Source organism: Macrosteles quadrilineatus, unplaced genomic scaffold, assembly GCF_028750875.1.
Source record: "Macrosteles quadrilineatus isolate MER2022 unplaced genomic scaffold, UCM_ALF_1.0 Scaffold_8__2_contigs__length_117827958, whole genome shotgun sequence".
Classification (NCBI taxonomy): domain Eukaryota; kingdom Metazoa; phylum Arthropoda; class Insecta; order Hemiptera; family Cicadellidae; genus Macrosteles; species Macrosteles quadrilineatus.
Window position 1 is genome coordinate 60,253,808 of NW_026542601.1, and position 60,948 is coordinate 60,314,755.

At 35.0% G+C, this 60,948-nt stretch overlaps 1 protein-coding gene across 1 annotated transcript; it reads left to right on the plus strand.

Moving 5' to 3' along the window:
* The first annotated feature begins 33,554 nt into the window (after positions 1 to 33,554).
* LOC129000108 (meiotic recombination protein SPO11-like) lies at positions 33,555 to 59,553 on the plus strand. Its single transcript, XM_054427005.1, has 9 exons — positions 33,555 to 33,582; positions 34,028 to 34,195; positions 36,366 to 36,491; positions 42,215 to 42,352; positions 46,506 to 46,699; positions 48,668 to 48,813; positions 54,802 to 54,939; positions 58,235 to 58,414; positions 59,284 to 59,553. The coding sequence occupies exons 2-9, from the start codon at positions 34,077 to 34,079 to the stop codon at positions 59,401 to 59,403; spliced, it is 1,161 nt and encodes a 386-aa protein (XP_054282980.1). The 5' UTR covers positions 33,555 to 33,582; positions 34,028 to 34,076; the 3' UTR covers positions 59,404 to 59,553.
* The last annotated feature ends 1,395 nt before the right edge of the window (positions 59,554 to 60,948 follow it).

A 60,948-nucleotide genomic window follows, 5' to 3' on the forward strand; every position in this document is an offset into this window, starting at 1 on the left:
GTAACTTTTTGAAGGTTAAAAATTGGACTCAGCTGTTCCTGATCGGGGTTTACATAAGTTATCCTGGATAATGAAAAGGCTGATCTTAGTCAGTAACAAAGCCACACAGATCATCACACACCATTCTACACTCATCCTTCACTCATATATTTTGGGTTAAATACACACCTAGGTGGCGTCCCCATTTTAATTTGTGATAATATAAACACATACTACACGTTTTCATGACTTTGTACTTCTCTATTTTTCATTTCGTAGGTTTTAGGAAATTATATACATCTATGGGTGTATTCATCCCCTCTTAGATATTAAAACGTGTTAAGTAATAATCATACTTACGGGACCCAGAGGCAATGACTGACATCAATGAGCTTACAGATAATTTTGTAAAAACAGTGACTTTTGTATTGTGAAGTATATATCTTTCTATACTTTTGTTTCACCAGTCGTCCAGGGTATAAGCTTAGAGTCTCATACAGCCCTTCATGAAGATCCCTAATGTTAACATTATTTTGTAATAGCCTATCTCCTTGAAGATAATAAAAGTAGCATTATTGTACACAAAAACATACTTTATTCATTTTTAAGTTTAGATGTTGACGTAATACGGCCACTGATATAATGAATTACAGTAGTAAATAAAGCACAACTGAGCACCCTGAAATAATAATTATATTTATCGTGGAAGTTACGTGTTTTGGACATGAGTCCATTTTCAAACTTCAAATAACAGTAAATGCTTAACCTTTGTTTACATTGGTTGTTTGTGTATAAATCTAATCAAAATTATGTGTATACACAAACAAACAATATAAACAAAGGTTAAGTATTTACATGTAACTTAATGGAGGAATACCACCACATAAACTTACCCTAATTATTGTAGTTTATGTTGATCAGAAAAAAATCTAGGGTTAAGTTTGGTCAATGGGATGCCTTTACTTGACACTAATGTTGTTAAACCTTAACAAAAGGAGTATAAACTTAGTAATACAGTATTAACTGGGTAGGGATGCTAATTTAGCGGGTTTGTCCAAGAAAGCTTACCTCAACATCTTTATTTGCCTTTTCATATTTGACTAAGACGATTTCCAAAATTCCAATCAGGGAAGTCTTTTTTATCACCATTAGCCACAAGGCTAAAGTTGCCTTAATAAACCAGTATCTATTCACAAAAAATTATATGTTTTCCTGCCTTTAGCAGAGTTAAACCTATGTAGTGATTCGAATGATTTATTGAAAATAACTTCAACTTGCAAACAAAGACAAACAACAAACTGTTTTTTACACAAACGATATGGCGTACAGGGAAATCTATTCTGACACATAGATAATATATTTCTTAGTTTGTTTGGATATTAGAATGATTTGTTTTATATTATCGAGCTGTTTGGGGACTTATGTCCCTACACGCCACTAGTAATTATTATTTCAGGGTGCTAAGTTGTGCTTTATTTACTACTATAATTTAACATACTTTATCCATACCTATTTTTGAAGGAATCATAAAATACTATTACTACTAATAAGGTAATTAATACTATTATACTTCAGAAACAATCAATTAAATCAGAAACTGCTAGAGCTGATCCGTTGAAAACTTTAAAATATCTCCTGTCAGTTTGTCAACATGTGGTCCAAATATTGACAGTTTTCCTTAATCAAGACGTCATGTCAGCCTAGAAACTTATCACTTAGCTGATCTCGCTTTTAAATTCAGTTTTTTTCACCGTCCTTGACCTTCATAGCGAGTTTTTAACAAGTTGAGCCCTTTTAAATTATAATCGTATGATTGAAACACCGTTTTTGTGGAGTCCAGGCTGTATTCTAACTGGTCAGTCTGATTGGGTTTGGAACCATGACAGTTGAGGTCAAATTACTTTGCTTAATTCGCAGCATGCCTAATATGGTAAATTGGATTTCCTCAGTGTTCAGTGTTCTTAACGAATAAGAAAGTAAAACAGACCATGTACTGGAAAAGTAACTAACAATTTCATATCATGTTTACGAGATAAACTAGTTCCATGCTGCCGCGGAAACAAGGGTAAGACGTGATGATAATTTATTTGTGTGATTTTTTTGTTTCAATGGAATCAGGACATTAATTAGAACATTTTCTAAATGCTCTCCTCTTAACAAATTCTGGTTCTTAAGGGACAAACTTAAATACTAGACTAATGTAAACACAATAATGGTTACAGTACTAGTTCAAGACAAATCAACTAGGCTGGTACAAATTATAAACAAAATTTTGAATGGCAAGACTGTTACAACTGTTACAAATTGTGGATATTTATAGGCATGCACTGTGGATGCGATGCTCCCGGTGTGGATTAACGGCCGCACTAGTGAGTACTACGACTATCCGCAGTGCTATCCTGATAATTAGACCAATTCGTTAATTACAAGGAAAATCTTTGGTTCGGATTCCACTATAAACTGTAGGTCCCTTTGGTGTCATAGGCTGTATGGGCTATTAATTAACAGCTGTGTAGAAGGAAAATGTCGGCCTTTGTCACTAACAAGACTACAAGATCGAGCCACTTATCCGACACTCATCTCTATACATACTTGGTTTAAAATACCTACATTCGTATGGTCGCCATTTCAGATTAAAGTATTAAAGTAAAGTAAAAGTAAAGTTACAGGAATTAGAACCAAAGTAAATACAGTACATATACAAAATGTACAAAATTCCGGTTCCAAAGACTCGTTTCAGTCTACCTTCAAAAAGAGTGTTAATTTGGCGTAGTCCTGAAACATAAAAGACACAGAGCTCCGTATACTACGGCAAAGGTTGGTCTTTGTAATTCTGGATTCAAGAACAAGTAAAATAATGTATTTTTATACAATGTACATGTTCCATGTAATTTTATTTCAGGTATTTGTATGAAATATTTGAAACCCGAATTGGGTTCAAATTCAAGAAGTTTCCAGATATATCAAAATATCCAACAAATAAAACATGAATGCCTCGATAAATCAGCAAAAATACCGAAACCGTTCTATTAACCTATTTTATTATTGGTGAAATATGGAACTGCGTTCCAGGACGAGTCGAAGAATTTATGCAAAGCAGCGCATTCGTTAAAATCTCCCCTAATCCGAATTTATTATTTATAGAGTTGTCCGCGATCGCGTATCGCTCGCGACAGACTTGTTTACTCTAAGTAACCAACAATTTATGTGTCTCCGTATTTATGTCGTCGGTATTTGAAAGTCGAAAGTGGAATAGTGTAATTTACAATTCCGTATTAATGGGATTATGCGTCTCCGATTTCTGTCCAGCTGATTACTAGCTGATTACGACGGTAATCCCAAAGCGGTAATGGAATCGCATGTCTTTATGGTAATGGGTTGCGTTGCGTGTTGGCAGTGAGTACTTTACGGGGTTGCACATACAATATGGGGAACCACCAAAAACCCAATTTTGTTCGATTTTTGTCAAATTTTCTCCCAATGTTTACTATTACATTTTACTAGGTGAAACCCGTCGAAAACGACGGTTACTTTCAAGGCTTACGCTAATTCACCAAACTGCGATAAATTGAGTGAAATTATAGATATTTTGAGCATTTAGCATTGTTTAAAGATTAATAAGTGTAAAAACAATAGTGATATTAATCGCGTTAGTTACCAAATATGGTTGATCATTCAATGAAAAAAATATTTCCCATACCACACGTCATCAGAGATAGTATGTTATCTGGTATCTCTTCCTTTGGAAGAACTTTTAAATAGTATTGTTGGGGGCGGGTATTGTTGTGAAGTCCTCTTCAAGTATTAAAATCGTATTGGTGGATCTTTTCTAGTTAAACACTTCCGTGATTTCATCAATGTAATGCAGATTAATCTATGATTTTATTTGAGAAAAAAAATCTGTTTGTTGGGAAGACACGTTCTAACTTCAAAGGGAGGTCAGAAAATAACATTGAAAATACTTCTTTTGGACAATTCAGTAACTCCCAATAAATGTGTGTTGTTTAAAACACGATTTTAAAACTAACAGCTGTTTCATTAAAAAGTATTATCCAGATGGCCAAAATGTAAACAAAACTGTAGAGGGATCTTTAAAGGCTTCTGGGGCAGAGCCCTAAGCAAATTTATTTAGTTTTTCTTTTGATAACTCATCTACAGACCAAGACCTTTCTTTAGACACCTCTACCAAGTTTCTACGCCCAGCCGTTCTCTCAAATTAGTGGGGACAAAGTTTCCAATTAAATATTTAGATTCCACCATGTTAATCTTATGGGAGAAAACCCAACTTTGATGGAAGATCCTGCCCGAACTAATAAAGATATTAAAAAACGAAAAACACTTTGCAAAACTACAGATCAGGGCCATTGTTTTGGCATTTTAATAATCAAAATCGGCCCAAAAATGAGGGAGGAGTTCTGTTTACAAAAATCGGCTTATAGGCCAGTCAAATTTGACAATAAAATCGCAAAGCGTGATGTATTGCTGCATTTTTAATATGTTGTTGGGACCCGTTAGGGTAACTCAAAACCAAGTTTGCAGCTTCGAGATCCCTGTGCTCCCTGCGTAATAAGTAAAATATTACAAAATTAATGTATTTTTTTAAGTTTTTGGTTTATAACTTATTAACAGTGCATTTTTCTTAATACTACTCAGATGTAATAATTAAAGTACATAAAATTTCCAACAATTTAGGCATAGTTTCATTTTTGTGTGTCAAATAGTTTTTGAGCAATATTTTTTCAAATATTACAAATTGTTTAAAGTAATTACCATAATTTACATTTTTCCTGGGTTGGACCCACAAAAATTTTGTAATACCCATATTATGGCAGAATTCTTAAAAACTGCTTTTGTAGTAAATGTTATTGGCTTTCGTTTTATCACAAAGCCAAGTCTCTACCTCCAACACTTGTCTGAAAACTATACAAATAATAATTTATGAATATCACGATTTTTTTTATTTAATGAGTTTAAATAATGTCCCCAACCATTAAGTGATAAAAACAAAATAAGGAAAAACATATTTAAGATTAAAAGTCATATTTAAAGATAAATAATGACAAAACATTCTTATAATTAATATTTTGGCTTTTTGGACACTGAATGCAAGGTATTAGAAATGTTTCCTGATTCAAAATCTTCGGGAAAAGACATATTATCGTCAGGGTCATCTTAATCCTCTTCAATGTAATGTGACATTTTGGCAGTTCTTAGCAGAGCAAGGCGTACATAATGGTGAACACTTTATCCCAGCCTTCCAACATGTGCAAGTACCCGTGCATCCCTTTTTGCACCTATGAAACTAGTTTCAGAAGGTTGGCTGGACTGCATGTTGTTGTCACTGGAACCAATCCTGCTGTGCTATTTGACCAACCCCACTCTGTGGGATCCTTTTCAATCCCTAACCATTTTTGCACTTGGTGGTATGCTCGAAATGAGTGGAAGGAAGCTGCATCTTGGGGGTGGGCAAGCGTGATAAGTTTACCTTAGCGCGGGTTGCTGCCTTTACAAACAGGCGGATCCGAAGGTTTTCGAATTCATCGTGGAATGTGTTGTCACCATACAATGCAATTAGGCACTTTTCTCCAGCTCCCTAGGAGGAATTTTTAGGGTGAGAATGGGGAAACCTATTTTAATCCCATAAAACCCCGTACCCTTTAGTACGATCATACTGGTTCATAACATTTGCTTTTAATTTAATCAAAATCGGATGAGTTTTACTCTAGTTCATGTGCTGATGGACATACACACACATTTACATAAACTTGAACGGAAGGCGTTTTGACCTCTGGGAATTTGAAGTTGAAAAAGTAAATCAGTCCTGGATGTGTAAAAATAATGACATATTTTCGACATCGAAATAAACGAAATTATAGGGTTTTAGCAAATTTCCTATATAGGGAATGATCTATTACCGTAGTACTCATGGTAAGACCTGGACCCGGGACCAATTTCAATACAGTACAAAATCAATAATATTCACCCTATAAATAGCAGATCAAAACACAGCTTATCTTTTGCCATTTTAACTTTTAACAAAGTCATTTTTCCATTAGTTTAAAACAAAATCCTGCAAGTGACGTCCTTGTCCTTTTAACCAGTGAACAAGGTTGACACAACAGGAGGTCGTCTTTCAGGCTCTCGGAAAAGATGCTGCGGGAAAAAGTATATCAGCAATCAGCATGAGTCTTAGTAGAACCTGTACTATTGTAGTTAAAATGCATCATATACATATTTGAAACAGCAAAATAAATTATATACCGTAGTAGTAGACGCAACGATTGTGTTCAAACCAAATCAAATAGTCTTTATTTCATATTATACATAAATCAGTACATGGAATGGCGTCAAAAACTATATCTAAAACTTAACATAAAGAAAACAAGTATAATAGAAATAAAACACTAATTTAACATATTCTTCTTTTTTACTTACTGATAGGAAGTAGCTATTACCATACTTGGTACGGTAAGGCTTAGTGCCGAGACCGATATATTTGATCATTTTCTGCGGTGGTAATATTTACTGTAAGTTGTTTTTACACAAATTTATATTATATTTTTAAAAAATTTGCTAAAACATAGTAAATTTTTTTATCTCTTAATAACTTACACATGTTGTAAAAACAATTAAGTTCGTTAAATAAAAAAATCGTGATATTCATAAATTATTATTTGTATAGTTTTCAGACAAGTGTTGGAGGTAGAGACTTGGCTTTGTGATAAAACGAAAGCCAATAACATTTACTACAAAAGCAGTTTTTAAGAATTCTGCCATAATAAAGGTATTACACAATTTTTGTGGGTCCAACCCAGGAAAAATGTAAATTATGGTAATTACTTTAAAAAATTGTAATATTTGAAAAATCATTTCTCAAAAACTATTTGACACACAAAAATGAAACTATGCTTAAATCTTTAATTATTACATTTGAGTAGTATTAAGAAAAATGCACTGTTAATAAGTTATAAACTAAAAACTTAAAAAAAATACATTAATTTTGTAATATTTTACTTATTACGTAGGGAGCACAGGGATCTCGAAGCTGCAAACTTGGTTTTGAGTTACCCTAACTGGTTCCAACAACATATTAAAAATGCAGCAATACATCACGCTTTGCGATTTTAGCCTCTTTTTATGTACGATTTGACTGGCCTATTAGCGTATTATATATATAGATGAAATAACGATCAGCTGTTTGGATTAGTTCTCACTTCTAGCTGTCACTGATATGTTTACATTCAAAGTTGTTTACAAATACCGCAACCATTTCCGATCAAGTTTTGTCAGCACATCCAAACCAAGTGAGATTAAAAACGTTGTGCCTTACTTAACCGGTTTAATTAATCGGAAGTGCAACGATTGTTCTTGAGTTTTGATAACCGGGGAAAATACCGTGAATCAGTGTTGTATTAGTGCAAGGAAACTTACATTTTTTTAATCATCGTCACCAATACCGTAGCTTACAAAGGTTTCCACTCATTGACGGCGCTTCAAGGACAGTTGTGTTACAGTTGTGTTAAGTGCAAAGTAAAAAATCACAACTGCAGTGGGTGATCGTGGATGTTGCTGCGATCTTGGAAGATCTTTCTGATTTCGCGGTGATCGTACTGTAACAGAGGTTTATCTTAACAGATGTAGCTAAACTCGCTTATCCAATGTGTCACTTTTGGTTTCTACCACGAATACTAGAAAAATGGTTTCTACTTACTTATACATTTCGACGATATTGGTACTTTTCCTACTTAGGAAATAAAACTACAAACGTACAAAACCCCAGATTTGTGCGTTTTTTGTCACATTTCCTCCGAATGTTTGCTAGATATATGTACCGATTATCGTTTAGAGATTACGTAGTCTTTTAAATAAGAAACCTTTGTATGGATAAAGGTGGTTTCTTCAAACTGTCATTAATATGTTAACATCTTTTCTCAAATGTAAACGTTGGTTTTTGATACTGCTACTTTTCTTTAGAACCGGTGGTAGCAGTAAGAATCATTTTTACATACAAACAGTAAACACACCACTATTTTCAATATTTATTTATACACACTGCACCTTATTGCTTATTAAATTTAATTGATGTCTTACTGTATAATTTTTAGCGTTTTCTGTCTGGACTCCAAAATGTTGTGTGGACTCAATTCTGTATTTGTGTGTGTATGTCTATTGGTAACGCATTAATGTCCTTATTTTTCGTGGAAAAGACAAGAGCACCATTGTTAATAAAAATTTCAACCCGAATAAAGCTTTTTAACCAGTGTTAAAAGTAACTTTCAATTACAGGCCTACCTTAAGGCTATGCCTCATAGATCTATACTGTAAAGCAATTCCCTTCATCGTTAGATATAAAATATGGACTAACACGATCGGGTCGTTTTGGCTTTTAAACTGTCAGATATTGTATTTGAGAAGGTTTATATGTATTCCTAAACAATTATAGTTTTGCCATCTATCTGAAAAATGAACACTAAATATGCAAACCAACTCCTGTTCTGAATATAAGGTTTTAACTTACTACAAGATTCCCGTACGTAGAACGGGCAAACAGCTAGTTTAATATAAAACTTTATGATAGATCATTGATTCTAAATCTATTTCAATGATAATGAAACAGATTTTTCTTCCCGTTGCGAAGCACAGGTATAGCAGCTAGTATTAATTAAAATCCATGCCAACAGCTGATTGATTCATCACTTGACACAAAATATTGCCATTAGTAGGTAGACCATCTCAACAGAGCACCACGTTTTTTTTATCAAATTTTTTACATTGGATGGGAAGTAACTCTGTGTATAGTCTATTGTATTACCCATTGGAGATTTTGAAGCTCATGGAAATTTTTTACCTACAAAAACTGAATTCCCAACCAACAGAGTTTCCTCTCACACAGTTTTACAAATACCCCCGACCCCCAGCTCGAGTGCGAAGGGAGGGGGATGAGGAGGACCACCCTTCACATCAATGATCGACAGTACCAACAATACAGACAGATCCTATATTGGCTGAATCAAATGGGAATTAGCCGCAATTTAAGCTTGTTTATTAATACACTGTATAAGTGGGGTGTCTTTGTCGCTAACCGCCCTAGTATTGTGCCGGAAGCATTACCGAAACTGACTACAATATGGTTAGTTATTACACCCTCTAGTCCCAAGGTCACCCCTTTATATTCCGTTTTATTTCCGTTTAACTCACGTCGTAACAGAGGGTGGGAATTAGGAACAACGCTCGGCTTTTATGGATTTAGTTCGTAAATTCCACCTTTCAATTACAGATTATTGTTTGAACCGGAGGTTATTTATTGCTCGTTCAATTGAACAGATTGTCTAAAAGTGTTCAGCCTCTTTTTGAAAATATATGGTTTTCATCCACACTCCAACACTCAATATATCTGCAAAAAATATAAAATGTTGAATCACTTTCTTCGTCATCTTTTCTACATGAAAGTTGATCCAAATATTCAATTGATTTGGTGGGAACCACTCGAAATATTCACCCTAAAATGGGCACAAATCGCAATACTAATTTAATAACGATTTGAAAATAATATTTATATATATTTATTATGTTTATAGTAAAATTGAATATATTTTAGGTTCATGAACATGCTTGTTGTAAGAGTACTATTACTATTAACATTTTATGGGATTTAAGTTATACTTGAGCGCTCTATAGTTTTAAAAACTATGTTAATTTGGCGAATTGCATTACATTATAGCATCATAAAAATTCAACTGTAAAATAGACATATTGCGTCGATTTAAAGGCTGCGAAGTTCCGTGGTGGTAAAGTTACACACTGGAGTAGTGAAATGTCCTATCTCTCTGGACCAATGTATAGCTTATCAAGTCGCTACCACTGAGCTACAATGTTCGGTTAACATTTAAAACTACTTTGAACCTTTTATCAATGAAGAAATCTCTCCTTTTACGAGCTGAGTAACCCCCGCGGGACTATATTCCAATCTCCTTGGGCTTCACTACCTTTACTATGTAGCTGTGGTAAGAACGATTCTGTCAGTGTCGGAGTTGTCGCCAGATACTATCATAGGACTGCGATGCCGAAGATTGAATTATTCATTGCCGGACTCGTTCAGTTCGGTTGACGCTAATAATTTATCAGCTACAGAATGACTCTGACTCGTGGTCGAGATCTCATCTTGAATTAATTCCGCCATCAAGCAACGCTTTGGTGATTATCGCTATGTTGGGATTTGCAAGTGGTTGAGTTAGCACAGTCTGGTCGCTCTCTATATTCAGAGTTGGTTGTTCATAGAAAAAAATTATAAATTCTTCGTTAAAGAGGTTGGCAAGAAAAATCTTTTACAAAACCGCACGAGATAAAAACGCCTCACTCATGACACAAAATTAATGGTAAACTAACAAACATTCAAAAATACTTGGCAAATGATTATTGTTACGTTTCATGCGGTAAGATGTCAGCATCTTGTTTAAACATTTACAGGATTTTAAAACTTTCTTGTAATAATGTACTGCCATGGTAAATTGTTTTATGGTTAAGCCTCTAATGCTATGACTTATTTTCAAGCAAAAGCAAATTACGAAGTGGTTTAGACTTAACGTACTATTTCTTGTACAGTACTACTCCAGGTGAAAGGGGAGATTTTTTTTATTTTTACCAGCCACACCATATTTTTGGCATTTTATTACTCTTATCATACACCAAGAACGTCCAGGGATGTAAATGTTAGTACAGGTATCGTATAATGCACAGCATATGAAAAAATACAAGGTCAATAACGAACGTGGTTGTGATCTCAAAATTGTACAAATTATATGTAGCATAGCGGTTACAGTAGATCTGATACAGTAACACACTTTATTAGGTAAATCTAGAAATATTAGATGTGCTGGTGCCACTTAGATGTCTAACCACAGTGTTCAAGAAAATGTACAAAAGTTTCTCAAAGAGCGTACTCTATTGTACAGTACATAAAAATGAGCGTGACTCCCCAAGTACTAAAAAAACCACCGCATAGAGAATACATTTTCTCAAGCCAAAGGTAAATCTGTTTGAAGTGAATAAATTAAGATATGCTAAATAACAGATCTAAATTGTCTAGGTTATAATGAGATAAAATAAATGATTGTTTCCTTCCAGAGAGTCAGAAACCTAACCGCTAAGCAAGATATTAACAAAAAATTAACACCTTCTACCGTTAGTACTATCACAGCAGTTAGAGTCTAACCTATACAACTGATTAAAGGGTGCATGAGTCCTGAAGGTAGGATACAAAAATGGCGCGCAATCTGATGTACAATTAGGGAGCTCGTCAGGCGCATGTCTACTAATAAGCGTGTATTACCGCCTTTTAGTGCTCCTTCCCGCGTAAAATGTCCCCAGGCAGTGTCAAAACATCTGATCACATGGAGTAATTACAATGCCCCAGCTGGTCCGACGACCGATAATAAAAGTTTGTAAGCGTTTTACAGACTTGTATAGGCGTCATGGCGCCAGGCTAAGAGAGAACGTGTAAGGTTTGTAATTTGAACCAAATAGAAAAAATGTTTGGTTAGGTCTTAAAAAAAAAAACATTTTGCAAATCAAATATATTTAGTTTGTAATACATACAACACCTTCCAGCTGACAATGTGATGGATTAATAATTTACTGTATTTTCACAAACCACGACGGGTTTTCTGATTATGATAAGCCGAATTAGAGTTGTAGTGGTGCTTGAACAACAATAGTCTATTGGCTAGATATGGCTGTAACTAATCTGCTACAGACAACCTACCCGTGTATCAGCTAGAAAGATGAAACTGAATTATTAATTACTCTGGGGTTCTCTGAAACCAGATATGTTTTTATTAAATATAATATTAGCTCTTAAATTTGAGTAAATGTGCAAAGCTTTCGCCATAAGTAAGTAGATTTTAGGTCGGATAGTAAAGCTTAGACATCTGGACCAACAACCAGAAAATAAACATCGGTTAGTACTGTAACCAAATATAAAACAGCACACTGTAAAATCCCACCTTTTATAAAGGCAATTCTTTTAGAAAATTCCAAACATAACAGCACCCTAACTATTAACAATTTATATTTTAAAATCGAATGAACAGTTAACTCCCCTCCAAAGTCAATTATCCAACCTTACGTTAAAAATAAGGGCGATGCATGTAAACAACCTTAAAAACATTCAACCGAGATTGAATTGCTGAAAAGGTATCAACAGCGAACAGCGGCAACTTCAAATCTCAGGTGTAACATATTCAAAGTGGCCGTAAATATCGAGCCGGACAACCGCGCTGCTGTGGCCGCTATACGTGTTATCCGACTACCGCTCTGGGGGGCCTCTACAAATTCGTATTTCGGTTTTACGCAAGCTGCGAAGCTGATCTCAAAATATAAATCCCGGTCAGAAATGTGGCCTGCTGATATTTTGACACCCAGTCTCGCTGTAGGTGTTTACGAGGGATAGCACACATAACACATTCGATTTACAGACAACTTAAGACAGTTCACTCGATGACACACGTCGGTTTGCTGTTGAGTTTTAATACGTCGTGTTTACTGCGAGCTTAAAATGTGTTGACTGAGGGAATAGAATTTGAACAATCGTGTTAGCTTGAAACAGCGAAGAGCGAGATTGTAGACTGAATTGGGATAATGGATATATTTTGCACGGAGCAATACGACAGGACGACGCCCTTGTGAGTACATAGCAGATGTCAGTGAGTAGATTTTTTTTCTTTTGTTTAATGGTTGGCTTATTCTACTATCGTTTCCGTTTTAGTTAGTAGGCCCTACCTACGCCAGTGGTATTATTAATTAAACTATTTATATAATTTTTATAGAAAACTGCCAATACAACTAATATACTTTTGTTATAAAATATTCCTGGAATGGAACCCGCCCCTCCCGCACCAGTCTGATACGCTAACAATTAAACCAAAACACACTCAGTTTGTCCCATAGTGGTTTGTTGTTGCGTGGTATTACTTTATTACTTTGTGAGTTTACTGTACTATTAGGTTCGGTAATGTTTAGGTTATATGAACGTCGATTACAACATCTCATTGGTATGTATGTAATTAGAACAGCAATAGTAGCAATTGTGTAATAGTATCAGCAATTGTATGAAAGTAAATCAATGATAAATATTATACTTCGACATATTTTTTTTATTAATGTCCTAATATTCATATTGAGGTACGCTTTTGACTTAGGTACATGTTGACAAATTAACTCTTCCCCGTTATATATATAAAAAAACATATAATTGCACAGATAATCTAATAGAAACTTCAAGATTGTCTTTTAGAATGTGTTTAATAATTATACAAATTTCCAAGGTTTGTACCTTGGAAAACCTTGGAAAGTACAAAATGAGTATCACATCACACATCTGATATTTCCTTAAACCCTAGTATAGGTAAAGGCTGCTGCAGTTTTGCTTATTGTAACTGCAACTGAAAGTTTTAAGTACAGTGCGAGGTGTCGACGGCATTATAGTGCGGTTTTGTTTATGTGATTGCCTGTGGTAAGTCTGTGGTGCAACCGTAACAGTAGCTGCTGCTCCTTAAACAAAAATAAAACTAATGTGGTATGTGTTAATAATACATTAGTTTGAACGTTGTATTTTACAACAAAGCAGTAGGTGTCCCCACTACTTTTCCTGTGCAGTACATCTGTTTCGTTGTTTTAAAATTTATTATGACGTAATTTATTCCAAAATAATAACAATGAAGTGGAATATTTTAACAAAAAATGTGACAATCATAACTCATGATGTTAGACCAATCGATCCATCAAATTGATTACTTTTTAAAGTTGGGTTCTTGTATTTTCAAATCGAAATATTTAATATAGCCTATACATTCGATTTAAAACATCATAAAACCAGATTACATACGTTTCATAACTCCTCAACTGCTACAACCACTGTTTCTGATAATTTTTAGATAAGCGTGAATTACACATCGCGTGATTGAAACAGTTTTTTTCCTACAGTCACCCGACAAAGTGGAAAGTGGGCTTCCTTGCATTGCTTATAGACCATGAGCCACCAATATGAAACCCTCCCCTCCCCGTGGGAATTTATGACTTATACTTTTTTTTGTTGGTATTACCTACCAGATTAAGAATTCAGTTGTTTGCCTCTTTTAAATTACAGCGTATTCCGGAAAATAAAGAAAAAATGTTAAATTTAAAAACTGTTTTATTTAAATTACATAAGGGTAGCCTGCGTTAATTACTGGTAAAATATTTTTTTATTGACTTCTTCAGTATGTATTCAAAGGCTTCAAATGAAAATAAAAAAAGTTAATAAAATACCCCCGCTGCAGCAAACCTACAGGCAATACGGATTTCAAATTGGCCTGAATTGATTTTCAATTAAATCTATTTAAATAACATTAGATTTAACGAGTACCTCTAGGAAAGAGATTTTAAGAGATTCTATTTAAATTAAATAAATTTTATTGAGAAATTGTTTACGTAAATTTTACTGGAATGTAAGGTTCGAGTAAAATTAACGTATAAAACTTCGATTTCCTCGTATCAAAATCGGATTTGCGACAGTAATTTTCTTTTTAAATTTCTTTAAAATAATGTGCTGATTGATATGGGTTTACAAACATTTAAGTTACTCTTAGCAACCCTGTTTGTAGGTGGGGGGTGAATTTCAAAATATCACCAAAAAGAACCTTACATTACCCTAGAAACGTGTATTGAAGCTTGTTTGAATTTATGCATATTTGTGCTGAGACCATTCATTATTTAGCAGGTTAACCCGTTGTTCCTTATTTTTACCATTAGCTAGGATTTTTTTCCAATCCCGTGGGATCTTGATTTTGGACCTCTCTTTAAAAACGTGTCTCCAAATCCCCTTCTCCCTTTCAATGTTTTTAATAGATACACCTAAATAGGTATCCGTAATAAAGTATATCCTTCTGAATTTCGGAAAACGGTTGAAGGCAATCTGTGCTAGTTCACCAGAGGTGTCTGGAATATTAGTAAGAACCTAAAAGTAAGCCATACCGTCAATTACATACATACATTCTTCAATCTTGGAAAGTTCGTCTACTATATACCCTTGTTCTCCAAAGCATGGAGCAGTTTGGCCTTTTCTGTTTTTGTTGGGCATCCATCGGTAGTGGCTAATGCCCATGGTCCTGGATCTAATGGGTATGTCATCACTCATTAGCTTCTCAAGGTTAATATCACGTTCCTGGGACAGCAGTAAAACTCCAGAAAAATATTTCTTTTAGCTCATATCTCAACTAATCTGTTTGCAATCAGCTTTCCCTAGATTATCTACATTGAGTAAATTGTCTTCCACCGATTCGGGTACAGGTCTTCCAGCTGATAAACAGACCATCTAGGAATTAATTCTGATCACGGTTTTCAACTTCAAGCAGAATAATGCATCGTTCAAAAGCATCAAGTACAGTACTTGCAAAATACTTTGCTCACTTCATTCATTTTATTTGCTTGCATGTCACTGTGAGAACAATCTGATGACTTCACCATACTTGCATTTTCAAATTCTAACTAGCTGTGGGCCCGTCCTACGTCAGGAATCAACTAATCAAATCAAATCAAACTAAAAAATCTATACTAAAGGACCCATGCTGCGCTGCAGCGTTAAAATAAATATCATATCTGAGAAATAATCAAATTGATTATTTTTGATTGTGTAATACAGTATCTTAAACTTAACTGATTCAAACGATCAATAGCTCAAATTAAAGCCTATAATTGACTGATTATTTTGAGTCTAAAACATATAAAAAAAACGTAAACAATACTGGAGCTATTGATATTCAATCATAGAAAAACCTTATAATTTTTTTTATGTTGGATGTTCACCTTGCGTTTGCTTGAAAACCGTCCGATTTGAATAACTAATATCTTAAATGCAAGCCGGTATTTCACTGAAGGTTCTTAGACCAAAATATATAGGGTTATATAATTACAAATGGTAAAATACTGTACAATTTAAATTGAAATATGAATTTAAAAATATATCAAACCTATGTTTTTCGGTCGAGTAATAAAGTAGATAAATATACGATGATGCTTGATGTGTGTGCATACTACCAATTTAAGACCTCAATCATGAAGACCGGACGTGTAGAAGAGCCAAAGAAACTCGGAAAAGAAAAAAAAAACAAATTTAACTCCCTTAAGAAATACATGGGAGGTAAATTTAATTTACGTATAAGCCGAGTGGGACTGTCGATAAATATATACTGATGCTTGATGTGAAATCTGTGCGTGCATACCTTCAATTTGAGACCTCAATAATGAAAATCGGGTGGGTAGAAGCGCCAAACTAACTCGGAAAAGAAAAACCAAATTTAACTCCCATAAGAAATACATGGTAAAATATGTTGTTTACGTATAAGCCGAGTGGGACTGTAGGCAACTATATGCCGATGCTTGATGTGCAATCTGTGCGTTAATACCTTCAATTTGAGACCTCAATCATGAAAATCGGTCGGGTTGTAGAGCCAAACGAACTCGCTAAAGAAAAACAATTTTTTTAAATATATATATTCATGATATTTTCGTGTTTTCCGGAACATGCTGTAATTTACAAGTGGCAAACACCTAAAACCTTAAAGTACATGTCAATACAAACCAAAAAATGTATATGTCGAAAATTCCCACCGGGGGGGGGAGGGGGGGTAAACGCCAGCCTCCGCTCTATTATAGTACATAAAGCTGCTATTTTCTGCATTACTTACTTTGCCGCACACTTTTTACTTTGTCGCGCAGTTATTTTTTTGCTTTTTTGCCACACCCCAGTATTCTAACCAATTAACAAAAAAACAGGGTGTTTTTATTATGCACCTAATCCGTGTACGTTTGGAAATAGGTTGGAAAAACTTAAAGATATACGACTACGATCAGCTGGTGCAGCGTTTCCCATTTCGTTCAATGTTTGGATTTAGCCTAACCTAAAAACGTGTTGTACAGTGTATGAAAGACTGATCTATTAAATTATTAAAGTGATACAATAAAATTGTATTATAATGTTATACGGTCCATTAATCTTTTCTTGGTGTACATCAAGATATGAAATTACCTTTTATTAGAGAAGAAATAAAAAAGAAGCAAAAATATCAAAGAAAATTAGAAAACCATCCAAATTTCCTGGCAGTTAACCCCCTCGTTAATAGCGAAGTTACAAATAGACTCATTAGAAGTCATCCAATCGACCTTCCAAATCGTTTCTAGGTCATTTTTTATAAATATTTTGTTTCGTATGTAAGTGCACTCGTTGGAGTGTTAAACTGTTAAGTGCACTCATGTTAAATTGTCATTAAATTGAATTATTGTTCTAGTATAGAACAGATTGTAATTAAATATTTTTCTATAAAAATTATATTCAGTTATCATATCGATGCTATTCTCTCGTCGTGTGAACATATTGATGGTCTGCTGTGTGCCCAGCTGATTAGTGTAACGTCACAGCAAGCAAGGTGTTTGAGTCCGGCGCATTGACCAATTAGGACTAATTAATCACAGTAAACAAGGGCCATTAATTAGCTTTGTGATTACGTCACACACGATTAAATGACGTCAGAGGGATCGTGGCAAATCCTCCCTTTTTGATGGTCGTGAACAAAATTATATCATTGTAGTAATTGTGTTTTTGTGTTAACCACTGATGTTCTATGAAACTGTTGTAAAATATATTTTTGGACATGTAATAAAAGTAGTAAAATATTTATAAAGTTGGTCCTATCACTGTTCTAGAGACAAAATCTTATGGTGCATTTCAGTTTCATATTTTTCAATGTAAAAAAAAAACAACGCAGACTTCAGTTTTCGCTCTTGTTCTCTTGTTATATTTATATATAGCTATGTACCCCACAAGTATGATCTTGACATTGTATGTATGTTTTGATTAGATTTCAACTATTATGACGTAGCATATCATTACGGTTCCGGTTGGGTATCTATTGTTAAAATGGCGTCTACAGTATAAATAAATAAAAAGATTCCCACAATGGATTTGCAAATTCAAGTGAACAATTAGTTTTACATCTGCTTTATATACCCACAGTTACTAATAAACTGAAATCGTTTAAGGTAAAATGTTTTACTACAAATCTAAAATATGTGTATGTATCTAAAAGAGGTCATTATGCCATTTTTATTCAAAATCTTAAAATCTTTTATTTTAAAACAATGATTTAAGCCGCTCCTAATTGGTAAAATTGACTTAATTGGTTTGAAACATATACTGCATTTTTTTTTAAATTGTATCAATATATCGAAAAATAATGTTACGAGTATTACAGAAACATAGCAAGATAAGCAGGATATATATTCAAGCTACTAAAATATAGGTAATCAAACCACAACTACAAAATAAAATACAAATTCTTAAAGGGGAAATATGAGACATACGTAATACTTTTTATTCCCTCTGAGCTCTGCCAGGGGAATATACTCACGGGGTTTATTGAATACGATTCACATAGCACAATATTGAAGAGAGTTGTATAAATTACATTCTTATCAGTTAAAAAATTTTAGAACTAGTACAGTACTACAATATGCCAACGTTAAAACAAAAACTGTAAAAAATAAAAAAATTACATTGTTAAAATTTCAACTATGACTATGATTGTGGTTGTATGATAAACTAAGAAGTAAAATGATTGTACTGTAATTGTTAATTACAGTATATATTTTAGGCTTTGTTTCAAACACTTTCAGTTTTTAAATTAGTTTTGGGAAGCGATTCTGATTTTTGACGTTTCAGATTTTTAACATTTCGGATTTTTGACGTTCGGATTTTTGAAGTTCGGATTTTTGACGTTTGGATTTTTTACCTTTCGTATTTTTGACGTTTCGAATTTTTTAAGTTTCGGATTTTGGACGTTCGGATTTTGGACGTTCGGATTTTGGACGTTCGGATTTTTGACGTTCGGATTTTTGATGTTCGGATTTCTTACGTTTCGTATTTTTTACGTTCTGAATTTTTTAACGTTTGGATTTTCACATCTGCTGTATAACAATTATCGACATCGAACTGGCGATCTTTTGAATATTTTGCAAGCACTTACACCGCTCATACCCCCAGCTATTTGTCTCAAAAGTTAACAAACTATATCAAACAACCCCATGGTCTAAGCGCGGCCCTAGCCGCCGCGGGGCGCAAAAGCTGCCGGCTCTAGACATATTGTGCCCTTCATAGCGGTATGATAACATCAAACTGTAGTTGGGCTGGAGTAAATGCTCAAGTGTACATGTGGCAAGTGGAGATATTGATGTAGAAATGATTATGTGGGCCGATTATGAATCAACAACTTACTGTTCAAATATACTCGTAACATTCGGAAGAGTTTTTGTCCTACCTTCATACACTCCCCTGGCTGTTAGGCTCTAACCTGGAACTCTTTAGATTATACCATTGACTATGGTAAAAAGTCAATGATTATACCTAAAGGGGCGCGGCATTATTTTAAGATGATTTGTGGTATTTGAACATGGGACATTTTGACCCGAAGTCCTGCGCTCGAAAAGTACACCAGCTTTATCCCCAACATTCGATAAAAGGATATAAACTTCACTAAACTGGACATATATTTTAATGATAATGTTGAAATTTCAGTTTACGATGCATCTTAAGGATTTATGTAAATGCAATCGTATACTCAATCATCAGGAAGTACACATTCAATTCTCAGATTTAACTATTATCTCGCAATCGACCACAAGCTATAGCCAATCTTTTATTCGAGGGATTGCACACAGTTTGATACTGTTCAGTCAAGTTGCATTTGTTTTTTGTATTAATTTTATATGTCTTTGTTTTTAACAGTCCATCTGTAATTCTCATCACATGACCATATGTAAAACTTCCATTGTTGGATTCATTCATCGCGAATCACCATAACAACATGTACTCATTTTTTCTCTAGTAAATTAAACCTCTTTTATAACAAAACCATCGATCTTTCCTCTCATATTATAACTAAAGCGCACAGATACGGTGTAAAATCATATTTTTTCTCTTAGCTTTTGTTACTTAGGTAGTTGATGTGACTAAAAATATGCTATAGTTACAATAAGTCATCCTTTCAGTTAAGCTTTGTAAAAGATATTGCGTACCATAGTCAATGGTACTATCCACAGGGCACTGTAGTTATTGTAGTAAATTTAGTTTTAGTTTATTTGAGCATTTTCTGTTTCTACGAAGTATTACCTAGATTTTGAGTAATCGTTAGAAATGGACAATATAAAAATCAGTCACAATACAGTAGTTATGAGATTAAAAAAAAAAAAACTGTTTCTTTTCTGTCCAATCCAGGACCTACAGTCCTTCAAATATTTCTTTCTTTCAGCCCGAAATCAAACAAAGGTATAATGCTGGTCAAATGTACTAATCAGTAATCATTGGAAGAGATCAATAGAAATCAACCGCAACAGTGGTCGCAGTGGGTCACTCTAGTAAACTTGCGATGTTATCAGTTTTATCAGGGGGCTGACCAGGGCTCCGCCCTCCCCCCAGTCTAGGGGTGCCGTGGGAACACCCCGGGGGTCTTGCGATATTTGTTGCGGCGGTCAAAAGCCATCGACGCAAGTTTTGAAACACAATCGACATTTAAGTGGCCACCACCACTCGAGGGTGTTTTGTCTGGGTCGGAAAGTTCACATTTCGAGGATAGAATTAGATATGTAGTGTTGTACATATTTATTCCACGAAACGTCCGCTTAACTCTTTGTAAAAGTTAATTTGTGGTCAGATCGACCGATTGTCGATGAAAAATATTAAGTTGGGAACTGGGAGTTTGAAGCCCAGCAAGATAAATAGTTGAAACAAAATTATAAGTATAAAATATTAATGTTAAACGTGAAATTGCAAGGTTTAAAGGAGAGAAAACTAAACGTCAATAGTAGTGTACGGTACCACGGTACTCTACAATAGACTCCTTTGACTACGTTCTCAGTGAATAAGACCCTTTTTTAATAGACATACTTGGTCCAGAGATTGGGCTCTTTAAATAGTGTAGTATCAAAGTTAATAAATTAGTATTTTTGTTTAACTAGTCCGGGAAGTGGAACAACTTTGCGCTCGCGTTACACATGATATTTTGCCTACAGTTACTATAAAGCATAGAAATAACTTAGTCTTTCAAACACTTAACAACACGTTTTATGTTAAATCCAAGAGTTGAACGAAAATAGAATGTTAACACGAAACAACAGGTTAAGTCAATCAATACTCAAATTATGTGAGACGCTGCACCAGCTGATCATAGTCGTAGTATCTTTAAGTGTTGCCAACTTATTGTTAGGCGTAGACGTATCACCTGCCTTATAAAAAGCACACTGTTATGTGTTGTTTGGTTGGAATACTAGAGTGCGGCAAAGTAAAATTATTGCGGCAAAAGAAATTAAATGCAGCAATTCAGCGCAAGGAAGCCTGCTTTGACAGGTAACTGTAGGGAAAATACTATTTAAAGTTACAAAGCTATTTCACGTGCTTATAAATGCCAAAGAATAATAAATCGCATTAATCCGGTCATTTTAGATAAATCACTGCAATAATGTTTGTTTGTTTATTCATCTCTCCTCTATAGAGAAATGTTCAGTGTAATGCCAGGATATATCATAGCTGATCCTGCGAGTGTTGACATAAGCCTGATCCTTGCAAAGACCATTTCCTGTAATACTGACAGATCGCAGGCCGATATACACCGTAAGAAGATGTAATGGCTTGTATCCAGAACGTTTATGATTTATGAGGAATTTGTAATGCGTGCAATTCATGCAACAACGCCTGTGTCTAAACAATAATGTTTACTCGTTAGCAGCATTTGTGGGGGCATTCCCCTGCTACAAGGGATGTTCTCTTACTTCAAAAGATGGCACTCAGAGTCATTACATCATCTGGGTATTATGAGCATTGCCGGCCTATCTTTAGGGAACTGAAGATCCTCACAGTGTACAGTCAGTATGTTTACAACATACTCACACTCCAGAAGGAAAATAGGAGCGACTTCATGAAAAGAGAAGATCATCATAATTACAGCACTCGAAGAGCTCAGGATTTAGACCTTCCGCGCTGTCGACTCGAACGGACCTTGAAGTCCTACCCTAGGTCGGCCATAAAAATCTTCAACACGCTGCCGTCAAAAGTTCGAGAGATGGGCATGACAGAATTTAAAAAAGTTGTTCATAAGGCCCTCGTGAATAGGCCACTATATTCACTGGGGGAGCTAAATGAGATACCACTCTTCCCATCACAGTAAAAACGTCCGCCATACCACCAGTAGTTGTAAATATTAGTTTTATTATAGTAACTTACAGTATTTAAAGAAATAAATCAAGTCTTTACATTTTTAAAGACATGACGCGATCTATCTGACATTGTCAGTCAAGGATCAAGAATACAAGTATCAAGTATAAGTAAGTAAGTAAGTATAAGAATGAACTAGTTAAAACTCGTTTTTAGACTTTATGCAGCGAAGATGTTATTTTTGTAATATATGACAACATGCACTGGGCTAAGGTAGTTCTTTTCATTGCTATGGGAAAAATATGCTGGATATGAGAACCCAGCTCAAGCGTAATGACGCCATTGTAATATTTTAAATTGGACTAAGTTGAATCTTTTTTTAGTACCGTTTACCAATATACATGCAGAGTTTCATACAAATCTGTTTAGAAAGTAAATATTAAAAAGGTTGTGTAAAAATTGATGTTTTAGTGACCACGTATTTTTTTTAAAATATTGCCCAATTAATTACATTTTTATTTTCACCCACAGAATTATTTTCTTTTAATGTGCCGTTTGGCACTCTACTTATTGGTCACCCTGTGACATGTATACAGGTAATGTATACCAGGTATATATTGCCTAACATGCATACATTATATTATCTAATATAACTAATACTAAATCTGATACAACTAATTATCTAACTATATTGTAGGTAGCTGAAACGAACTACGAAAAAATACACTTCTTCACGTAGGCAAAAAGTACCATTTTTACAATTGCTCTTTTTCCAAGAGGTCTTCCACTTGAGGTCCAGCAATGAAACAGGCTACAATATTTATAATTTTATTTTTGGTATTGAACACCAAAAACAAATAAACCAAACACATTGCTAAAGTAATAAATTAGTTGAAATCTAGGGAGTGGTTTTAATTTAACATTATCTACATTTAATACTTTTAAGGAGACTACCACTAACTGAAATGGATATGCTAGCTGTTAACTTACGTGTGCTCCCGCTATCTCCGCGTTCCGCCATCTCCGAACCCAAATCTGTCCCGCCACCTCCGAATTCTTGAGTGACCCTTATAATCCCGTCACTGCCTGCGTTGTTAGCTGTCATTGCATCCACGGCTGCGAAGCCCCGTGGATGTAAGATTTAATGAAAATTCAACCCGTGGGTTAGGTTAGGTTAGGTCAGGTCAGGTTAGGTTAGGTTAGTTAAGTTAGGTTAGGTTAGGTTTGGACGGAAAGTCTTAACTCAGGAAGTAACCGAAGATTATAGGTGTCACTCTGAAATTCGGAGGTAGCGGTACACGGAGGTGGCGGGACGCGGAGATAGCGGGAGGTAACCGTTAACTTAATATATCTAGGATATGATATGAGGTTACGAATTGTGGATATTTTAGACATGCACGGTGGATGCGATACTCTTTGGTGTGGTAACGTCCGCACGAGTGAGTACTACAACTATCCGCAGTACTATCCTGATAATAAGACCAATTCGTATATACCAAGGCAAAAATGTGGTTCGGATTCCACTATAAACTGTAGGTCCCTTAGTTGCCTTTAGCTGTATGGGCTATTAATTAACAGCTGTTTCTAAGGAATAAGTCGACTTTAGTCACTAACAAGACTACAAGATGGCGATACTCATCCTACAATCATCTCCATTCGTACTTGGCTTAAAATACCTACTTTGTATGGTCGCCATTTAGTTGAAAAGTATAAATTAAAGTATAAAAAGGTATTTGAACTTTAATACTTTTCATTGAAATTGCAACCATACAAAGTAGGTATTTTAAGCCAAGTATGAATGGAGATGAACCCAGGGATAGAGGAACATCTTTATTTTTATTTTGTGTGTGTTTTTACGCCAGCGGCATTATTCATGTTTTGAAAGGGAGCGGTCCAAAACCTGGTCTTGTTACCATCTAACGTCAACCTTTTTGTTAAATAGCATCAATAATTCATAGCCCAATGAATTTGTGTGATATGTGTAACTTGTGTAGGTTATATCAGAATCAAACTCAAGATCATAACTTTTTACTGTCTAAATATGGAAAAATAATCAAAAATAGTACAAAATACACTAAGACAAAACATAAGTAGGATCTGACCCGTTAAAATCAAGTCATTTGTCCAATTTTGATAAAACTCGATTTAATGGTGAGGGTAAATTAACTTAAATGAGGTCGTGACTCGGCAAGATATAGGAACGGAATATTAGAAAGTTACCTAGTCCAAAAATTAGTTTTTTTATTACCATTAAAAAATGCTTAATTTGCATTGCAACCATTGATAGGGCTTAAAAACAAATAATTTTGTATACTAACGAGTTGTTATAAAATTAAAGGTTATGGAGAAAATTAGAAAAAAAAACTGTAGACCTACATTGAAGATATCTATGTTATTCTCATGGAAAACCCCTGTTGTAGTTTGCTTGTTAACGAGTGTATGTTGATCAAATTTGGCAAATTTATTTTTTTCATCCTTTGCTTGTAAAATTTGGCCAAGAAAACACTTGTTAACCTTCCTAGTAACAACAAACCCCAGTATTCGTTGAATATAATGTTTTAAATGGTAAATAAATATATCTTGTCAATTAGATATTTGAGTAAAAATCCGATCAACCCAAATTTCCCTTAGTCTGCAGGTTTGCTGCGGCGGGAGTATTTATTTTTAGTTGACTAAATGTATTTTATATTTACAAAATATCTTAAATTGTAATTTAATTTTCCCCAGGCAGTTTCAATCCCTGTTTTAAATTATCCGGCGGTTTCAACAAAATGTCTAAAAAATATGTTACTTTGTGTTTGAATACATAATATTTATAATAATATTCACATAATATTAACTAAGTTTAATTTCCTACATTAATTTGTACTAAATATTTGATCGAACACAATAATTATCGCCACATTAGAAGCTGATACGGTCTCTGCATCAAGTTTACGAATCAAACTTCAACCACCATCTATTGGGGAACTGATGAACTAAAGACGAGCGAGCAGTGTTGGTGCTACCTAGCGGAGAATTAAGGAACTGTATGATACAACGATCGAGAGAGAATGTTGTAATGCCATGTAGTTGAGCTAAGTGAGGGCGAAAGTGTGTTAATACTTTACTTATTACTTTAATACTTTTCATTAAAATGGCGACCATACAAATTAGGTATTTTAAGCCAATGGAGATGAATGGCATGATCTTGTAGTTAGTATGTGTAGTCTTATTAGCTATATCCCTCAGTTGCAGAGGAGTCTAACGGTCGGTAGGGAACGTGTTTAACTCTTCCGTCTACATACATTATTCAAAAACACTTACTAAATTTCGTACATCTCTTTACAGTTAGGTTCTATAGATAAACATGTAACATGAATATAGATTTTTTCATTATTAATTATGAAAATAATATAAGATGGGTACGCTACCAAGGCGCGTATTTTAATCCAACTATGAGTGATGGATGAGTTTAGAATGGAGTAAGTTGGGTAGTAGAAGTTATGTTGGTGCGCAGTAAATTACACTAATCAATAACTTACAACCATAAAATGTTAGTCGATAATTAACTTAACATAAATAGCAAATTCACTCCAACAGTTTATATTTAATGCGTCCGTCGTAATATTAGAACATTGATGTTTGGTTTTGGAGTAGAAGCTTTCACGCCCTGAAAATGGTTCCCTACATTTGGGAAATATTCCCAAATAAAAGCTGGTGTAGAATAATTAATTGAAGCTGAGCATATTCATGAGAGATGTGAATGCGTAGACAATGTTCTGAAGATGTAGTTATTCAAGACGTCAACCCCTCTCCAACAATCTTGTAGTCTTTTTTTAGATAACATTGGGCTGTGCTTGAAAAGTCTGGAAGTGTGATGCCTCCTGCTGAAACATTACAGACACGTTTTAGATAAGAGTTTGTGTTTTACAATACATTGTATTTACTACTGCATTGTCTAACGTATAAAAGGATCTTTAGTTGTGTTATCCTTTGCCCTTTGCCCTGGACCTAAACCTGTAACAAATCTACACAAGGCATCTTTTACCGTTCCACACTCATCCTTCATAAAATTAACCTTGATTACGTACACACGTGGATTTTTTATGTCCCATCTCATGACGTAAGTTTTAGAACGGAATGTTGTGCTCAATACTTTCCGGCTTGGCTTAGAGTGTTGCAGCATTGTCAATTAAATTAAACCTATTGGTGATTTGGCGGGATTTTAACTTTGAAGACCGCAGCACAGACTTTACAGTAAACCCATATTCTTTAGTCAGAGACCACAGTCATACGCTCTACCACTTGCCCAACTCGCTTCACAATTCAGTTCAAATACGTACAAGTGGAATAATATTGAGTTAAATACATCGAATCAGCAACATTATATAGCAAGTCTATCTATCTTTTAGATAAGTGATTAACTAAACAGTTAACACATTTAATCACGCCACAATAAAGAATCTTCTAAGTCACCAAGCCACAGGATTTTGCAGTTATTTTATTTGAATCTTAAATGGCTAAGTTCATGCCACAGGGAGGGAGGATAGAAACAAATCATTTTTGTTTACACTTCGTCTTTTCATTCCTTCTTTAAGATTTCTTAAAGTACGATCTTCTCATAATAACCGCCTATCTAGCTAATAAATTTACGCTAACATGTAATTTTAGTTTCAAAGATGTCAGTACCAGTTTAATGCTTTCTCATGAACTTTATCAGCGACGATTGTACAGTTTTGTGTACAGTTTACAGTTTTTTTGTACGGTTAAGTAAGCGTTTATTACGTCATATATATCAATCCTTGAAGCAATATTGAATACAATGTGTCGTTTATTAAAATTGAATATGTATCTCACCTTTTTACCATCTCACTTGTCTTAGAATAATATCCTTCATTTTCAATGGTTTCTCTTCAACATCGACAATTTCTAGAGTATACTTCTTCATTTGAACTCTCCCACAGACGAACATGAATATGAAACCAAATAAAATGGTGTTAATATTTACTTAACTTTAGAAAGTATTTATCATATTTTAATATTTTACCGCTTCTGACAGTTATATTGTTTAATAATCTATGTATAAAACGTATGTATTTCTCTTTGAAAATAAAAAAATCAGGATGATGTTGTCCTTAACTATTTACATTAACGTAAAGAAATTAAATTTTAAATTACGATTTCCTATTTCTGAAACATAGATAGTAAGTTCGTGGACTGGCCGCTAGAACTTTACAACGGTGCCATCTAGTATAAAACACCTAAACTACATTTGTAAACAATGTATACTTTGGCATTGCGAGAGCTCTTCAAAATCAATTTTAAATGTAACTTGATCAGACGATTACTATCCTTTATCAATGTTTAAACTTGCTACACTTTTTAAAATACCATAATCATTTCATATTGTAGTTGTTTTTAAAAGAGGATAAGGAAAATGTGAATTATTTTATTTGCCTCTCGCAAGTTTGTTGAACAATTCTTAACTACATAAGAGGAATTGAGATTCGACAGCACAACTCTAGACATCACACATACGCATACAAAAATTCTCTGACCAGCTGTGAGTCGACTCTCATTTGAGATCGACGAACAGCTAAAAATAAAAATGTGTTGCAGATACACTATTCCTAAATCCTAGAAGAATCAATTAATTAATTAAAATTGTAGCTTTTCTAATCGAAGACGAGGAAAAATGTGAATTGTTTATTTTTTCTGTAGCTAGTTTGTAGAACAAAAATCATATATAATAAAAAATGATGATTTGAGATTTGGTAGCACAACCAATATCCAATCATTAGAAAAATAACTCTCTGAATTGCTTGTTGCTCGACTATCATTCGAGATCGAACAAACAGATCAAAATAAAGTATTGCAGATACACTTTGCCTAGTCAAACATCAAACGTTAGTCAAATAATGCATTACAACAGTGGCGGGTGACTAATTTACGGTAAAGTTCGTTGAATCATATATTGTTTTTTGTTTTTTTTTATATATATTTACGGAACTTATAAGGAAAAACTTAAATGTTTTTCTTTAACGCATCAACCCTTCGAAATTTATTTATTCTACTATTTACTATCTTTACTAATTTATTCTACTTGTTCTTATGCTGCTAACTAACAATAACGCAAGGCAATAAAGAGGAATGTTTTTAGTTTATGTTTTTCCAAAGATGGGATGGAAATATATTTACGTACCTTATGGTAAATGTATAGCAAAGTATAACGGAAGTCTTACTTCCAGGAAGATTCATGTTTTCAAATTGGATCCCCACAAATCACTGCTGTAGTTAAAATTACTATCGAATTAAGTTTAGTCGTGCAATGTTGTTTTATATATTATTGTCCTTAGGCGTTTGAGAATTATTTGACACAGAGAGAATGTTGCTTGCACTATGTTTTCATGGTCATATTAACGGCACATAACAAGGTCCATGCGATTACTGAGCTCGCCAATACTGTAATCCTACTTTACATCTTAAATATATTTTACATACTATTTTATCCAACACATAGGCCTACATCACCAAACCTTCTAAAACAGTTTATAAACCTTTTTCTGCTTATAAAATATAAACCGTTATTTTTGTGAAAACTAACTGATAAGGTAAGTAAACCTTTATTACGTCATGTTCCTTGAAGCAATGTTGAATAATATAATGTTTCGTATATTAAAATTAAATATGCCTTGAATGCCATATAGTCTGGAAATATAATAAAAATAAATAGTACTTGGTTCCACGTTTACTTTACCGTTCATCCACGCACGTGACGTAGCTCGATACAGATTTGAGCTTGTTACTGGACTTGCACAAACTTCCTTCAGTTTTGGTCGTTTTTGGAATCATCAGTTTCTCCGCTCGCCGGTTCCAAAACTGAAGACCGTATAGAGAATAATAAATACGCTGTGAGTAATGGGAAATTACGTATATATACGTTTTCAACTGGAGGACTCAATTTTCTGTTCGCCTAGAATGTTTACGGAATATTACCAAATCCATGGAAACCAAAATGAGCCATGCATAAAAATACTTGATAATCATGGCAAAAGTTCCCAACAGCCATTTTGATTTGATTGAAATGAGCTTCCTCTTATAGATTTACTTTTAATGTTACTTCCTTCTGGTTTGTATATAATTCGGTTTATAGTTTACCATATTTGTTTCTAAGTATTTAATTTATTCTGAAACTGTTTTAACCAACCAAAAGTATATACCACCGCGTTAATGCTGTCACTTTAATACCACTCAACCCAGGCAATGGGGTTCTTAGGAGCTAGTCCGCATCCATACAACTTGGTCTGTATACGCTAATGCCGTTTGGTAGGACCGCGTTGGCTCATACTATACGTAACGCTAAATGCGTTGCGTAAAATACGGTGTTCTATTTTACGTTTTGAATGGCAATGCAAGTCAATTGGAGCGACTATACAAGCGTAGTCTACGCGGCGCGCTACATTCCAAAATCGGCGTTGACGCATTTTATGCAACCAGCCCTAGAAAAACGTTAACAGGGCGACGTAGAGCGCAGCGCAATGCTTGAGGTCGGACTATACGGATGCTAAATAGCCGTGAGCGAGTAGTATTGGAAGTAAGTTGGTACCTTTTCATAATTAGGCTATACCCTCAACGTGGCTATATCCCCCAACGTGTACTAATAAGATTACGTTACTGTTTATCTCCACATTTGACGTAGCTTACCAATCATCTAGTGAGGCCAGGTTTTCTGCGGTTTCCAGTCCCTTGTCTTCTAATTCAACATCTTCCAATTACGTACCTCCCTGATTGAGAAGGCTGTCTAGGAAATGAAATGACAGATCTGCTGGTTTACATACAATCAATTAGACCTAGGCCTACATGTATAGTACAAATATGATTTTTTAACATAATTCAGTTAACTCTGAGAGTGAATACCTAATTGAATTAATTTAAACGTTTTTAGTAACCATAGAAACATAATGTATGCATAAAACCAATATACAAGGATTGTACGATATTAACTTAAAAGATTCAGAAAACTGTATATTTTACAAACAGTACAATAAAAATATGTCTTGAAAAAAAGCACAACCAAAGAATTTGTTACAAATGTTGGGTGTACCTTCCTTTTGAAAATATTAAAAGTCCCCTAAAATTGAAGCTGTGCTACGGCCGCCATATTGGAAAATGGAGGCACATATCTGTATTTTTGGCTAAAGTGACTTTATTATTAGAGATACAGGAAAAAGCTAAATATACAAATTGTAATCAATCTAAAAATACACATTTTTTGTATTTATATCTTTCTCTAAATCCAACGGTTTTTGAGTTTTTTGTGATTAAGTTTTCTATTTATCAAAAACTAGCTGTACCCACGAGCTTTGCCCCGTTTAATTTCTTAAGTATTCGCATGGCTCAATCACGTCCCGATTGAAGTTCGTTCGCTACGCTCACTCACCTTTAGGTTGGAGCTCGTTCGCTGCGCTCACTTGTTTTCAGTTAAGCTCGTTCGCTACGCTAACTCGCCTCCAGGTTGATGTTCGTTCGCTACGCTCACTCACCTTTTGGTTGCAAATTAGCTGTTGTCATAAATTTTAAAAAGTCATCCCTTTTATTGTTTATAATACTTTGATAAAGGTTTTTATGTTTTAATATTTAACATTGGAGAATTTAAACGTTGTTAAGTGCACAGGTGTGCTGCGATTGGGGCATTTGGACTTATTAAAAAGTAAAATAGTTTTCTGTGCTGCACTCTGTAGAAACACTGTGGCACTATTTCAAATCATGACTACGGTTACTTTCAAGGTTAACGCGATAATTCATCCCATTTAGTTAGATAGTGTGATACTATAAAATATTAAAATTTAACTTTATTTTATGAGTAAAACAAGTCCACAAATATTCATTTGGTTGTATGTTTGATTAAATGTATACAATTAAAATTAGGTTTGACAGGTAGGCCTACCTAGATTTGTTGCTACAGCGAGGGTAGTATAGTGTGTTTTTTTAGTAAAATATCAAACATTTTGTATAAAATAAATAACTTCTTGATCAGCATTGTATGTGTTATTAAATTTACGGAAAGTAAATAAAAGAAACGTCTTATAACACTTAAAACATACAGGGTGAATTTTAAATGAGTTCCCCCCCTACTTTTTTCTACATTTCTTAAGATATCATCTCCGGACCACGCCAGATCATTGTTGAGTAGTAAGTACTTCATTTTGACTGGGTATACATTTTTGGCCGCCATCTTGGATCCCCCATATTGGATACAAAGTTTTTTTTTTCAAATGTAAAGGTAGGGTTGTGACCCATTATTTCAAACTAGAATTTTATGCTGATTACAATGCCGCAATTAGTTTTTAAAAATCTTGATCCGTTCTAAAGTAATGAGGAATCTTTATAACTTTATTTTTAGCCCATTTTAACATTGTGCATTAACAAACTAAGACCATAATCTCGAAATAGTGCTAGATAAAGATAAGTATACACCACCATTCATTGTTGTCATATTTTCACTTGGTTATGACGGATGTAGTTTTTTCAGCCGCCATCTTGGATCCGCCATTTTGAAATGTGATCAATTAATTTAAATATGAAGGTGGTGTTGTGACCCATCATTTTGAACTACTTTTTTATACTGGACTTAATGCCGCAATCCGTTTTTGGTTATCAAGCTTACTTGATGAAATAATAAAATACTCTTATTTAAAATTTCAATATTTCAAAATCCAAAGATGCAAATGAAAAACGGATTGCGGCATTGAGTTCAGCATAAAAAAGCAGTTCAAAATGATGGGTCACAACACCACCTTCATATTTAAATTAATTGATCACATTTCAAAATGGCGGATCCAAGATGGCGGCTGAAAAAACTACATCCGTCATAACCAAGTGAAAATATGACAACAATGAATGGTGGTGTATACTTATCTTTATCTAGCACTATTTCGAGATTATGGGCTTAGTTTGTTAATGCACAATGTTAAAATGGGCTAAAAATAAAGTTATAAAGATTCCTCATAACTTTAGAACGGATCAAGATTTTTAAAAACTAATTGCGGCATTGCAATCAGCGTAAAATTCTAGTTTGAAATAATGGGTCACAACCCTACCTTTACATTTGAAAAAAAAACTTTGTATCCAATATGGCGGATACAAGATGGCGGCCAAAAATGTATACCCAGTCAAAATGAAGTACTTACTACTTAACAATGATCTGGCGTGGTCCGGAGATGATATCTTAAGAAATGTAGAAAAAAGTAGGGGGGGAACTCATTTAAAATTCACCCTGTATATTTACGCTCATACTGTTACTCACAAGACGGTACAATACAAAAATTAAGATGGTAAGTGGTGATCGATTTCGATTGGACACTCCAATCATCATCAGACCTAATTGGCGAATGTTTTAAATATATATATATGAATTTGAACGGATGGTGTTTTTGGTCTCTAGGGACCTCAAAACGAAAAAATAAATCGGTCCCGGGTCCAGGTCTCACCATGAGTACTACGGTAATAGCTTATTCCCTATAGGGGAAATTCGCTAAAAATGTTTATTTTTAGATGGACTACATTTTGTATATTTAGCCTTTTCCTGTATCTCTAATAATAAAATCACTATAGCCAAAAATACAGGATATATGCCGCTATTTTCCAATATGGCGGCCGTAGCTCAGCTTCAATTTTACGGGACTTTTAGTATGTTCAAAAGGAAGGTACACCGGTACACCGGTACACCCAACATCTTTACCTAATTCCCCGCTTGTGCTAACTTTTTTAGGTTTATGGAATTTTTCGCTTATTTTTACTGCACTAAAAGGGAATTTTACGTTTTTTATCGTGTTTTGTGCACCAGTTAACCTAAAATGATCCAAAACAATATTCTTAACGTGGGTCGTTGCGTAATTTGTTGAACGGATTGTTCTATAAGTTCTAAAAGGCAACTTGAAGTTTTCTTAGTACGCAGGGTTTGTCTTAGCGAACTTCCTATCTAGGGAATATTACCATTGACTTTAAAACACTATTTATATTATGATGTAGTGTTATATAGTCAATGATATTAAGTTTAATAACACGCTTCAGTATTAACAATGAAATGGTATTAAAGCATTCTTATTATTGTGTTGGCAACACTACATCCCATTTCAATTTCATTCCACTCACTATTCCATTCCAATTCCACTACCACTACATTACCAACCTTACCATTGTTGATTGTTGCTTAGTTTTTAGTTTTTTGTTCATCGTTATTGTTGTGTTGTGCTGGGTTGTATATTCAAGTTCAAGTTGTCTGTCACTGTCAGTTAGTTCTACCATTCTACTAGGTAGTTGGTTGTCTATTTTCAACTTCCGAACTTGGAAATTGGAATAATTATTTTGGAAGCGTTGTTGAAGTTGTAGGTTATGTTTTAATTGTTTACTGTAAACTTAACTTAGGCGTTGGTTAGGAATGAATAAATATGATCATTGACTATATAACACTAGTGTTATATAGTCAATGATATGATGCACGTTACCTAATAGCCTAGGCCTAGGCCAAATTAAGTTATTTGTTTGAAGTAATTGCTGTGTAATATTTAACACTAAATGTAGTATTTTACTATGTAAAACCTGCAATTTTATGGTTAAGGCTTTAAACTTTTAACTTTAAACTACTGAGAGGTTGTATCCTAATATCTCTATGGATAACAGTTAGGCTAGCCTAGTTGTGGGTACACTTCCATATCTGTTGGCACAAACAACCGAATGAAAATATCAATCGATATATCGATGGTTCGATATATCGTTTGGTTAGTTAGGTAAGGTTAACCCTAACTTAAGTTAGTTGTATTTGTCTTAAAGGCTACCTGATAAATCTTTTGTCCTACTACACTACAACAGGGAATTGAAAATGTCTTGTAGAAGACAAAAAGAAGAGTTCAATGCTTCTCTGGACCGAATCAGAAAAGAAACAGAGATTCAAAGGGTGGCGTTTCAGTCAGTTCTACTTGATAATTCTGCTTCTAGAAGGTATTGCCAACTTAAGTTAAGATTATCAATAAAACCGTCTAAACTGATAATTTCTAATTCTTTAATTTGCCCCTGCCCAGAAAAAACTGCATAAGGTTAAAAACTGCATAGTCTGTCTGCCAATTGGCTATCATACCCTATGGTTTCAGGGTTTTAAAATCAAAACATTTCATGGATAAGTTAAGTTACCTACCGTACTGAAACAATATTTGGAATTATTTAAGTAGGCTAAATGGATAAACTTTGATCTAGCCTATCCACACCCATTGTATTATTGATCGTTACAATCCAAAAGTTAGGTACGGTAACTTAAAAAGTGTAGGTTTTGGATCTAGTTTAAAGATTAGTTACTTGATAGAATAACTTAATAGGTATTGTTTGATGTTTTGATGGAGTCGGATATCAAAGTTTCACCCTACTTAGGATGTGGGTCCTAGTAATCTTTTGATTGTTTATCTGGATGCTTAATTTATTATATTTTGTTTTCATGAATTTCCCCCCTATAGGGAGAAAGTAGCTTAACTGTAGGTGGACCATAGATAAGACCTAAACCCTGTACGATTTTAATGTTCCATTTTGTATAAATGTTAATGCCCTATGTAACTGTACATATACATACATAGGTACCACACATGTATAAGTTTAGCCTATAGTTTACGCTATTTGTCAGTGAACCTGTTAGCTTGAGCAATTGTAATCCGATTTGGATTAAATTTGGTATGAATGAGTTCACGAACCAGCAAGATCAGGTAGGCCTAATGGGAGCAGTAGCGGTTCCAAGGAGGGGGGCTATCACTTAGTGGCTAAACCCTTCCCCCCATTGGAGCCTGAAAATATAAATTTAAACATAGGCCTACATTTTGTCATCAAAATGTCACGGAGTGTTTTGGACACAGTTAAACACTAAACATTTAAATAGTCAATAACCAGAAGCTTTAAATACCCCCGCCGCAGCAAACCTGCAGACTAAGCAAATTTCCATTTGTCTGATTGGATTTACACTAAAGTGTCTTCTTACAAATATCACATTTATTTCTATTTAAATAGAATTAGTTTAATAAGTACTTAGGATTGCTGCAACAGGAAGGGTAAAAAAGTGTTTTTGTTGTAAAATCTTTAGTTTAGTTTAGTAAGAAATGAATGTATTATTTCCAAATTTGATCAAAATATGTTTATTAACAAGCAAACTGCAACAGTTGACTTATTCTCCTTAAGAATAACATGGGGATTTTAAATTTACAATATTTTTGAATTTTCTCCGTAACCATTAGGCGCATTTAACTCTTCAATATTCTAAATTATTTGTTTTTCTTTAGCTCTACAATATGGTTTGTGTTTTTTTTACCCCATAAAACCCCCCATAAACTCCCGTTCCCATAGTCCAATCATGCTGGTTCGTGAACTCGTTCCAATAAATTTAGGTTTACACGTTTGTACCAAATTTTATAAAAATAGGATCATCTTTGCTCGAGTTATTGTGCTAAAAGACACATATAGGCTATATATGAATTTGAACCAACAATCACATAAGCCCAATAAGTTGGTTGTTATAACAATAAGTTTTACCAATAAGCATTGTTATACCAATAAATTGGTCTTATGTGATTGTTGATTTGAACGGATGGTGTTTTTTTTTGCCTCTTGTGACCTCAAAACAAAAAAGTAAGTCGGTCCCGAGTCCAGGTCTTACCATGAGTACTGCGGTAATAGCTTATTCCCTATCATGGGAGATTCGCTAAAATAGCAAATTGGGGGAGAGGATCCCTCACCCCACCCCCTCCTGGTGTGGAAAACCCCGCTAGCTACGCTCCCCTTTAACAATGTCCTAGAAAGGCCACTGAATGGGAGTCAGATTGGGATCGGGATAAACAAGATTACCTACCCAATAAGTTTTTAACTTTTAAAAATTAGGGTCTTTTTCCAAAGTCAGATATAATAATTTGACCAAATTTGGCAAATATTTATTCTAAAATCCCGTACGTAAGCTTAATCCGTTAAACTTTATTTAATTTTAATGGGATACATCTGAAATGTTTAAGAAAATAGTTTAGTGTAAATCTGATGAGGCAAATGGATATTCACTTAGTCTGTAGGTTTGGTGCGGTGTGGGTGTTTTATTAAAATTAAAATGGGGATATTAGTTAAGTTTTAATAAGATTGTTATTTACAGAGAGGAGCTAATACTTAAGATTCAAAACTTCATTTTGAAAATTGTGAAATGTGCAGCGAACGATGAAATACCATCCATAAAAGTGAACCGGAGATTTCAATGGAAAGACTCTGAATTCAATGAAAGGTACAGCTATTTGCTAAGTTAGGTCTATTATCTTACTTGGATACTTGTCTTCTTTATCTTTGACCGTGGTTACGGATAGATAGCTTCAAATTTTATAATACTATACAATAAAACATGTTGTAGGCCTTAAACAATAAGAATAATTGAAAAAATTAATAATCTTTGCGAAGGATATAGAATCAAGAAGTTTTTTCACCATGGTTACAATGTCTAGCATTTTGTTAAATTAACCTTTAAATTTCAACGTTTTATTAGGAAACAAGCTAACAAGCACAGATTATAGAGTAAGTCTGTGATATAAGCATGCCTAAATCAAAATTAAAAGCAAATATTTTAAAAAAATTTCTAAAACTTAATAGCCTATAGGCTATACGTTTTTAGGAATTGTCAGTCGATTTTTAAGAAAATCCAAAATGTAGAAAGTTATAGTATCTAAAAGTGAATGTATTATGTAGGTACTTTGACTAATTTAATACAATTAAATTGTGCACATAATGTTGACTGTGTAGTGTATATTTATTACTGAATAACTTCACATAAACATAAATAAAAACAACAACAAATAATTAACTGATCAGCTGGATTAAATAGGGACAGTCTTTGGAAATATGTATCAACTCTCCCCGCCTAAATTTCACATTTTAGAAGCTGATCGATATGCATCCTCCACACAGTTCCGTCTTCCATTTTGACTTGGTATAAGAGGGTACCTTCTCTTCCAATGATAGTTCCAAAGCTCCATTTCCGTTTAGGACTTGAGTAGTCTCTAGCCTGTACACTGTCCCCCACTTGAAATTGTCTGCGCACAGCCATTGCACTTCTTGCTGACTTGTTACATTGAGGAAGCAATAATCCTAAGTGCGTTCTTATCTCTCTTCCATACATTAAACTGTAAGCATTTGACCCGGTTGAGTTAGGGGATTGACGAAGTTGCATGAGAAGCCTATATAATTTAAGATCTAGTTTACCTCCTTCTTCTTCCATTGCCTTTAATGATTTCTTTATTGTTTGAACATATCGTTCGGCTTGCCCGTTCGAGGAAGGATGGTACGGTGCAGTAGTTTTGTGCACCACACCATTAGCAGACAAGAACTGTCGGAATGCGCTAGAAGTAAACTGACTCCCATTGTCTGATACTAGAACTAAAGGTAGACCGAATGTAGCAAAAGTTTTCCGAAGTTCCCTGATACACCATTCTGTAGATGTGTTTTTAGTTGGGATCACTTCAATCCATTTGGTAAATGCGTCTACAATAATGAAATACCATTGTTCTTGCATTGGGCCAGCAAAGTCTATGTGTACTCTTTCCCAAGGTCCCTGAGGAGTCAGCCATGGATGATTGAGTTCTTTAGCAGGTTGGTTTTGTTTCAAGCGGCATTGTTTACAGGTGCGTACCAGTTGTTCAATGTCCTTGTCGATGTTTCTCCATGTGCAATAGCTTCTAGCAAGAGCTTTCATTTTATCCATACCTAGATGTCCAACGTGTAGTTCTTGAAGCACAGCATGGTGAAGAACTTCTGGTATTATTACCCTATTACCCTTAAATATACATCCATCTTGCAGCGTCAATTCATTGTCATGAAAACCCAGATGTTCAACAGACTCCCCTGTCTGAAGGGCACGTAGCACTGATTGTAGGAACTTGTCTTCAGCAGTTTTTCTAGATATGATTTGACTGTCTACTAGAAACGAGTCCAGCTGGCTGATTTGATATAGACTACAGTCATCCACATGATTGATTGAAGTGTGTTCAGTTGGGAATCATGATAAAAAATCAACATTCGCATGGTCTGTAGTTTTCCTGTATTCGATTTGATAGTTGAATCCAGATAAGAAGTGTGCGTAATTGAACAGCCTCGTTGCTGAGATTGATGGCAAAGTCTTGTTTGGATGAAATATTGATACTAACGGTTTGTGATCAGTCACTAGAATGAACTTACGTCCGTAACAATAGGGGAAAAACTTTTTGAGGCCCCAGTATATACCTGTTGCTTTTTTGTCAATCTGACTGTATTTTTGTTCACATTTAGTCAGAGTACGTGAAGCAAAACTAATAGGCCTTTCAGTTCCATCACTGTATCTGTGAGAGAGAATGGCCCCAAGGCCCACCGGTGACGCGTCTGTTGCAAGTACTAAGGGAAGATCTGCATCATAGTGAACAAGTACATTGTCACTAGTTATCTCTGATTTGACTTTCTGGAAACTCTCTTCACATTTAGTTGTCCATATATACTTTTTCCCATTCCGTAGCAGTTCATTAAGTGGGTAAAGGATTGTGGCCAAACTTTTAATGAACAGTATATAGTATTAGCCAGGTATAGTATTAGCCAGTATATAGTATTTATAGTAGTTAGCCAATCCCAGGAACTTTCTCAATTCATTTACATTTTCTGGCTGTTTGCTGTTCATGATGGCAGAAATTTTTTCCTTTGTTTTGTGTAGTCCCTGAGCATCAATGGTGTATCCCAAATATTGGATACTTGTTTGAAAGAATTTGCACTTGTCTCTGTTTAGTCTTAAGTTTTTGGATCTCATTCGCTCTAGTACAGTCCGTAGTCTGGTTAGTAGCTCTTCTTCTGTCTTACCTTGAATAATGATGTCATCGAAAAAGCACTGTACACCAGGAATCCCCTGTAAGGTTTTGTCCATAAACTGCTGCCAAAGGGAAGGTGCTACTTTGACTCCAAACATTAAGCGATTTACTTTGTACATCCCTTTATGCGTGCTAAGTGTTTGCATATGAGCACTTTCTTCATCCATCCTCATATGAAGGTAGGCATTAGAAATGTCCAATGTGCAAAATAGTTTGCCTCCATTCATTTGGGTGTAAATGTCCTCAATTCTAGGAATAGGATAGTTTTCATCCTTGATCAATTTGTTCACTGTGACTTTGTAATCAGCACAAATGCGCACTTGACCATTTGGCTTGACAACAGGCACGATGGGGGTACCCCAGTCTGAGTGATCTACTTTGGTTATTATTCCACATTCTTCTAGTCTCTTGAGTTCCTTTTCAATTTCACTCCTTAGAGAATATGGCACTTGTCTTGGCTTCACAAATATCGGTTTTGTGTCATCCATGACCCTTGATTGTCCTAAATGATCAGGTATGACTCCAATTTTTCCATCGAATACATCACTAAAGTCGCTCAACATGCTTCCTAGACTTGATGTCTGATTCATTTCTAGACTTTTTATTTCACCCCAATCTAATTTGACTTCCCTAAGCCAATCTCTACCAAATATTGCATCGACATTTTGTTCGATCAAAAATAGTTTTCCGACAAATCTTTGCGTTTTGTACATGCAATTCACAAACGTTACACCTCTTGGCTTAATAGTTTCCCCTGTGTATGTACGAAGTTCAACGTTGGTTGAAAATAGCCTACCTTTTGTGGAATTGACAACTTCTTAAAGTCTTTGTAGGACATAGTGCTGAGGGCTGCACCCGTGTCTAGTTCCATTGGTACTGTTTTGCCCTCAATCTTCATGTTTACGATAAATTTGTCATTGCTTCTACTGTTGATAACATTAATGTGAAACTCATTCTCACTACTTTCTTCAGTTTCATATTCTGTTTGATGATTTCTGTACTTTGTTTGCATCTGCCTTTTTGTTTGCATGCATAGGCCCTACACTTGCAATGTGTCCCACTTTGTTACACCTTCGACACGTTGCTTCCTGAAAACGACACTCATGTGCCCGATGAGATGGTGAACCGCAGCGATAGCATTTTCCTTTGAGCTTTTCAAAAGCTGTTTTGAAATTAGGGCTGAAATTAGGGCTGTTCGGTGAGGATTTTAGTTGTGTTGGCTTAACACTTTTTTCGTTATTATTTTTATACTTAATCTGATTCAATTCACTTTGTTCCAACATATTATGGCTTACAGTCTTCCTACTTTCTGATTTTGCAAGTTCCATTACTGAAGCAATGTTCCCTAAATCTTGATACATTCGTTTTTCACGATCTTGTAATAGTTTAGTTCGAATGTCTACGTCTTTCAACCCCCGGATAAACTGTAGTTTTAGAAATAGATCTGCAACAGATTTACCACAGCAACAATGAAATTCACAATTTACAGTCATCTTCTTAAGAGCAACTGAAAACTCATTCACTGTTTCATGTTCCATTTGATTCCGCGAAATAAATTTCTGTTGTAAAGCCCATTGGCTTGGCTGAGGATCCACGAATTCTTTCAAGAGCTGCACTAAGTCATCATATTGTTTGTCCAAAGGGTCCTCAGGAGTACAAACATCATAGAGTTGTTGATGTAGTTGAGGTGTTAGGGCATGTATAGTAGTGTATATACTTTACCTTTATTATCAGGTTCTTGGTTATTTAGATACAAAAATACTTCCAGTCTTCGTATGAAGTTTGTGATAGTTTCTTCGGGGTGATATGGTGTGAAATTAATTCTCCCTGATGTGTTACATAAATGTGTACTGGGTGATGAAGATGAAGAGGTGTTAGAGTTTTTCTGTTCAACAGCTAGCATCATTTCTTGAAGTGTAGTTCTAATCTGTAAATATTCATCTTCCATACTGCATCTGCATTCAATTTCTCTACTAAGCTCATCCAAATCTGTGCATGAATCTATTTCATCTTGTATTTGTTTGTACTTTGTCCAGTATTCGGTAACAGTTTTGAGCTTTACATTTAGTTCTGTCGCCGTTGGGTTGTCTTTTAATAATCTGTTTGCTCGTGTAAATTGGCCTTTGACCACCGTTCTTGCTTTGATTAGTTTCTGTCGTGTCTGTTCTTCAGTCATTTTGTTTTTCTCGTCGCCAATATTATGTACTTTGACTAATTTAATACAATTAAATTGTGCACATAATGTTGACTGTGTAGTGTATATTTATTACTGAATAACTTCACATAAACATAAATAAAAACAACAACAAATAATTAACTGATCAGCTGGATTAAATAGGGACAGTCTTTGGAAATATGTATCAGAATGTAATAGCCCATAAATACATGGAAACGTTTTATATTGAACAAGGAAAAATTATTAATACATTTTTAAAACAATTACATCAAACCAAAAACACTCAAATAAGTAAACAAGTCAATTTTAAGTTAAACACTTATTTGATCATCAGGGGATGATATAAAGACTAGTTGAGAAATATTACTTCTCCAACACTAACACTCCTTAACTAACCCTTTACCCCTTTACCCAGTACAAATAACTGCACCAACGCTTGATTCTGAGGGCCATGAACACCTTTTGTCTTCATTTCTGGTAACTTACAACAAAGTTTTCAGACTGATGCATATATACAGCTTCTGATGTTCATTAAAACGGTCTAATCATGGTCTTAAACAGTCATCAAGGATGCCAATAGGATCTACAAAATACTCTTCTCTTAAAAGCCCTTAAAAAGCATAAGAGTAATTCTTTATTTAAAAAAAATTCTGATGGCCTACCTCCTTCCCGGTAAGTTACACAAGTTATAATTAATTGTCCTCTTTTTTGATGAAGGGTCTCTGGGAACCCTACCAATACCTGCTATTATTTTAGTGGGACAAATTAAATTGTTATAGGTAGTGTGTAAGACATTAACTAGTGTTGTCTGACACTTGATTATGTGCCTTAGAGGAATGTACATACCTTGGCTTAAAGCTTGTGACAATTAAAACACTAAACCCAAAGTTGCAATTAAAACTATTAGTTGACAGGAGCTACTTGACTTCTTGGTCATTACTTATTTGATTTCAGATTATCTTTAAAACCAAGGAATGAAACATCTTGTCAACATATTAAATTTACAAGTCACGAAAGAAGATTTGTGATAATATGCTGCCTCTTGCGTTCAATTCATCGTTTGCTTTTGTCAAGAAGTTCGGTGACTAAGAGGTAATTTTTTTTCTTTTTAAGAGCTAGAAACTGTACCCACTGAGGTCTACTGATCTTTAACCCAGGTTATCACTGTTATCGGTAATTAACATCAAAACAAATTAGACCGTCCTCATAGATTTTTGTTTAGGCCTAGTTTTATTTCGGTACAAGGGGGTTGGGTTCAAATCCCGGCACATCGACAAAACAATATGGGCTCAGTCTGCTTTCCTTTTTAAGCGTTTAATCTCTCATTGACTTCAATCAAAATTCAAAATGCCACTGGTATAGAAAGAAAAACCAACAGAATCGAGGGGTCCCAGATCATTGAGCTTTAAATAAAAATTGTTGCTGGTCTCAGTTATTAACAAAGCTTTACTGGTACTTAATATAATTTGTTATTTATTCACCCTTTCCTCATCCTCACCTTAAGCAATGAGCAATGCCCTATGTTGTATGTAGGCCCTATGCTAATCTCAGCAAGTAAGTTAAGAAAATTACAGAGGAAAAGCTCAAATGTTAGTAAATTGTTCTTCTATTATCTATAAAATCAATGCATCAATTCATTTTTAATAGATATTTTGTAAAGGAGAAAGTTTCAAAATTCTAAAGAAACTAACTAAACTAACCAACCTACATGTTACAGGCTCTGGATATAAAGGAAGATAAAAAAAGAAAAATGAAAGGATTTTAAAAAAAATAGTTGTTAGGGCAGGAGTCACAACAGTTATGTTGTGGGTTCAGATCATGGTGGCCGTCACTAAACATCATCGGTATTGATCACTCTGGTACTGTGCCACCTCACTCCTTGCTTTGCTGGATACGTTTCACACACTGGCTGTGACTGATGTGGACGGGCAAATGCAAGGGCAAAATAGATGGACAACATCTGTGCTTTAGTGTGTTTATATGAAGTATTTGTTTATGAGTTCTGTAATCGTTGATCTGTAGCAAGCTTAAAGCTAGTAGCACTTACTTGACAGAAGCAGAGCCCGGTGCGGTTTCGTGAAACAATTTCCACTGGTCCAGCAAAAACATTAATCACATCTCATCTTATGGGAGTAAGTACACCTACCAACTCTCTTGGAAGCGCAGTTCAGAACTTCTTCTCCAATCCACTTAGTTCTTTGTTTCGGTGCCTCGTGCCTCCGTCAGGTTGCTAGGTGGACAGAAGTGCAACAGCAGAAATTTTGAAAAATGGTCAGACGATGATGGTCTTTGTGCATTTTCAGGACCTCTTGTGTGTTTTACAATCCTCTTGGGTGATCTTGTCCTAGTTCCAACTAAACTAAATTTTGCAAGAGCTTCCAATGCTATTGTCGTACTAGGGAAGCAGCAGGGAATGTTTTGCTGGCAGCCAGACATCTGGCAACACAGCAGTGGTAGATATCTGTAATCAGCCACAAGCTTTACTGTGTTATATTACGATGGATTGTGTGTAGAGAGTTCTGGTTGTACTATGAGAGAACAGAGCTGTTTGGCAGCCAGACATCAGTCAACACAGCAGTGCTGAACATATGTGATGTGCTACATGCTTTACTGTGTTAATATGATGGAGTTGTGTGTAGAGAGTTGTACTATGTGAGAACCATGGGCGTCGCCTCCATAGGGGACATGGGGGACGCATCCCCCTCAATATTTGAAAAGTCAGTTTTGTCTCCCATCCCAAATTTTAAAAGGAATTTTAAAATTCATACAGAAATGCGTCTTCACCTGATTGATCGCTGCCAGCAAGCAAGGTGCTCGCTCCGCTGTGTGATTTGGAAGCGTACGAAATGGTGTGGTGGTGGAGGGGTGTTCCGATCCACGATCCTCGAGTTGCACTGGATGCCTAGACGCTTGTCTTTAATGTCTTCTCGCGTCGCGTATCAGTCAGACTTTCAGTCCGTTCCGTCACCGTCAGTCGGCAGTGGTTGATACCACGATTACTAGGAAAATACGTAATCGTGGTTGATACTACATTTAGATGTAGTATCAACCACATATGATTTAGAACACGTATTATGAACCACATGTGATTTAGATGTAGGCCTACGTTAACCTTCTTCTCCTCGTGTGCTGTATCTGTCGGTAGTATCGGTTATAGTTCTTTTAGGTTAGTTGATACTTTTAGGAAGAATTGATACTTGAACCTTGAACTGTTTATTGTCAAATGAAGCGAGCAAAAGGCCAAAACAAATTGTTTATATAAAAAACCTGCTTGTAAAAATGTAAGATTGTGGGTTTAAATATTAGTGTTCAAACGTCATTGAATTCGATACTATACATGTTGTGATAGATCTAAGAAATAGAGAAAAACGTAAGGTTAAAAAAAAAAAACATATCTACTTGCTTGCATGGCATATAACAGGTGAAATGGAAGGTTTTAGGACAATTGGGCACAGTTATAGCCGTTAGAAATGGCTTTATAGTGTCACCATACGGCTTTTGGAAGATATGGCTTCGTAGTCTACAGTAGGCCTATGTTTTGAAATTCATGAATGCAAGTTCGTCATAGTTTGATTTTTAAAATGTCTACTTGCTCATGACAAAGACAAATAACAGGTGAAACGGGAGGTTTTTGGACAGTTGGACACAGATATATAGACATTAATAATGGCTTTAGAAAGTCAGTAAACAGCTTTTGTGAGAACGGCGGTAGCCTACAATATTTTTTGAGATTTATGAATGAGTGTGATCGTCTTAGTTAGTTTTAAAAATGTCTACTTATTCATGACAAATAAAGGGAGAAATGGAAGGTTTTGCACACAGTTCTAGACGTTAAAACTGGCTGTATAAAGTCATCAAACGGCTTTTAGGAGGATATGGCTGTAGTCTGCAGCAAGTTTTTAAACTCATTAATGCAATCGTCATAGTTTAATTTTTAAACTGTCTATTTGCTCATGACAAACAACAGGTGAAATGGGAGTTTATGGACAATTGGGCACAGTTTTTGGTGTTAAAAATGGCTTTAGAAAGTCACCAAACTGCTTTGAAAATTACAAATTTTTCCGGGACCCCCCGCCTTGTTGGGGGGTGCTCCACACCCCCAAGCCCCCCGGTAGACCCCCCTTCCTACATTTGTCCCCCTCAATCTTTTGATGCTGACGACGCCAATGGTGAGAACAGAGCTGTTTGGCAGCCAGACATCAGTCAACACAGCAATGCTGGACATATATGTGATCTGCTACAGGCTTTACTGTGTTAATATGATGGATTTGTGTGTAGAGAGTTGTACTATGAGAGGACAGAGATGTTTGGCAGCTAGACATCAGTCAACACAGTAGTGCTGGACATATGTGATCTGCTACATGTTTTTACTGTGTTAATATGATGGATTTGTGTGTAGAGAGTTGTACTATGAGAGGACAGAGCTGTTTGGCAGCCAGACATCAGTCAACACAGCAGTGCTGGACATATGTGATCTGCTACATGTTTTTACTGTGTTAATATGATGGATTTGTGTGTAGAGAGTTGTACTATGAGAGGACAGAGCTGTTTGGCAGCCAGACATCAGTCAACACAGCAGTGCTGGACATATGTGATCTGCTACATGTTTTTACTGTGTTAATATGATGGATTTGTGTGTAGAGAGTTGTACTATGAGAGGACAGAGATGTTTGGCAGCTAGACATCAGTCAACACAGCAGTGCTGGACATATGTGATCTGCTACATGTTTTTACTGTGTTAATATGATGGATTTGTGTGTAGAGAGTTGTACTATGAGAGGACAGAGATGTTTGGCAGCCAGACATCAGTCAACACAGCAGTGCTGGACATATGTGATCTGCTACATGTTTTTACTCTGTTAATATGATGGATTTGTGTGTAGAGAGTTGTACTATGAGAGGACAGAGATGTTTGGCAGCCAGACATCAGTCAACACAGCAGTCCTGGACATATGTGATCTGCTACATGCTTGACTGTGTTAATATGATGGATTTGTGTGTAGAGAGTTGTACTATGAGAGGACAGAGATGTTTGGCAGCCAGACATCAGTCAACACAGCAGTGCTGGACATATGTGATCTGCTACATGTTTTTACTCTGTTAATATGATGGATTTGTGTGTAGAGAGTTGTACTATGAGAGGACAGAGCTGTTTGGCAGCCAGACATCAGTCAACACAGCAGTGCTGGACATATGTGATCTGCTACATTTTTTTACTCTGTTAATATGATGGATTTGTGTGTAGAGAGTTGTACTATGAGAGGACAGAGCTGTTTGGCAGCCAGACAACTGTAAACACAGCAGTGCTGGACATATGTGATCTACTGCAAGCTTCTTTGTGGGAGCTGCGAGTATTGTCAACCTCCAAGGGACTTGTGGCTGGCAACCTAACAATCGTTACTGCTGATAGAGAGGTCATAGACTTCTCTAAACCTGGAGGTACTATCATGTGTAAAATGTTATTAACTTTAGTTAAACGACCCAGTTCATGTAAGGTATTAGATTAGCCCTACGTTGGTTTATATTTCATTGTATAAACACTGTATGAGCATAACAATTGTCTTTATACCACTTGGTTGAGTGCAGTAGTGATGTGACGAGTCGAGTACTTTCCCAACTTGAGTCAATTTGACTCGATACCGTAACTACTCGAGTCAGTACTCGAGTACTGGACTCGATTCCGACCTGTATAGCACCCTCTGTTGACTCGTAGCTGCAAATTCTGGAAATGAATCTTGTCTTGACTCGAGTTCCTTTACTCAAGGCAGAAGTCAGACATACTTGGGTCGAAATCGTTTTACTCTGTCTGTCCGTGTAGATTTAAGAGATGAGAGCGAGATTGGTTATTCATCTCACATTGAGTTCATATTTAATCATGGATTTTATTGGTTATTATAAAACATTGTTGTATTAACGAAAGAGATTAATAACAAACTGTATCTTGACTCAAGTAAGCCATTTACTCAAGCGCTATGTACTCGTAGCGGCAGTTCTAGTAAGCTTTAGTTCACGAGTAATAGTACTCGAGTATCGCCAATTTGGTATCGAGTTGACTCGATACTTCATTGGACTCGACTCGTCACATCACTAGAGTGCAGTGGCATGATTGGCCACTGATAAGGAAGGGGGTGCAAACCATTTGGAAGGATTTGGAGTTGTTAATATTATCCATATAAATTGTATCAGTTTATCAAAATATCCTCTAAAAGTGACCCCCCCAAACCCCCCCTGATAAGTTACGGACACTGGCTATCCATTCCTCAATTTTGTACGGGCAACGGGCAATATAAAATAAAAGTAAAGTTTACATTTTGGTCTAAAACAAATAAATATTTTTCCATGGAAATCTGTTTTACATAGCTTTCTAATTTAGCTTATATAAAACTAAATGTATGAATTTTGTAAAATCACTTCAGCTTGAACAGTTTACTACGTACTGATGGAATTGCAAGCTAGCTACTTTAAAATTTTTAGCCAAGGCTGTGAAACAAATCAGAATGCTAATCCTAATGTCCTCAGAACCTCAGCTTTAGCGCTCAGTTAGTCGGCTGTGGAGTACGTTGGAGCAGTATGGAATGCATCGTCACATGCAAAAAGGGTTGACTTTGGAGTCAATGACATGGCTCGGATTGTAACTGGGTGTTTGAAACCAACCCCAATACACAAACTCTATCATATCATAGGTATCGCCCCTCCATCAATCCGACGTGATGTCGCTGCCGACGCAGAAAGGGCTAAGCAAGAGACGACCCTCGTCATCCACTACACGGCCACCAACCTGCAGTGCGACGGCTTCGGTCCAGAAAGAGCTTTTTACTACGGATACGTGTCCTGGATGGATCACTCTCAAGCAATCGGGTGGCAAGGTGGGAGGCCACGTTGACTAACCCTCCCATACCAGCCAGGGAGGAACTGGCTCCTGGAGGAGGCCTGCATTACACGTTGTAGAAGACCCTAAATCGAATCAGGGTCGATGTACCAAAATGCAAGACAAACATGCAGAAATGGGGTTCTCTTACCAGACTAAGAAAACATCTTGTGTGCGTGTGGTGCTGTTCAGGCTCTGGCCATCTGCTGATCTGTCCACGCCTATACCAGACTTGCACATTAGATGATATTTTACAAGCAAATGACAAAGCCATATCGGTAGCTAATTTTTTGAAAAGAGAAGTCTGATTTCCGGACACGGAAAGTTAGTAATTAATGAAATTATAAGGAGCGTAGACAGACACAAGTTTAAATCTTCACACACATTCAGTACCAGCACTCCAGCAGAGGCTACCCATAAGCTGTAGTAAGTTATACTACATTCAAACATTCAATGCTTTGGCCTATATATCAGAGATATAGTTGGTAATATTTTACAGTTGTTTCATTTTCTAACATTATAACCTAATTGTTTCCTAGGAGTATTGGTGCCACAAGACGTGAATGGAATATTAAAGATTAAATCCTCTGCCAAATTCATTCTTATCGTTGAAAAAGATGCTGCATTTCAAAAGCTGTTGGATGATGGTGCTCATGTGAGGTTAGGACCCTGCATTATTATCACAGTAAGTAATTTATTTTAAAATATCTCCTTCAATAGTATTGATTAACTTTTAATGTTATCTCCTATTCTTCACTGGAAGTATAAAGGGCTAAAATGTCTTTGGTCTTGAGAGGAATTTTTTCAGGACCCGTTTGACTTTTTTCACTTTGACCGTAGAGACTCGCTATTCCAAACTAAGTGGGACTGAACCCTGTTCAGATTAGCTGGAAATTTAAATAAGCTGGTATAATAATTATAATGTACAGACACTGAAATGGTCACGATCACAATTGACGTTTGCGTAGCTGCGATGGCAAAATATTTAGGTGTTATGGCTGCAATCACATAAGATGCAATAATTAAATAAATTTTTACCGGTTCAATATCCTTTGCAGTACTGGTACGTTGGTCACTGGTCGATGGTTTAGGGTTGTTTGCAACCTCAGGGTTTTTAGGTTCGTGCTTGGAACTCTCTTTTATTACCAATTTCCTTGCTAATAGCCTATTTTAATTTGAAACTTTTTTTATGATAATAAAGTTAGCCTTTGATTTGTTTTTTTACTAAATAATTTTCTATCGAATTTGGATAAGATTGTTCTAAAACAAAAGTCTTTACTTGAATCAAGAATATAAATTTTAACAGCTAGGAGGCTACTCGATCCACCTCAGAATTAGGCTAATGTTCTCAAATTGTCCAACACTTAAATAGAATTGTCTGTAATAATAAGATGGAGATTACCAAATTTCTTCCAAGTTTCCACATTTCTTCTTGTTTAAACTATTTGAAATAATTAGACTATTGGTTTAGCTTTTCACTTTTTACTAGAAAATATTATAATATAAAAATCATACAAACTAGTTTTTACACTTTCATCAGGCTAGTTCATGGTAGAAGAAGGAAATCCAGTTGTTACCTAACACATGTTTTTCAGCAACAATGTCTTCTAGGTCTTCAAGGTTTTCTAGATCTTGAAGTTCACTTTTAGTCACTCAGGCCAATTAATATTATATGAAATTTAATTTGGGTAAATTACTTTTTGAGATTTGGTTTAGATATATATAATTATTTTTACTTTAGCTTGTGTTTGAAATAGGCTTAATTGACTGGTAATAGGCTGTTTATATATTATTTAATTATACAAAATTTTATGAACTGTTGCAATATCCCCGCAGAAACTGAATATTACATGTAATATGAGGTTTCGATACACAGTGAACTAAATTTTGATTTGAAATGTGAACATTTAATAAAAGAAGACTTAACTATTAATGAAGAACGATGGGTAGAACATGGTTATTGAAATACAAATACTTAATCAACACAATTATTGAATCATGAACAATATAACAACAAAATTATAACAATTAATAACATTAAAGATAGGAGAAAGGAAAAGGAAGTACTATTGTTTATATATTGGGAACAATGGGGAATATGAATTTCTCATCACTATTATTATAGTTCATATGAGTAATTGTTCCTTAACGTCTTTTCTCACTTCACACTTTTCTTAATTAAGTTAATATTTCATTACACTGCAGAGCGTCTATTTTTTGTTTTTAATTTACATATTTCTTCTGGTATATAATTCACTTTGTGGAGTGTCTATTTTATTTACATTTAACTATTTACATGGGTTTATGGTCTCTCTACACATACTTTTCATTTATGTTTCTTCAATTTAAAATTTTCTTCAAATACACTATTATTCTTCATACACATACTTTTGATTATTAAACTTGTATCTTCGGTTGAGGAGGAATATATCTTTTTTAGTGCTGAAATGTGGTATGGTCCAAATGTCTTCTTGTCATCTAGAGTGTTTACATTATAAGTTGAATGTCATAAAATTGTACTGATCTTGAATGCGCCTTCGTAGACTTCCTGTATTTTTACTCATATTTAAGTTAGGATTGTAATAGTTTGTTTTTATATCATTATTAATACTATCATAATTATCTTCATAATATTTATCATCATTATTTTCGTTCTCAATGCTTCGCCTTGGGCTTTGCTCAAATACAAAATTGCAATTTATACCTTCAACAGATACCTCTCCGAACTTCAAAGTAATATTATTATTATTAATCTTCAATTTAATAACTTTTTCTTTAAAATTCATCTCAAACTGCCATATATTTAATACATCATTCCCAATTATTAAATTCCTAACTAAGTTTGGTATGAGTAAAACTTGTAGTTGAGTTTCTTCATTTTCTATCATTACAGGTAACATTATGATTTTAGTTATGCGCTTAGATCGATCTCCTGTAGCGGTTTTAATATGTGTATTTGTAATTGGCAATTCTTCAAAATGACCTATGTGGTGCTTATTTTCTAGGAACCATTTTTCCGATATACATGTTACATTAGAGCCGGTGTCAATTAGGGCATTTATCTTCGATTTATTAATTTTAACACTAATTTCTGGAAAATCAATTTGTTTAATCTCGTGGGAATCATTAATTGATTCATCTTCTTCACTTAATAAAAATTCTCTGTCACAACAGATAACATCAGTTTCATAACAATTATTTAATTCATTATATACATTTGGCCTTATTTTTCCGAGGGGATTTTCTTGCACTGAAGAGACAATTGAGGGAATATTATTTTGAGGGGAACTAGTGTGTAGGCCATTTTTGCTCTCAGTGCTCTTTAGTTTAAATCCGACTTATGTGGTTGGTCGGTTTTATCGATTATGGAGGTACAGACTTGTCGTTGTTCTGGGGTCATATAATTGGGTTCAGTTCGGTTTCCGTTCCTACTGGGATAATTATTTGAATTTTGTGGAAATCTGCCTTGTGGGTAAGGGAACCAGTTTTGTTGGTTTGGCCGGTTGTTGTATTGTTGGTTGTGGTTGTATGGTCGATTGTTTTGTTGATACTTCATGTCATATCTTGGTTGGTATGCATTTTGGTTGATGTTATTAGAGCGGTCAGGATATCTGTTTTGTGGTTGTGTGTTATAGTTGGGCCTTGGTTCATTTCGGTTTGTCGCTGGTGTATTGTGTGATGGGGGATGGTTTTGTTTATTCCGGCGATTTCCGTCTTTTATATCTTCACGCTGGAGGATCGATTCAAATGCAAATATTGTGTTGGCATTCTGTACTATGCGGGCATCTTGTATTAGTTCACTGAAGTGATCGCTTAACAATGTAATAATTTCTTCATCGGTCAAAGGTGGGGACATTGATTTCATCGTTATGACTCTCTCTATGAAGTATTCTGAGCGGGTCAGTTTTCCTCCAGGACGGTACCTCTCGTTTTCCAATCTATGTCGAATTCCACGCTGTACTGATTGGCTCCAAAATTTCATGAGAAACATGCTCTCAAACTCATCCCATGTATTAATATTACTTTTGATAAGAGAAAACCATCGTGAAGCGCTCCCTTCTAAACTCATCTCTATCGTATCGATTAGGAATTCTTTAGGGTCGGTTGTGGGACTCTGGCGAACCAAATTGCGACAGTAATATTTTTGTAGTTTGTTTAAGAACTCTTTGGGGTTGTGTGCTCGTCCAGTGAATTTAGGTACGTCTGAGTCAACATTAGTTCCGCTACCACAAGATACATAAATGTTAGGGGTGAATATACTCTGCTTAACAGTGGCTTCGTTTTGTAGAGATTCAATCTTGTTATGATGTTCACTTAGTGTTGTTTTCATGTTTTCTATTAATTCAATGTTTTGTTCAACTCTGTCTTGATTTGCTTTAATCTGTGGTTCTAGTTGTTCTTGAATCCGTTGGGTATTTTCACTTACTGTGTGTCTGAGTTGTTTATGTTGTGTTTCATATGTTTCCTGAATTTGACTTTGAATATTATTTAAATTAGTATTCATAGTCTGGCTCATCTCTTCCCTAATAATTTTATTTTGGGTATGGACTAAGCCATTTACTTCAGTTTTATGGGCATTTAGATCTGCTATCAGGTCCATTTTTAGATTATAGGAGCTTTCGGCAATTTGGGTAACTAATTTAGATTCAATTGATTTCATTTTCTCTGATTGTTTTTGTTGATTTTCCTTCACATAGTTTAATTCCAATTGTAGTTTATTTTGTGATTCAGTGATAGATTCAATTTTGGTATCAAGGATTTTATAGTGGGTCTTTATTTCATCTTTAATGCTGGTTTCCAACGATATCATTTTATTATCCAAAGATTGGAATAGCGTTTGAATTTGGGTCATAAAGTCGGGTTTCGGGTCGGATAGTTGAGTGACGGTGCTTGTTGTAGCATGTTGAGAAGCTCGCTGTGATTGATCGTCATGAAACTGTGTTGTGATTGGCTGTTGTGTTTCTGTTGCCGTCGTAAGGAACGTAGGCCTATCAGCTGTCATATTCATTCCCATCATTCCTTGTTCATCGTTCACCGGGACGTTGGTTTGGTGTTGGTCGGTAAAATTTGTTTGCTTTGCGGCTACGGCTACAATTTCCGATCGCGATGACTCGGAATCGTGGAATGATTGCTCGTCGAAGGATTTGTTTTCTGCTTCTGAGTGTGTTTGTTGTGATAATGTTTCAGGGCTTCTCGCTGTTAGTGTGCATGATTCATCTTCACTAATATCGCTGGTGTTAGTGTTTGTGTGAATTTCAATGTTGTTGTCGTCTTGATTATTATCGTCACTATCCCCGCTATTTTCGACAAGTTTCCTAGAGAGTTTAGGGTTTGGGCGTAAATTGTATTGACTCGTCATCTTGGATATCTTTAACTAACAGGTTACTGATAGGCTATAATTATGAAAGGGGAAACAGGTGGGGAATCTTAACTTAGATACCTTAATAATAGTACAACACTCTTATAGGCTATTCTTAGTTTAACCTAAAAATCGCTATTTCAAACACATGAGCTAGGCCTACTTGTATTATTAGCAAGGTTTGGTTGATAAGAGAGCCTCACTCGTTGCGGCGCCAATTGCAACCTCAGGGTTTTTAGGTTCGTGCTTGGAACTCTCTTTTATTACCAATTTCCTTGCTAATAGCCTATTTTAATTTGAAACTTTTTTTATGATAATAAAGTTAGCCTTTGATTTGTTTTTTTACTAAATAATTTTCTATCGAATTTGGATAAGATTGTTCTAAAACAAAAGTCTTTACTTGAATCAAGAATATAAATTTTAACAGCTAGGAGGCTACTCGATCCACCTCAGAATTAGGCTAATGTTCTCAAATTGTCCAACACTTAAATAGAATTGTCTGTAATAATAAGATGGAGATTACCAAATTTCTTCCAAGTTTCCACATTTCTTCTTGTTTAAACTATTTGAAATAATTAGACTATTGGTTTAGCTTTTCACTTTTTACTAGAAAATATTATAATATAAAAATCATACAAACTAGTTTTTACACTTTCATCAGGCTAGTTCATGGTAGAAGAAGGAAATCCAGTTGTTACCTAACACATGTTTTTCAGCAACAATGTCTTCTAGGTCTTCAAGGTTTTCTAGATCTTGAAGTTCACTTTTAGTCACTCAGGCCAATTAATATTATATGAAATTTAATTTGGGTAAATTACTTTTTGAGATTTGGTTTAGATATATATAATTATTTTTACTTTAGCTTGTGTTTGAAATAGGCTTAATTGACTGGTAATAGGCTGTTTATATATTATTTAATTATACAAAATTTTATGAACTGTTGCATGTTAACCCTTATATTGTGGCTGGACTTCTTTGACCTTAGTCAGACAAAGATTATTCTTTTGCAAAAAGTGAGCAGTTGGTAAACCTATTACTGATGAACGAAATAATACAAACAGCCCTACAATGCCCACTCAGCTGTTTAGGTTATGTTGTGGTAATTCTAACAACGCAATCTTGTGTTTGTTTATCTCATCAGGTGTGTTTGTAGTGATGATTTTGAAATCAGTACGCATGGGTGTCCGGGTCAAGACGGTTTTACGGTATATTATTTCATAATTTATTTAGGGTATATTGATCTCCTTCCTCCTTAATTTTTTTTTATTTGAATAAGAAAAAACACAAATTTTACTATCAAATGTTAAACCCCAGGGCAAAGGAGAGCCTGATATCAACACAAGATTGTTTGTCTGCCGACTCAGTCGGGAACTGGCAATCCCAGGGTTGATTTTGGTAGATGCAGACCCTTACGGTATTGAGATCATGTGCACCTACCGTTTTGGATCATTGGTAAGTTGGCAACAACTAATTATTAACTTATAGCTGTAGGCTTAGACATTTAAAAAATGCAAATAGAAGATAGTTGAATGAGCCACTGAATTATTGCGCTACACCCTGAAATCATATTACTGTATCAATAAGTTGTTGTTACTGTACCATGATAGTTTGTGTGACATAAAACACACATTAATTTATACTGTTTACAGCAAGTTGTCCTTTCAGTTTGGTTTGGTTGTAATGCTAACATGATTTAAATCAGTAGTTTACGTCTGTGTGCGTTGTTTGTGGCTCAACTCAACTACCTCCATTGTTGGTCTAAAACTGGCTACAACTTGAGGAAGGGATTGGAATGTCTAGTTCTACCTTTAGTCAAAGCAAGTGGACTGTCTGAAATGAAATGTCTATTTTACAAACCCATAATATAATGAATTGGGATTTCTAAAGTCTACCAGTTTGCATTTTGCAGTATTGAGAAGCAGGCAAACCCTGTATGGATTGTTTTTCTTTGTAGCCTATATGTAATATGACAAAGAACAAAAAATAATGTTATTCAAATATATTCTATATTTTTCTCAAAGTTATATATTGAAACAATAAATAAATATTGTTGTTATTATTGTGTATGAAACATTCAAGGATTATTTTATGAAGTAGTACCTGGGGACCTAGCTTTGCTCGGGAAAAATTATTAGTATACTCTAAGAGTAATCTTTGGTTAATGCCATCTCTCTAAAACATATTGTTTTGCAGTCTATTTAACTTCTGTTAAAATAATAATATTGTAGTGGACTTTGTTATGTGAGCAAAATTTATAATTCTAATGACGTATGTCTGTATAGGTACAACAATATGATCTTTTTAATCACGAACAACATGGCTTTCGGAAAAATAAATCCACTACCACTGCTTTAATAAGTTTTGTTGAATCAATCATAGAATCGTTAGATAAGCAAGAGAAAGTCACCGGAATTTTTATGGACTTATCCAAAGCGTTTGACAGTATTTCCCACCCAAAAATGATTGACAAACTTAATAGTCTAGGAATCAGGAATTCATATTTAAAATGGTTTGAATCATACCTAACTGATAGAGAACAATATGTAGAAGTATCAAGAACTGAGAAAAATCAAGTCATTAAATTTCAGTCTACATCAGAAAAAGTTAAATATGGAGTACCCCAAGGGTCAATACTTGGACCATTATTATTTATCTGCTACATAAGTGATATGCTGAATTGCCTAAGTAAATTAAACTCTATCAAAAATCAGCTCTGTTTGTACGCCGATGATTCAAACCTTATAATGTCTGCAAAAACTGGTATAGAATTAGAAATTCACTCCTTTGTGGAGTTAGCAAAAATTAAAGATTTCTTTATTACTCACGATTTAAATTTGAACACTCAAAAGACTAACTGCATATCATTTTGCACTAAACAAAGACAAATTAAAGAGGAAATAAATATTTACATAGATAGTGAAGAAATTATGCAAGTTGAAAATACTAAATTTCTTGGCCTTATCATTGATAGAAATCTAAGTTGGGATCTGCACGTGGATAATGTCTTAAAGAAAATTAACTTAGGAATCTATGCCATCAGAAGACTGTATTATCTCTGCGATACGAATGTATTAAAAAGTGTTTATTTTGCCAATGTTCAATCCCATGTTTCTTATGGGATCTGTGTCTACGGTGGAACATCTGCTCAAAATTTGACAAATATACTAATTGGACAGAAAAGAGCATTAAGGGCCATATTAAACTTTAAGAACAATGAATCTGTCAAAACTTTCTTTACTAAATTTGAAATTTTGACTGTTTACAGCTTATACATTTTAGAATGCATAATGTTTGTAAAAAATAATATAAATAGTTTTATTACAAATAAAGATATCCACAGCTATAACACTAGGAATAAAAATAAAGTAGTATTACCAAATCATAAATTAGAATTGTTCAAAAGAAAAACTTCATACAACGGTATCAGATTCCTAAATCACATACCAGATCACATAAGAAGCATGCAGGATGATACAGGTTTCAAAGTGAAATTGAAAGAATTTTTGATACAGAGGGCACTTTATTCATTTGATGACTTTTTAAGTTTAGAACAGACTAGCTGTACCCGCGGGCTTTGCCCCGTTTAACTTCTTAATTTTCAAGATGATCTCGTTCGCATGGCTCAATCACGTCCTGGTTGAAGTTCGTTCGCTACGCTCACTCACCTTTAGGTTGGAGCTCGTTTGCTGCGCTCACTTGCCTTCAGGTTAGCTCGTTCGCTACGCTAACTCGTCTCCAGGTTGAAGTTCGTTCGCTACGCTCACTCACCTTTTGGTTGCAAATTAGCTGTTGTCATAAATTAAAATAAATAATAGTGCTGCACCCTGTTAGTAATCCTTGTAACTTTAATGCTATTGAACATCATAGAACAGAACCAACTTGTATAATTGAAACAGCTGTTAAGATTCATTTATTCCTTTTAAATATGAAAAATCATAAGGCTAACATGGGAAACTTCAGAGCCACTGGGGCGGAGCCCGAGAGTCCGATCAGAATAAAAACAACTTAGTTTTCCTATTTAATGCCTAAAGAATCAATGTACCAAATTTCAGCCTCCTAGGTAAATGGGAAGTGGGAGAATTAGTGATGAGTGTGTCAGTGAGTCAGTGAGGGCTTTGCCTTTTATAAGTATAGATAATAGATCTTAAAATTCAGACCAACCATTGCAACCTGGAGTAGTGTGATCAATACTGTCCTACTAATAATTTTGATTGTAGCCTACCTATTCATGTAATTATTTTTATGTTAATTGTTTGACACTATTCATGTAAACATGTATTTACAAATATGAATAAAGATCTTTTGATTTGATTTGATTTGATACAACTGTTTTAATTGTTTTTTTTTTCAACCAACACACCCAAAAACATTAAATAGAAAAATAAGAAGTGAAAAATGAGGAAGGATCGTATTTCCTTATAACTAACATAAAATTAAAATAAGCAAGCAGTTGGAGTAACTTTTAACAGGCACCTTTGTTTTGCCTAGCTGCTTAGAAGCTAGCATCTAAGGTGAAGCTTCATGCTCTAGTTTCCAAGTTTAATGAGCCAAAATTTCAATAAACCACTTTTGGCTGTTCAATTCAATTTTTTGTGTGTTATCCCCATTAGTATTTTATGAAATGGTCAATATTATGTTATAGTGCACAAATTCTTCAGGTTTTATTCAAATAACTAAAAGTCAAATGCAAAACTTATTACAATACAGTGGTATACAGTTCTCAATTTCAATTTTGTTCATTTATCAGACCATGATCCAACACTCGGCAGAGCTAGCTGCACCAGAACTGCGTTGGGTCGGACTTCATCCAACTGATATTCAACGCTTGGCAATACCAACTGTGCCTCTAACGAGCCTGGACTTTGCCAAAGCCAGGGAGCTCAGCCGTCGACCGTACATCGTACAAGACGAACAGCTCTTAGAACAGGTGGGATCTAGGTATCTCATACTGCAGTAAATTGAAAACCATCTCGAACATTCAACTCATGTCCTCTGGGTGTGCCACTGTATGTGGTGTCAGTGGCAGTAGAGTCGTTCTGGGTGGTGTCTTGTTCCGTTCTGGATCACGTAGCAAGGCTAGAGTCTCGTGGGTTCAGAGGAAGTCAGTCGGTCGGAAACCACAGACATCCCTTCTCTTTCTAGTACAGATTAACTTTCTTTTTACATGTAGAAGGCCTTGTTCAAGGCAAGCCTTGAAGTGGTCGTATGGGTCTCTTGAAGTACTCATCTGGTACTTTTGTTTGAACTTTAAAATTAAAACATATTTTGCATTAAAAATAGTTTCTTAGGTAGACGGTTGAGCATATTGTTAAATTTAAATAACCTACCCCTGTTATAAGAGGCTTCAATCATACAGATTACAAGTAACATAAAGGTAGGAGAATTAATTTACACACGAATGAAGGTTTTTTTAAAGTTGATAATCAATAAGGATTGTGAGTCCTTAATTTTAAGACAAGTTTTAACAGCCCCAATATTTATTGAGAATTTTTGTTCATGGTCCCAGGGAGCTCAGCTCTAGACTAGAACCATTTTCACATTATTTTAGGCTAGGCCTAGAGAGTGGCAACAATACTACTTGGATAAAATCCATCGGTGATAGGCAGGATGTTAAGAATGTTAAGATTGTATTAAATGGTCTTTATAACACAGGAGTGTGGCCCCACTTGTATGCATAACAGCTTCTTTTGTCGGAACAGTTGTGAGCAGTGAACTAAATTATTTAAAATATAAAACCAAACCACTTGTAAAGTATTAATTAATTGTTGATGCATTTTTTTCTTTTTCCTGTTATAGGTTAACTGGTTGTTGGAAAATGGCAGAAAGAGTGAGATAGAAAACCTTACAGCCTGCTCTCAAACTTTTCTCACCGACATGTTCCTGCCTCATAAGATAACAGCTAGGAACGTTATTTAGTTAGTTTAGTTCCCTATAATATTTGACATCATTTGAATGTCTTAAAAAAAAAGATATTTTATAAAGTGTTGCACACTTTTTGACACATTTCCTACTGTACTGAACTATTGCTCTAATTGATTGTTAATCATGTTTCCTTTTTAGTTGTTAAGTTAACATTAACTAACTAATTAAGGCTTAGTAAATAATTAGGCCTATATTAAATAGTATCATTCACTTTAATGTTAAATTATGGCTAATGTAATTTGTTTGGGTACTTACGTATTATACGGAGGCCACTTATTTTACAGCGCGCTGCGGCGGTTAGGTTAGGTTGGGTTATCATAAGTTTTTATGACTCATCTCGTATAGTTCGATTTATAACGAAACTAGGAAAGTTCTACAAACATATTTATGATAACCCAACCTAACCTAACCGCCGCAGCGCGCTGTAAAATAAGTGGCCTCCGTATAATACGTAAGTACCTTTGTTTGTATTTTTTACTTTCTATGGTTTGCCGAGTAAATGTTTTGTTTTGACAAGTATTATGAATTTCAAAAGTATTTATTGCTTGATTTTTTTCCTTTAACTAATAACAATTTTAAACTAAACAGCAATAAAAACTATAAAACGTATAAAGTTAACTGAGTACTGCTAGAGTGATCCTCCTCCTCCTACTCAGGTAATTTTAAACCTTTTATAGTTTGTTCAGTGATCGAGAGACAAAACAACTCAAATATGAACAATAAAAAATTAAAATACCCTAAATAACCTAGCTTTAGTCAACTTACCACCAGTTCCACCAGCAGAACTGTATACTGTGTGTACCAGTAGTAGCCTACTAATTCTCTTTAAAATTTGGTTTCCTTATGGGTTTTTCCAAACAATGGCTGGGAATGAGTACTGGTGCATGGATTTTACAATTTTTGTAGTGCTATTTACAGTACACACATAAATACCCATAACTATTTAAATAATGTATTACTAGCTAGAGGTAAATATATTTTTTCCTACAGTTACCTAACAATGTAAATGTTCTCTCACTGATTTGAGAAAGCAAAATGGCCAATTCGCTCATATTCACTCTAATTACTTTGTCTCACTCCACATTTGCAACGTGAAGGCACGTTTCTTGTTTCTTTACCAATTTATTTGTTTTATGGTAACTGTAGGAAAAATATAATGTGCAACTCAAGTGCAATCGCCTCACTCGAGAAACCATTCCTAAGGATTTCTCTCGAGTGAGGCAATTGCTCACTTTGCTCACTAGTTGCACAAATAGAAATAACTATAGCCCAAAATTGTAGTAAAAGCTGAATTTAATAATATAGCTATAAATACACATTTTATTTTAACGTATAAGCACATGTAGTCAGTTTTTGTGGCATTCACCATACACAAATTTTATTGAACCACCAAAAAGTTCTAAAAAGTCAGACACGTCTAGGTTTTCGGCATCATTGATATCGAAAAGAAATTCCCTTGACAAATAATAATAGTTATGTGTATTAGAAAAAAAGATGGTATAAGAGAATTCCTATAAAATATGTTAAATGTATTTACTG

Excerpts from the sequence above, each read along its gene's own strand:
- LOC129000108 (XM_054427005.1), top strand. The coding sequence starts at position 34,077 with ATGTCTTGTAGAAGACAAAAAGAAGAGTTCAATGCTTCTCTGGACCGA. Across the intron at positions 34,196-36,365 it reads GATAATTCTGCTTCTAGAAG|AGAGGAGCTAATACTTAAGA; the intron begins GTATTGCCAACT and ends TGTTATTTACAG. Across the intron at positions 58,415-59,283 it reads ACGAACAGCTCTTAGAACAG|GTTAACTGGTTGTTGGAAAA; the intron begins GTGGGATCTAGG and ends TTCCTGTTATAG.